Source organism: Notechis scutatus, chromosome 3, assembly GCF_049901735.1.
Source record: "Notechis scutatus isolate UNSWTSFEM ecotype Mainland chromosome 3, rNotScu1.2, whole genome shotgun sequence".
Classification (NCBI taxonomy): domain Eukaryota; kingdom Metazoa; phylum Chordata; class Lepidosauria; order Squamata; family Elapidae; genus Notechis; species Notechis scutatus.
The window spans coordinates 117,533,923-117,599,905 of NC_142011.1; the positions used below are offsets into that span (position 1 = coordinate 117,533,923).

The 65,983-nt window shown below is 39.8% G+C and overlaps 1 protein-coding gene across 7 annotated transcripts; it reads right to left on the minus strand.

Annotated features, from left to right (window-relative positions):
- Window positions 1-10,374: 10,374 nt before the first annotated feature.
- Window positions 10,375-32,714, minus strand: UBE2D2 (ubiquitin conjugating enzyme E2 D2). Of its 7 annotated transcripts, none has more exons than XM_087961065.1 (8): window positions 31,948-32,076; window positions 31,271-31,490; window positions 19,416-19,479; window positions 17,622-17,653; window positions 17,469-17,546; window positions 17,280-17,385; window positions 12,094-12,187; window positions 10,375-11,253 (listed from the first exon to the last, which is right to left on the minus strand). In XM_087961065.1, exons 2-8 carry the CDS (start codon window positions 31,295-31,297, stop codon window positions 11,208-11,210), a joined length of 447 nt encoding a protein of 148 aa, XP_087817191.1. In that variant the 5' UTR covers window positions 31,298-31,490; window positions 31,948-32,076; the 3' UTR covers window positions 10,375-11,207. The 7 variants fall into 7 exon arrangements, with proteins under 7 accessions (XP_087817191.1, XP_087817189.1, XP_026528349.1 ...); XM_087961063.1 differs by having other exon boundaries at window positions 31,271-31,529; window positions 31,948-32,035; XM_026672564.2 differs by lacking the exons at window positions 31,271-31,490; window positions 31,948-32,076 and adding an exon at window positions 32,118-32,714.
- Window positions 32,715-65,983: the final 33,269 nt, after the last annotated feature.

Sequence of the window (65,983 nt, forward strand, 5' to 3'; positions counted from 1 at the left end):
TATTTATGACCAGTCCTTGAAGTTCTCGCCATTACAGCATTCCTGAAATCACCAAATTGCACTCAGCACCCAGCTCACAATTACAATGTTGTAGTATCCCATTGGTGCCATGGTCACTATTTGCAACCTTCTTCCTACAAGCAAAGTCAATGGGGAAGCCGTCAGAATACGACCCATTGACAAGCCAAGGTCAATGGGTCGCAAATAGCAATTATGTGCCTCCTCACTTAACAACCAACAGTGATTTACTTAACAAAGGCAAAGAACAAAGAAAGTTCTCAAAGTGCCATTGTTAAGTGATACAGTCACATGACATTGCATTTTATGACTGCATCACAAAGCAACAGAAATTCAGGTTCCAGTTGCCAACGCTGGCCAAGAACTACGTATATTTCAAAAGAAGCTCTGTCTTCTTTGTGACCCAGGCACTCCATTAGTTTACTTATATTAATAGTATTCAAAGAAAAAATTTCCATTAAGTGTGAAATAGAGTGCAGGGTCTAGGGCAGGATAATTGTAAGATGTAAGAACCGGTTTATTAATTTTGGTACCTGTGGCTCAAGAACAACAAATTTTCCCAACCTTTTCCAAGTACAGATACTCTGATATTTTACGATTTTAACTGCCCTCTAAGCAGGAGTGTCTCCACAAATATATTCTCAAGATTTATGAAGGATAAATTTTACTTCTAAAACAAAGAATCATCTTCAACTGTGAAATTTTAGCTGAATTTTGTGCATGACTAGATCTCAAAATCCACCTTAAGATGGTGATGATGACCTTGGAATATGATGTGCACGTTTGTGTGTGTGTGTGTGTATGCTTTCTAATAAATTAATATGGCCATTTAGCTGGCTAAAAAGCAGTAAAACATTGCCCAAAAGCCAAAATTCAATATTGATTTCATAAGAACATAGATATCATAATAACAGAAAAAGAAAAATACATAAATCTCAGCAAACTCAACTAATTTTTGAGGCCCAGAAAAAAAACAAAGCCATTTTCTTCATAATGAGAAGGTGTATGAGAAGGATATTGGAATGGCAGGCTGCCACAACCAAGGAAGATGCTTTCTGTTGAATGCTTGGAGCAGACACACCTACAGAAAGTTCTCCTAAACATTACAACAGCACCAGAAAAAGCAATATTTTATCAATGTTATTTATCATTCTCCTTCCCAAAACATTCTATGGGCCTTCAGGAAAAGGGCATAATGCCACTTAACCAATATGAGAAGAGTACCATACTTGGGAGGGGGGTCAGAAGCTCTTTCTTTGACCGTCACAATGTTGCTCTACTTGAATTTTAGCTTCAAGGGGATGCATTTGGCTCAGTCCCACACAGGATATGATTTTAATCAGCCACGTGCAAGCTATTTTGGAAGTTCTCCTAATTACACCTGCCCTCCCTTATTTAAAGAATCTACCCATGCCTCCAATGAATGTGGTGTGAGATGAATAGCTCCCCACCATATCTTACAGTCTCTACAGACTCAACTCTACAGATCAGCACTTGTTACTGCTTTTTTCCTTAACTCTTTTCTTACTCTGCATTCAGATAATCTTGCTGATATCATAGATTCAGGTTCTGCACCAAAATGCTACTGTGACTATAGACTGGCCAGATGATACAGAAGCGAAAGCCCAAAACCTCGTGAGATGCCTTTTACAGATGGTTGCACCAGCTTCCCCGGGTGTTAAAGGACATGAGACATATCGTGGAGCAACAGCACCACCTAGTGATACGTCTAGATTTTTTAAGTGCTCATTTATTGTGTAATTAATAAATAAATAAATAACTCAGATGTAGTTTCCACCAGAATTTTAAAAAACTAAAATAACATCACTTTTAAAACCTGGCAAACCACAAGACAGAGTTGAAAGCTACCACCCATTCGCCCTTTTGATCTCTTGCTACAAACTCCTGGAAAAAAAAAATTATAACCAGGATAGTTCCCATAATAGATGAACATCTGCCTGTGGAACAAACTGGCTTCCGACAAGACTGGAGCTGTGTAGACCAGTGTGAAGTGTAACAGGCTATATTGAAGAAGGACTCCAATGAGGCGTCCAAGCCACAGCTGTGTGTGTAAACCTAACTGCGACATATGACACAGTTTGGAAGGACGGGTTGTTATACAAACTCTGCCATATCATCCCCTGCAAAATCTCTTATCGACTAATTAATTAACATGCTAAGTGATAGGTCATTTCAGATAATAATGGGGGAACAACATAAGGTTAAAAGATGTAACAGCCTCCCTCGCTCTCTAATGGCACCTACGTTATTTGACTTATACATATCAGATATGGTGGCGACAAGGGGACGCACATTTGGATACATCGATGATCTGGCCATAGCAGTACAAGAAAAACATATGGAGCCTCCTGTCCAAAGAGCTTAAAATCTTGGGAAAATACTTACCACTCTTAGCATCAGCAAAATAGTAGCTACATTTTTCCACCTTGAAAAAAGAAACTAACACATGAATCCCCAATGGTTTACTTAAATAACAATTTAGTCCCCTATAATCCCCACCCAAGTACCTTGGAGTACCATCAGTAACAATGATAGTGTGGGATTCGCTTAGCAGCAATCATATATTCCAGAACTGCTGTCACTAAGGTGCAAGTTAGTGGGGTATCATACTTTACAATTGTGTCACTTAGCAATAGAAATTCCAGTCCCAGGACTATTGAACTAAAAGGGCTTAAAAATCCACAAAATGCCTCCTCTGGAGTAGCAGAGGATTTCATCCTTTTGATGTGCTTGCGGGGCTATGCTGCACTTTGTGAAATGACTTCTCTGGGACAACCCAGTGTAAAACTTGGGGCAAATGACAAATCCTCCTATCCCTGTACATGTACAATATATTATTATTTAATATATCATTCATATTCGTCTATTTCAGTATTTCTCAAACATGGCAAGTTTAAGATGGGTTGACTTTAACTCCCAGAATTGCCAACTCCTAGAGCACTCTTGAGAGTTGAAGTCCACTCATTTTAAACTTGCCAATATTCAGAAACAATGTTCTAGAGTAGGGGTATCAAACTGGCGTGAGGCCATGCCCACCCCAGCTCCGCGAAGGGAAAACATTAGTTTGGACTCAATTTTCATCAAGGGACCAGTAGAAGAGGTGTTGGTTTCTTCTGAACTGGACATTTTCATGATATTGTTTTATTCGTCCTTCGTATCTTTCAATTTTCTTTGCTGTTGCTATATTACATGTTGTTTTAGTTTTTCAATGATTTCCAATATTGTTTTTTCCTCCAGGTTGTATTTTTTGTGTAAACTATTTTTCAGCTTTTTGTTCTTTAGTTTTTCTTCTTTCAAGTACTGTAAATTGCTGACATCCCCTCATAGTTTTTTTATTTTATTTTCAAGTGGAATTTTCCACTTTGGTGTTCCAGTGGGTTTCTTTTTTGGCATTTTATAACCCAGTTCTGCAATTATAATGACGGCTATGCTTTACATTAGTTGGTTGGTTTCATATAGGTGCTGGATGGGATGGAAGTTAAAATGTTGTTCACGGCAGTTAACAGATGTTTCACCGGTTTGCTATGCACTTCGTGAATGGTAGCTAGTCTTTTTCTTTCTATGTTTTCTTTGATGTGGTTTTCAATCTGTTTTTTCAGCATTTTTGCTAGATCACTTAGCTCTATACTTTTGAATTGTTGAACAGGAGGATTTTCATCCTGTATGTTGGTTTCTTCCACTGGCTGGTCAGTTTTTTCAAGTGCTGGAGCAGTCTCTTCAGCTTGTTCATCATTATTTGTTCTTTTTTTAGCCAATATTTCTAGATGTTGCATTTCCACATCTGTGAAAACTTTATTATGGATGAGGAAACGTCTTTGTTCCATGAATCTTTGTTCATTTATGTCACTTTCCAGGTGCTCTTCCTTCCACAGAGACAGATTCAGATGATTTGAAAGGATGCTACAAAGATCAGAATCATTCAGGCAATGGTTTTACTTCTGTGGAAGGGAAAGTCAGACCATGAAGAAGCAGGATATAAAGAGCATTGGTGCTTTTAAATGTTGGTACTGGATAAGATTCCAGACAGTATCATCAAGGCTAAAAAAAAAACCAACCAAAAAAGCATCAAACATTCAATCCAAGGCACAAATGACCAGGCTCAACTTATCCTCTTTCAAGTACATTATGTGAAGATCTATTTCTCTTATGATAGAAAAGGTGTACAGAAAGAGGAAGAAGATGACATGTATAAAGTGGTTGGGATGGTTATCAGTGATGGGTATACTATTGGGAGAGCCAAAGTACCAGATTTGGACAGATCCTTATGGAGAAAGTCTATCTGTGTGCTTGCTAAAAGTCAACATCAATCTGATGGTGCAAAACCAAGCCACTCTTAAGAGAAACTCTCCTTATCAGAAGTAACAGTAACGCAAGCTTGAAGATATTAAAACAGGAACTGCTGACAAAGTCTAGTGTCATGGCCCTTGGATATCTCCTGGAAATATGAGGGTTTGAGAAGTATGGGATGTGGGTTTGGGATGTAATGGAGGGAAAATTTGGGGGGACCAGATCAATTCTACCATGCTTGTGACACTGTAGTATAATTATATGGAATATTTCTGCTGGAAGACATTTTCTCCAATCCTATTGTCTTCCAGATTGCCATCTTCCTATGGCTTACTGCACCAATTTAAAAGGTGGAAAATGTAAAAACGAGGAAGAGTTTTGGGCAATCTGTTTATTCAAGCCTGTCCTTCTCTCCCTCCCATCGCCTGCATACCCAATGGCAGAATAAATGCTGCATTTCAGAGTCACTTGATTACATTCAGCTGTGCTCCACATCCTAAGGGGCAAACTGAGCTATTATTAGCCCACACTTGCAACTCCCTGGCCATGCAATTGCAGAGCTAACATCTGGAAAGGATGCAGTATTCTCTATGGCCAAGTGCACTGTTTGCACTGATCAGTCCTGTCCAGTTGATCTTGCATCTGTCTGTATCAGTAAATAGCAACAGAAAATCACCGTGTCAGAAACAGTCCTGATCAACAAGAAATGCTCTCTATTGCTCTTGAAATTGAAGATGTTTGTTCTGCTAAATGGCTTTCAATCAAATTTGAGATACTGCAGTCTGTATTGTTTTTTTGTCACCAATCTAGGGTTCAGACTCATGCATGGCGCCATTATAATTCAATTTTGCACAAAAGCATCCTTTTACACCAACACAATAAATGGCTATTTTTTGGGGGGAGAGAACAATTTATGTGGCAAAAATTGCATGGGGAATAAGGGATAGTTCCCGTTTCCTACTACTTGCTTTTTGACAAAATAGAAATGTTACAGTAGATATAAAATTTGATGTGAATTACAGTAACTGGGAACTTAATCAGTTCTGAATTCAGTATTGGCTCTGAAAATTTCAGAAGCCAAAGTATAATCCAAAGGCCCCATTTTGGTGGACTGGGGGAAAGTCACTGTGAATTCTGTAAGATGATGATGATTTTGGTCATTCCAAAGTTAGTGATGAGGCAACATTTGACTTGTCTCTCCTGGACAGCCTTTAAAGAGGACCTGAAAGCTTCATTTGGTGCAAAATGCAGTAGGCTGGGTGCCCAAAGGTACTTTATGGAGGTCACGATATATGTACTTTGGGGACCCTGGCTTCAGCTTTGAAATGCAATTTGTTGTGCTGGGCTTTCAAAATATAAATCCCTTTATAGCTTAACACCTGGTTAGTTTCAGGACTGTGGTCCCTGACAGGAAACAGATTGACCACTTCGATCAAGTTGGAAACAGCAGTTGATGGTCCCCAGATCGCTGTTTTCTCTTGTTAGCTGAGCCCTTTGGAATGGCTTTCCATGAAAATTGACTTTGGCCCCAAAGCCCTAACCTTTCAGATGTTTCTTAAAGCAGAGCTTTTCCAGGAAGGTACTTGAACTTGGAAGTGTTGGTCATGAAGCAGCAATACTCATTCACACATTCAACTTTTGACTCATGGCAGTAGGTAGAGAGAAAATGTTAACTCCTTGTTGCTAACCAGTAGCAATTTGGATATTTTCAACCTGAATGGTTGGGCTCTGCTTGAATTGGACTAGTTCCGCCTCTTGTTCCCACAGAGTCCAAGGAAAGATGAGAAAATTCCATTAACAGGACAGGTACACAATGCTGACATTTTCAGCAGCTGTAAATGAGATGTATATATACATACACACGCACACTCTCTGTGTGTGTGTAAATTTATTAGTTACCCTGCTCCAGTTGATTCTGGGCAGCCTGGCTGCTAATATCAATTTAGGTCCAGTTGCTTTTATGCCCCCATGATAAGTGTGTCCCCAAAGCACCAGAACTTGCTAATAAATGTTAGCACCATTTCAACATCTTTTTGGTAGCCCATAGCACTACAGTGTATTGTTGGAAACCTACTGTGGTTCCATGGAGCTGAGGGGGTGGCTGCACAATGATTTAAGGCTAAAATCCCACTTGAGCTCTTTTTCCTGCCTACCTGGCTGTTTCTCAACAGATCTACAAGGATATCATGACTAATCAGGTCAAACGTTGCCGAGACCATTAACAGGAAAGGTTGTGCACTGAAACTGACTAAAGCAGGATCTCCAACCTTGGCAACTTTAAGACTTGTGGACTTCAACTGACCAGAATTCTGGGAGTTGAAGTCCACAAGTCTTAAAGTTGCCAAGGTTGGAGACCCCTGGACTAAAGTATTTAGATATTCCTTTAGAATGCTTCATAGTTGATCACAAAGTTTCAATAACCTTGCCTAAAATGGAGAGGTTAGAGCTGGGAAATTACTGCCCAAGACACTAGATCTAGGGAAAGACTGAGGAGGAAGGGCTCATCCCAGGAGAGGATCTTTTTTTAAATTCACAGGAACAACCTCGTCTCACAATGAGGCAGTGATGACTTACTGGATCCAATGTGATATAATTCATTTCAAAAGCCAAGGGGAATATGTAGCTGAAGGTATACCAGTATGTGGCTGGAGATATACCAAAAAGTACCATATACTCATTGATCCATAGATCAAAACAAATCAGTTTATCTGTCAAGATACCATCCCAGTCACCACATCTGACTTTGCTCATGAGAAATCGAGATAGGCAAACCTGAGCAATTCTCAACAAAGTACCATTAAAATTGATCACAGAAGTCTGAAAAAAAATCTACTTTTGGCCTTCTCCCCAACACTGTAGTTTTCTTGGCAAGTTTTTTTCAAAAATAGCTTATCATTCATTGTCCCCTTCCTAAGGCTGAGAAAAAATGACTGGATCAAAATTATACAGTTGGCTTCTTGCCTAAGGAGGGAGTAGAAGTCTCAGTCTCCTAAGTCTCTTCTGACAAACATCTTCCAAGGCATGCTTACTAATTCCTATCCCCAAGTAGTTTTTGCTAACTTTGATTATAGGAAATCACAGCATTCTTCCAACTGTGTTCCATACAGAAGAAATGCTGAGTAGCTGTAATCAATCGTCTGTTGGTTGATTCTTATGTTTTTGATGTCTAGTAACATTATCCTTTTCATAGCTGGTTGGTTGTGTTCCAGTGGGTTTAGTGGTCAGGCACCTTTTGATAAAGTTGCATGTGTATCCATTTTGTTTGAAGATGTATAGATGGTCTTAGTATATTTGACTGGATCAGGTTTGTTGTGTCATACTGCTGCCATGGATTCCTTTACTAGTTCTGGATCTGTGAATATAAAGAATGCTGTGCCATCAAGTCTCCACAGAGGTACAGTGCCTCCAAAAATCAAAAATCTACAAATAGAATATGAAATTATGATTTCATTTTATGTAACTGCACTGTTAATGAATATCGATGCTACTTTATCAAGAACAGTCAATAGACTATCACAACTACAAGAGCACACAAATCAACCAAAGCCACCCAAAACATCTTAAGTAAAACACGTTGCCATCATGTGACATTTTGCGATGTTTTTCCCCTTTACGGAGCTGAGGTGGGTGTCTCCTGCACATGACGCATCCAGCCTGTAGGCTACCAGTTTGACACCCCTGATGATCTACAACATATAGTGTTATGGACTGTAATAGCCTCTATGTAGGGCAGGCAGACAGAAGACTATGAACTAACAGTCAGACGACACAATTAAAACCACTTAATCTTACAACTCGTGAAAGATTCAATCCTAGTTTCATCTGAGAAATTGTGAGCATCCTAGACCAAGCTAAATCCAAAAGTGCTAGGGAATTCCTGGAACCTTGACATTCAGATGAATCAGCCATCAATAGACACTTAGAAATAAACTATATTTGCAAACCATTCAGGAGATTAAGAAGGAAACAAAAAGTTCAGAACACATTCTCTTCAGCAACCAACACCCAAATAAGTAGGGATTAACAGTGGGCAAACAAGTAAAAAATAATAAAGAACTACTAAGGAGCAAACCACACCCACATCCATCGAACTGGCAGGGTGAGCTACTACACATAAACAGGAAGCAACTTACCCCAATGATATAACTTAATTGGGTAATGAAATGTCTGCAAACAAACAACAAAGTTCAGAGAGCACCAAAGACTCCACAGTTCAACCTGAGCTACAAATATTCTCTTAATTTAGATTTATTTGTATTTCCCCATCAACATCTGCAGTTTTATTACTTCAATATTCTTGTGGCATTTTGACATTTTGTTGTTTTTCTTGGCTATTGCCATTATTTCAATCATTTTAATCCCATTCTTTGATATATCGCTGCCATTTCCACAACTCTCTAAAATATTCTTTCAACATTCCCTCGCTCCAACTTCATCCCCAGTCTTTCTACCAACCCCCAAAACTATTTTAATTGCAACCAAAGCTAATATTTTATCTGTTTCTTTTAACCTTAATTGTATCTTGTTTCCTTTGACTACATTGACAATGCTTTTCTTTAAAATACTTTCTATAGATCTTTTGTAGAAATCATACATTTCCCCCTCCTCAAAGTTTCTTTCACATCAGCACCACCTAGCATACTTTCCTACTTCCCATTAGCGTAACTAGAAATTGCTAATCCAATTCTTTTTAGTTTGTTCCAAGCAACTTTTATTCAGGACTCATACTGCCACTTCTTGCAATTGTTCTAATTTTATTTGTTTCTGTCACTTTTTTCTCTTCCATATCCATTTCCCTCACAAGATCCACTTTTGACATTACCTGATCTGCCGTCACCACTCAGAACTTCTCATCGCTGTTGTGTAGTACGCTCATTCTCTCAATTTCTTCATCAAGAAAGCCTCAAGCTTTTGGACTGACACGTACATATAAGCACCAGTATCTCAATCATTTTTCTGTTTTGTTCACTTTTGTAGCAGTAAACATTTATTGCCTATACGTTTTACCACATGTAGCATAATTCCTATGGAACAATGCTTAGGCTACTATGCAAAATATAATTTAATATAACCTTTCCAATCTGCGTATTTTCTTTGCTATTCTCTGTATGTTCAAATTCTGCTTTGGAAAGTTGTTGAAAGTTCACAGAAGTTGCAGGAAGTGAGAAAGAAGGGGAATGCTTTAAAGTGAATTAAATTCCTTTAGCATAAACTGTTTTCACCAATGGAAATGTGCCACTCACATACTAATTATTCCATTGTCTACTTACGAGCATCATGATGAAAGCTCAGAATTATTGTTTCAGTCTCAGATTAGGCATCAGTTCATTGAATGCCGCTAGGTGAGCTAACTCAGAGATCAGTCTTATCAAGATTATGGTAAAATAATGGACTCTTAGAAATTATGTAATATGACTTTGAATACTTTTAAATTATGCTATATTATTGCTACATATCTGCAAGTAAAGACCATCCATAAAATAAGCAAATGGGATAAATGTAAAAGGTAACTATTGGGAATTTATTCTCAGCTGTGCCAAGAATGTATAGATGTATTTGAGAATATAGTGTCAGAATACAATGGCTAAAGTAGTTCAGAATCTCCTAGCCTGTAATTTCATAATTCAAGGCTTCTTGAAAATATACATACACAGTGGATATTTCTAAATACTTAGAGCAACATTTTTGAAAACAAATTTTCTCAAAATCTGTAGTACTTTTATTTATTAAAATGTTACCCATTTTGCCCAATTTTTATCCTTTATGTATAGTGTATTCTACACCACATGAAACAAAATTGTGTGATACTCAATTTGCAAACCCATTACCAGGGTTAGCAATCTTGGTCTGACATATCAACCCAAACCATTGAGAACATCATCATGAAAGTTAATACTATCAGAAACTGGAGTCAAACTAATCTGTTTTTCCCACAGATGTACAGCCTTTTAATGATGAATCCTTGAAGATTCACAATTTTCAAATGCAACCATCAGGAGAAAACTGATTCTTAAAACAGACAACTAAAAATAAAGCCTATTCACACAGTTATATGTAATGACTGTAGTAATCAGTTTATTACACAGATTAATCATTCTTGAACGTACAAGCTCCAAGGGAGCAGCTGGGTCTTTAAATATACACAAGTCTGTCAAATGAATTTTTACCCTTACATCCAGAAAGACCTAAGCCATTAAAAACTTAAGAAAATAAGAGCTATTAGCTATGTTAATTGAGAAAACACATACAAACCAAAATTATGAAAGGTAGGGAAAGGGTCAGGGGGAGATTTGAAATAAAATCAACATCACTTGATGCACTAATAGCTCCAATGCATTTAAATTCTGACCAGTTAAACTCAGACTTTTAAACACAGGATGTAGGTACAATTTGATCTCATTGGTCATACATTTACCTTAGTAGGTCCTTCAGAATAAAATACAGAACAGCTTTAAGTTCTTCACATTTTTTTCATTACAGTTATGAGTTTAAAAGGATTCCATTTTTAAAAAGCATCCTCTTGAATCACCAAAAGTCCCCAGAAACACAAGAAACAATTTATTCTTCCCCTCTCCCTTCACGCTTGGTTTTAGTGCCCAATTGAAATCTCTTAGGAATGCTTTTATGCTCACAACTAGACTTTGATAGAAGAACTGGCTTTTCACACACATTTCTTTGCTAGGAGTCAATGTTGGTATGGAATACAGTATTTCGTTGTTCCAAGTGTGTACAACACGCAGCACTGCTGTATCAGGTAAACATGTGCACAGGGGAAGATGAGGCGTGGGCTCATAGAAAGCAGTCAAATGGAAATCAAAAGGACTTTCTCTTTCAGAGTTCCCCTAACTTTATTTGTAGAGGTTATCCAATAATTTCTTTAATTACATCGCATACTTCTGAGTCCATTCTCGAGCTATTCTGTTGTACCTGTATATATAAAGAAAGATGATTAACAATAGGAAAGCTTCACCAAACATTAAAGCAGCTAATAAAAATAACATTTGTAGATGCCATATGCTAAATAAATAAACACATCCACTCCAACCCTGTTTTTAGAATAACAGGCAGAAATGTTTCTAATGTTTCCTATCAACAGCTAAGAATTAAAAAAAAAAATCCCAAAACCTTACACACTGCCTGATGAACCTTTCCTAACACACCCACAAATGAGCATGTGCAAACTGACACATACACACACTGTATTTTACATTGTTTATCTCACTTTCTTTACCTCAATTATGAACTTCATGCAGTGCACTTCATAGGTTGCAAAGTATGAAATCTAGTCATGTTCAATTTCTTTTAATGTTAGTAAAAGAGAAATATAAGGATTATGCTACAGATTAACTATCTGTTTGAATTTCTATTTGTAAAATAATTCAAAATAATGAATTCTGATGTACTCTGTTATCACTTATACAATTTTCTAGGTTCAGAAGCACAAACAGTCATTTTTATTGTACACAAACCTAATTATTTTTCTTTTTCATGTGATTCTTAATTGTTAGCAGAATTACTGTTTAGTGGTACAGCAGTAATGACACCAGAAGAATAATGTAGCTATAATAGTGCATGGGAAATTATTTCTTTGAAATGGAACTAACAGAACCCCAGATTTTTCAGTAAAACTAACTGGAGTATTCACCATTATTAATCATTAAGACCAAATTTTTTGGTATCAACATAGTCACAAATTAAAACATTCTCCTTATTTAAAAATAATAATGTATCCATTTTATTTTTAAGATGTTTGAATGCCATACTCACTTTTCTCTATCTGTTTTGTAGATCCGTGCAATCTCAGGCACTAAAGGATCATCTGGATTGGGATCACACAACAGAGAACAGATGGACAAAAGTACTAGAAGGAATAAAACACAACATTTAGGATTGAAATTCCCCCTAAAGATTTTGCTGGAGACGAAAATACATACATGGTTGGAAAAGATGATCAAGCAACATATACGCCTGAAACCAGAAATATTTTTGTTGGGTATAATGCCGGAGGGCTATGATAAAAGGACTATATACCTAGTTTTGCACGTATTGACAGCAGTGAGGATTGTATTTGCACAATATTGGAAAAATGAGAACACTCCATCAGATGAGGATGTAATTCGGAAAGTACTGGACTGTGCAGAGATGGATAGATTGACATTAAAAATAAATGACAAAGGAGATATAGAATATTACTCAACATGGGATAGATTTTATAAATGGTTAGAGGTAGAAATGAGATGAAGAAAGATTATTGCTATGTATGAACTAAACATAAAGATGATTTATAACTACAAGTATGCCAATATAACCAACAGCATTACAAATAAGCTAACATAAAGATAAATTTAGTTAAAATTATTTTGTTACACTATTACTATTGTTATTAGTATATATGTTACTATTTCTTTTTTTTTCTTTTTTCCTCTGTAAATGATATGCCCTGACAATACACTCAGGGGTAGGTTTCTACCGGTTCTGTCCACCTCTGTAGAACTGGTAGCTCTGAAGAGCAGCAGTATGTCTGCTGATGTTTTTGCCCACTCATCCATCCAGGCTCTTACCTGATTTTTATTTCCTGATTTTTCAACTTCAGCTGCCAAATGAGGCACAGCTGCAGTTAGAAAAGCAGGAAGAGAAGGTTGTTTCAAAGGCTGCTTCTCTTCAGGCAGCTGGTGATGACGATTTACAGGCCCACGTCTTGCAGCCTGCAGGGAAGCTTATAAATCCCAAACCGATAGTTAACCCTGTCGTATCCCACCCCTGAATACACTGTATTCAAAATGTTTATGAATTTTAAAAAAAAGATTTTGCTGGTCATTGTTTGAACAAACAGACTATTTAGCACTAGGATTCTGTGTGCAAGGCGGGACACCCAACATCAGATCAAGAATTGTGACAGCATGGGCAGTTTCCAAGCATTAAGTTCCACATTGCATTGGCACACTACAGTAGGTCATTAATTGTGGCTTAAAGCTACCAAGTTTTGACTGATTTTTTTTTTGTCACAGTTTTGACTACTCTGATGAAATAAACAAAAATTCTTTAGAGACCTGTGCCCTAGTGTTTCAGTTGTAAGGAGATGGGAAGCTCAACAGATTAGAAAAATATACAACTGTTTGCTTTCAAGATGGAAATGTAACAATATAGAATGAAAAAACACATGCAATATATCAGTCTTGGGAAAGCACATGAAAAAAATAGGAAAAGCATGGAGGCACTAACAGCTGACTTTAACAATGTGATCTTCCCTTCTTAAGCAACTGAAGAGTTTAACCCATATTTGGATGTCTCCAAGCACCAGAGTAACAATTTCTATTGTACATGAATTAGAATAAGAAAAGAGAGGGTGTTACATATCAAACATATTTGAATAAACCAGGTCACACCTGTAAAACTAGACAAGACAAGGTCTGAATAGTACCAAACATAATAAAAGTTAATCATTCTTTTAGGTAAATCAAAACAACTTTATTCTGTAAACATATGCAGATAATCAAAGCTTAATGATATTGCCTGACTGAAAGTACCAGAAACTATAAGATTTTTTTAATATATAAAATTTCTTAATATATTTCTTTTCTTTAAAATAAAACATTATAATACAAGATAAAACAAATTTTCTCTAGTTTGAAATTTGCTTTAAATGTTAACTTACTTACTAGGAGAATCTACGTAAAATATTGTTGTACATTATGAGTTGCATAATTGCTGTACAACATAATCACATGTGCAGTGTTGGTTAATACAAGATCAATGCAGGGGTGGGATTCTACATGTTCGCACCTATTCACTAGAACCGGTTGTTACCATTCTAAGCAGTTTGGAGAACCGGTTGTTAGAAGAAATTACTGGCCTAATCCTGTAAGGAAGGCAGGAAGGAAACATTCTTGTGCTGCTTACAGAAACTGCCTCTCCATTAACTCTTATTACATTCTTGGCAGGACTAGACTTTCAGGAACGTCTCTGGAGTTTTTTCCCCCTCCTTTGCTGGTACTTTGCTTGTGTGGAGTGACCGTTCAAAGTTACAATGGCACTGAAACAAGTGACTTATGACCATTTTTCACACTTACGACTGTTGCAGTATCCCCACAGTCAGGAGAGGCCAGGCATGTTGAAGTGTGCCTCCATGTGAGTGATGTTGAGTTGGCCATGCCCAGCCAGTCACATGACCACCAAGCCACGCCCACCAACTAAGCCACACCCACAGAACTGGTTGTTAAAAAAATTGAATCCCACCCCTGGATCAATGTGAAATACTATGGCAATATTACAAGCGTTAGAAAACAAAGAGAATTATAACCAACAAAAGAAATTTAATATGCACATTTAAATGCAACAGTTGACAGATAAAGCTACTGAACTTTATCAGAACCTCTCCACAAATTTACTGAATACCTGAAAATTTTAAGATGAGTAAAGGATTGTGCATGCAACCATGCTTATTTTGCAAAATAGGGGGTTAGCTATACTGAGCATGACTATAAGCCCTCCTCTTTTGTGGTGTGAAAAACAAGGAAGCAATAGGTGGTAAATACTTCTCCGCACTAATTGCATCTGCAGATAATCGCCCAATGATCCTCTTTAAGGTGAGCCGCCTCCTCCTGGGGAAGGAGGAGATTGATGTCCACCTAAAGGGGAGGACTGAGGAATTTGCAGATTTTCTGGAAGACAAAATCACTCAACTTCATTCCCAGTCAGATGCCGGCATGGTTGCTGGTCTGGTAGAAGCCTGAGACAGGTTCTTGCCCTGTTATCTGGGAACAGTTTGACCCTGTTGCTCCCAAGGAAGTGGATAGGATCCTAGGGAGTATGCGCACAAGCACCTGTGTTTTAGACCCATGTCCCTCCTGGCTTGTGAAAGCCTCCTAGGAGGTGACAGGCGGGTGGACTCTGGCGGTGATTAATGCTTCCCTACAGGAGGGGACGGTGCCCCAGCACTTTAAGGAGGCTGTGGTCCATGCTCTTAAGAAGCCATCGCTGGACTCCACCCGGTTGGATAATTTCTGACCTATCTCCAATCTTCTCTTTTTGGGGAAGGTTGTTGAGAAGGTGGTCACGCGGCAGCTCCAGAGGTTTCTGGATGAAATGGATTATCTCGACCGCTACCAAGGCCTGGATTTGGGACAGAAATGGCATTGGTTGTACTTTTGGATGATCTCTGGCGGGAGCAGGATGGGGCTAGTGCATCCATCCTTGCTCTACTTAGCCTCTTGGTGGCTTTCGATACCATCAACCATGGTATTCTCTTGGGGCAGCTTCGGGGGATGGGAGTGGGAGGCCTTGTGCTATCCTTGTTCACTTCCTTCCTCTGCGGCCGCTCTCAGTCAGTGTTGATAGGAAGGGAGAGATCCAGCCCTTGCCCATGGCTTTGCAGGGTTCTGCAGGGCTCGGTACTCTCTCTGCTCCTGTTCAACATTTTTATGAAGCTGCTGGGTGAGATCATCCATCACCATGGACTGAGGTATCACCAATATGCCGATGATATTTAGCTGTATGTCTCGGTCAGTGGTGAGTTAAGTGATGCTGTGTCCTCCCAGAGGCTGTTAGGCGCTGGATGGGGACCAATGGGTTGAAACTAAACCCTTGCAAAACCGAGTGGCTCTGGGTTTGGGGGTTCGTTGGCTCAGGTAAAATTACCACCTTTGGTCTTGGATGGGATGGCACTTCCCCAAACAGATCCTGTGCATAATCTAGGGGTTTTTCTGGACACACGACTCCTGCTCGAAGAGCAGGTGGTGGTCTTGGCCAGGAGGGCCTTTGTGCAAGTGCGGGTTGTGCGCCAGTTACACCCTTTCCTGGACCAACAGTCCCTACTCACAGTCACTTATGCCCTAGTCACTTCCCATCTTTGACTATTGCAACACGCGCTACATGGAGCTGCCCTTGAAGATTAACTGGAAGCTGCAGTTGGTGCAAAATGCAGCAGCCAGCATAGCTTTGTGCAGACCCCGGTGTGCACATGTATCACCTCTCCTGTGAGAGCTGCAATTTGCTTCCAGGTACAATTCACAGTGCTGGTTGTCACCTTCAAAGCCCTTCATGACTTGGGACCAGGTTATCTGAGGAACCGTCTCTTGCCGGTCACATCTACCCAACCCATCAGAGTGGGGTGGCAGGGAATGTTGCGGGTCCCATCCCCAAGGGAGATACACCTGGTGGGACCCAGAAGGAGGGCCTTTTCCATGGTGGCTCCCTCTCTCTGGAACATCATTCCCACAGAGATTAGAATGTCCCCCACTCTAATACTCTTCCGGAAGGCGCTGAAGACCTGGTTCTGCCAGCGGGCCCGGGGAACCCAGAGTGGGATGGAGCCCATTAAATGGCTCGTGTGATCTGCTGTCACTGGGGTGGTGGGAGATAATTTTGTTTCATTGTACTGTATTAATTTATTTGATTCTTTTTGTTAGTTTTTATTGTTTTAAATATGGTTTTTATATTCTGTAAGCTGGCTTGAGTCACCATGGGCAAATAGGCGGCAATATAAATTCAATAAATAAATAAATATTTTGAATGTTTATTTGATATTAGTTACTAAACAGAGTTTGAATTCATTTTAATAGAATATTTAATCCTCACAATGCTCTTTATTGCTTGCTGCCTTTTTCCTCTAATTTAATATTTCAATTCAGATATTTCTGGTTATGAGGATTTTTAAAAGAAATAAGATATCCAAATAACACATATAATTAAAACCAAATGCTTATAATGTTTCAGTTACAAAGTAGAAGTCAAACTTGCTCACAAAACCAGAGCGAAGACATACATGGGACAAAGGCAAAAGTAAATTGATCTGATATAATTAAAATGTAACTCCATAAACTTTGGTAGAATCAGGCCTAGGTGCTTTAAATTCTAAATTGGTTGCAAGTAGGAAATTAAAGAGTAAAGACAGCAGCATATATATCGTCTCTAGAAATATATATCCATGTACAGTAAAAACTTTTTTTGCTTACCTTTTGAAATAGTTAATGCTGGAGACCATTGCGACCGTAGAATATCAAGACAAATACTGCCATTACTGTTAATATTTGGATGGTAAATTCTTGTCGTAAATGCAACCTGTTAAAAATAAATTATTTCCTTGGTTTATAATACACAGCATAAGATGTATCAACTATGTTGGGATCTAAAATGTTCCTTACCTTAGGCGGTTTAAACGGGTAATCTGTTGGAAAGTGAATTGTCAAGAAGAACACCCCACCCTGATAGGGGCTGTCATTCTGCAAAGACAAAGCTATTAGAAGACGATATAGGATATTTGCCTCTATCATAATTAAAATTGGAGGGCTACTTACTGGTCCCATTATTGTTGCTTGCCAGTGGAACACTAGGAGAAAAAAGAAAGTGAAAGCTTGACTAAGGCACTTAAGACTAAAGATCCTCCCTTGAAAATCTCAGCCATTTTAAGCCATAATATGGCTTAATGGCAAGGTAATGCGCTAGTACTCTTACTACATTTAGTGGTTTCTAGATTATGAACAATTTCATGAATGGTCTATTTATGGCCTATCTTGTAAGTAGGCTACTTCTTCTAGGAACAAACAGAAATAGAGCCAGGAAAAAGTGCTTTTCCCTTGGCAAGTTCTGAAAAGAAGTCATAGTCCATGCCTTTTGCAACATGCTAAAGAAACCAGAGACAGAGCCATCAGTTATTTACTACTTAGACCTAACTTAGAGGAAATGCCAGTGAGTGCTATCAGACTAGTTAGTATATTCTAGCACATTGATTTGTTGCTAAACTGGGTTATGACTTAGCATGATCTCCCTGCCACCATCAATAGGTTCTGCTGTTATTTACTACACAAATAACTGGACAAATGCAGATCCCGGGCATCCAAACTGCTCACAATTTCAATTTAAAGTCTGTTTTATGTCATACTATATGAGTTTGGTGGCTATATTAATATAATAAAAGTGAGAAACAAATAAGCTAACTTAGTCTAGGCAATTTGTAGGAAATGCATTGAAATGGCAATTAGAAGTTAATTTGAATAGTAGCATATATGTATTTTATTCAGTGCATGTCAATTCACATTGCTGTTTCTGAAAGACAGAGATGGTTTATATTTGGTATATGAAACATTAACTCCTGAAAAAGTACTTTTATACTATCACTCAGATTTAAGATAATAAACATATCCAAACATCTTCGGTTACTAAATTTACTATACATTTAATTCAGGTAGTTCTCGCTTACCGATCACTCATTCAGTGATGTTTCAAAGTTTCAAAGATGCTGAACAAGTGGTGCTTATGACAAGTCCTTGAAGTTCCAGCACCCCTGCAGTCACTTGATCATCATTTAGGAGCCTAACAACGAGCTGGCATCTATCAGTTGCAGCATGCCACACTCACATGATCACAATTTGTGATCTTCTCTGCCACTTTCCCACAAGCAAAATCAATGGGAAATCTGGCAGGGAAAGTTGCAAGTCGCTCTGTTAAATCCCCACTCTTCCCTGAGCCTGCATGCCATGCATACAACTCATGTGTGGACTTGCAGCCAGCCGCCCAGGGCCTCTCCCTCCACCCCCTACAGTATCCCCATGCTCCTTACCTTAGACTCCTGCCACTTCCTGCATGCCTTGGGATTCGGACAGCAATCACGTTCACCTAGATTGCTGTCGCTAAGTGATGTAGTTACATGATGTCATGCTTTACTGCCACATCGCTCAGTGACAGCATACAATTGCCATTGTAACCCAAGGACTACCTGTACGCAATTAGTTTAATGGATATTAAAATTTTATTTTTAAGATATAAGGTTGTAATTGCTCAAGATCAAAATTAAGGATTCTCTGTAAGTCCTTTAAGAACAGAAATCCATTGAATCTATTTTACCTGTCTTAGGAAAAGTGGAAGTAGGTTGTTTCAATGAAATTCATTAACCAGTTGTTTTGGTTCCAAGTTGACTGAACCAGCAATGCGTGATGGTATGTGCTCTGATGGCAGATGTTACTCTGATGGCACTCACTGGCTTAGAAGGCTTTGCATTTAAAAGAGAAGTCGAATAGGAATACATTTAGGATTCTTCTTACTGCCCAAAAGAATCCTAATCTGAGGCCTTTTCCTTTTTTACAGATACTTACTATCATCTCCAACAGGCCCTGCTGAACACTGCGCTGGAGGATCACGTGCCAGATCATTCAGCTCCTAAAAAACCAGTCACACTAGATTAAAATACAGTCATTTTATCTCACAGTGAAGCATTTACTATAGCATTATTTTATTATTAAATTTTATTAAACATAAAGAAAATGCGTAACACAATAAAACCATCTTCAGAGGATTACCTGTTTATAAGTTCTTATTACCCTCCTCCAATCACTCTCTGCTCAAAAATAAGATTGAAACTGGATCGTCCCAATCCTAGTTCTTACCATTATACCATACTAGCTGGTCAGCCAATAAATAATCTAGCCGAGTCTCTATTCGTAATAAAATGCTGATATCTGACGTTTTCCATAAGATTCTTCTCTAAATAAATGTAGCAATACATGCTTCCTATACAATCAATTACCATTTCCGCTACAGGTACAGTTAGTCCTCAACCTATTCCCAGTTGCTTAGCATCCTAAGTTATGACAAACATCCCCCCCCAGGTTACTTATGAGCTAGTTTGTTTCAGCCACTGCTGTGCCCTTGCAGTAATTTGTCCTTATGACCAACCGCAGGGATGCTGCAGTAGGCCTCCCATCCCAACCGCAAGGTCCCTGCAAGTCTTGGAACGGCTTCCTTCCCCACTGGGTCCTGATCAATGCATTCATTTTACAACCACTGTGTCCATTTAACAACCAACCATTAATCATACCTTTAGGACTACCTGTAATTTTGTTCATTTAAATGATGAACTGTTTTTAGTAAACTTTAAAACTAATTTTTAAAGTGGGGAATACAAGTAATCCTTACTAAACAACCACAATTGGGACCAGGAATTTGATATGTGAAGTGAAACAGTTGCAACTGTGCTGATGTTCTTACTTCAGCTTTTATTTAATTTATAGCCCTGCAAAGGTCATAAATAAAAGCATTGATTGTAATGCTACTTTTTCATCATTATCATAACTGTGACTGGTCACCACAACGAGGCATTCACTAAACCAGGATTACCTGTGTTAGATCTTGAAATCTACAAATCCATACTCAATTCACAGTAAACTTTGAGATTAAATCACTGGTCATTCAATGAGTATTTTGGGAGAAGCAAAAGGATTTTTAAAAGGAAAAAGCTTACTTTTACCATTTGCATTACTAGTTTGTGAGCTATCTTAACAAGCATGTCTTTTCTCTCTCTCTCTCTCTCTCTCTCTGTCTCATTTAGCAAACAAAACAATTATGAGCATATGAAAATATGCTTGAAAATACCAGCATCCATTTCTATAAAATATAGAGAATCACCATGATATAATATAGCTTTTCTGTTAATGTAATTCCATTGTGGTAACTAAAAAAAGACGCAGGCAGTATTATACATTTACGTTTCTCCCATATTTGGATTTTTCCAAATTTTGCTCTGAAATTCAATTTCCAATCACCACAAAGCTATACAGGCTCTTTCTAAATCTTAAGATTCAGCTCATGAAGGATCTATATAGGCTTTTTCAGTAAGTATCCAAATATTTTCTTTTCTTGAAATGAGTGATATAGATGACTGAAAATGTATGTTCCTATACAGTAACTTACTTCGCTTTCCCAACGTCATAGCTTTTGAATCTCAGCTATTTATCCTTCCTTGTGCAGAAAGCAAAGAATCTGTCGAAGTGTCTTTTGGAAGAGGGCAAAACTAGCTTCAAAACAGGATTAAAACTGCATATAATCACATCTGACTATATGGATAGTCCTCAAGTTACGACCATAATGGAACCTGCCCTATACAATCAAAGTTGGGATCACCTTTAATAGAACCACCTCACTTAACCACCACCCCCATTCCTGTTCTCCTCAACGCAATCATTAAATGGGACAGCCTTTAACTGAACAGCCTTACTTAACAACACCCCATCCGTGTTCTCCCCGATGTAATCTTTAAACAAACACTCGGGACATTAAGTGGAGTGTAGGATGTCTCAAGGGTGGGGAAGGCCCTGGGAGGCCTACTGCAGGCACAAGGCCACCTGCCTCAGGCCTCCCTCGCCCCAAGACACCCTGTGCTCTGCTTCCCGCCCCTGGGGATCCACCTAGTCCTTGGGCCTTCTTCCCACCCACCCTTGTCTGCTCCAAATGGTGTGATGGTGTTTAATTTCCAAGGTTGCGTATGAAAGAAACGGGGGAAGGGGGAAATGGAAGGGAAAAATTAAGTCCTCGGGAGCTTCACTAAGTTTTGCTTTTGGAAGAACTAAGGCTAGAGGCACACCACCATGGGCATAGCAAGACTGTCCCTCCCTTCGTTTTGCACACACCCCTTCCCCTAGTTGAGGAGCAGAAGTTGGAGAAGTGGCTGGAGTAGAGGCAGTGAGGTCTTTGTTCTTCAGAAGTGCTTCATTGCAGGTGAGGGGAGAGAGGAAGCCATTGAAAGGTGGGTGGAAAGCTGCTTCTCCGATCTTCATCCTTGCTAAGAATAGGGAAGACGTGCATTTTATGCTTTGTCTGCATCCTTCATTGCTAGGAGGAAGGGGGAAGAAAGACGACTCGTGAGTGGATGTTCTTGTTGCTGACGGGGGCCATCTTTCCAAAGCCCCGTTGGCCAAATTGAAAGAAAGCGGTATTTCTTCCTGCTCTCCATGGGAGTGGCACCTTCGCCCTGCCTGATGAGAAAGACCAGATTTAAAGGCTCCCAGTGGATGAGCAGCTTTGCTAAAGCAGAGGCCAGACAGAGTCAACAGCTGGAGAGTAAGATCCAGTCCTGAATAGAGGGGACACGAGTTCCTGAGCAGGAAGAAGTCCTATGGTTTGGTGAATCTACCCTAGTTGTGGAACACAACAGAAGTAGATCTCTGGATTGGCAGGAGTAGGGGACTCCTACATAGGGGAAATTGAGTGAATATTGTTCTTGGTATTTTCCTTACAGCATTTCAAAAATTCCCAACCAACAGCTTCGTATGCTGTTTGTCACAGTTGCTAGTGAAGCTAATACTGGTGGGACTAAGCCTAGTGTTAGCAAGGAACAGCAAACCTAAGAGCAGCGTTAGCTGTGCCATGTGTCACTGGGTGGAGGCGGTTTGCAATGGCACTCAGACAAAGATGGCCACTTTTGGGATTGCACCAACAGCAGAGCCACCTCCCCTCCTTCCCTACCCCAAATTCCTGGACTCTGGAGATCTTCAAAAGTGAAGTGAGCAATTGGTGACCGCGGAAGGGGGGACTGCAACGGTCGTAACTCTGAAACCAGTTTGTAAATACCTTTTGGACAGTCTGTTGTAACTCTGAATAGTCGCTAAGCATGCAGTTGTAAGCAAAGGACTACCAAAGTTATAAAACCTTCAACTATATATCATCACATCTGACTATGTAATAAAAGAGCTCAAATCAATGCATTACTCTTTTGCTCTTTTCCTGTTATCACTCAGCAAAAAAATCATAGAAAGTTTGAGCACATAACATATGTGAAAGCATAATAAAAATATGCCTCATCAGTGCCTATGCTAAGAAAAAGCCATTACAAAAATACATTTAGTCCTTGACTTAGCAGCCATTTTTAATGTCCGACCTTTGCACTGACACTGAAGAAAGTGACTTATGACCATTGCAGCATCCCTGAGATCAAATGATCCAAATTCAGAGGCTTAACAACTGGCTCATATGTATGATGGTTGCAATGCCCTGGGGTCATGTGATCCCCTTTTGCGACCTTCTGACAAGCAAAGTGAAGCCAGATTCAACAATCATATTACTAACCTAATTGCAGTGATTTGCTTAACAACCGTGGCAAGAAAGGTTGTAAAATGGGGGAAAACTCACTGAACAATTGTCTTGCTTGGGCTCAACTGTCAAGGACTATCTGCACAAAAACCCTGTTCTCCTTGGGAAGGCAAGATGAGAATTAAGATAAAAGAATTAATCTTCTCCAGAAACGCGAAGTGTTTGATAAATCCTTTAAAAATGAGATGGAAACAATCATCTTGTCCAATTTATACCCTTCCACTGAAAGAGCTTCTAATGAGAAGAGTCTGTCACTTAGTAAAAGGGTTTTTTTTTAAATTCTTGGTTCAAAAATATTATAATAGAATTTCTATTTGTTTCTAGAGTGACAAACTGGTCAGCCACTGATTCACAGGCAGCATGAGTCATATGAACACCTAGCGGTGAAAATATTCCTTCAAGTTATCATGCACAGAATTATAGCACCAAATAAGTAGGAGAGCTTGCTTATGGAAAGATCTAAGCACTATTTCTGGCCTGTCTCTAAATAAGACACAAAGAAATACAGAAAGTTCAGCATAACATGGGAGTTGGCTGCTAACTTTTTATATTGCTGCAGGCTTCTAGGCAAAGAATGAAATTGAAATCAACTCACTGTTAAGAATTTCTATTTTTAAAAATAACGATTGAATGAAACAATTCATAATTATGCATGCAACCCAAGGTTATACTTCAATCCCATGGGACAATTTACCTGGATAAACTGGTAAAGTATTGTATTTTATTTTTTTGTTGCTAAGAAGAGCACAAAACATAATGCAGTGCTCACATTTCTATTCCTTTGATACTAGTGGAGCTAATAAGAATTATTGAAGTAATTATAAAAATGGGGATCATTTGTATAATTGCAGAGAATTCTGTGTTATCTCCCTATTTTGCTATGGGTGGTCTATATGAAGAGGTGTGAGTGGAACATTTTAGCTTATGGCTTCCCAAAGGCTTTAGATCAGCTCTTGAAGCTTCTGCCATCACTTTCAACAACCAAAAATATTGTGCGCTTTTAAGAAATAGGGCAAACATTCAGCTGGACATTTAATTAACTCCACAGCCAGAAATGCTACACTGCACTGTATCTGACTACAAACTATTATTAAAGTCTATGCAAACTACAGTATAAGCAGTGATGCAAATGAATGTGTCATGTCGTAGCATTCAAGCCAACTAACAAGTTCACTGAACTGCTAATGCTCCGTTCAACCCTTTAGGTGCTGGTCTGCATTGTACATCTGGAGGGTGCCAGGGTTGAGGAAACCAGTCTAGCTAGACCTGGAATTCTGGGTGTTCTTCAAGTGATGCGGAATTTTTCAAAGATTTGCCACTCTCTTAAATCAGCTTGATTTAGCAAGTTCTGAGGATTTTGTAACCAAAATTATGAATATAATTTTTAAGCGCTTTATAAATTTATAGCTTACTTTTTTCTTTACAATTTAGAGTAGCTGCACTAAAATCATTGATTTTTTTAAAAAACACAATGTAAAGCAGTTTAAATATTGTACAAAGATCTGGACTGTACTTGGAAATTAATTTTGCTGGGTCAACATTTAAGCACGACAGTCCAGTAACACATACAGCACTTATCATTTTGTGTAATTAATATTTGATTAAAAAAAATGAAGGGGTTGAAAATATGTAATAATTTTAGCACACCTGAAGAGCTGTTTTTGAACAGATAACTTCTAAAAGATGTCATTACCATTCTTATATTGCTTCATTTTTATTATTTCTGGTAGGTGGGTATTGTAACATTTCTATTGAGGAATACTCCAGATTTGGAATGTTCCCTCTGAACTTTTCATACCTTTCTAATAATGTCCACTGGAAGACAACTAAGGAATCTCAATGAAGCAACACAAGTGCCATTTTGGTAGCAGAAATAGAGAAAAACACCAGAATTACAACTGCCCATGGAACTAATGGGAAATGAAACAGTGGTTTAATTGGCCCTGCATACCCCAAAACTTCATTCCTTGATCCTGGAAGAACAGCAAAACAATGGAATACCTTTGACAGTAAGTGTGTGTGTGTGTTTAGTGTGTGTGTGTGTGTGTGTGTGTATATATATATAAAACACACACACACACACATATTTCTATTCCTTTCACGTGGTACACGTTTTGCTGTGAGAAACTATGTGTCTATGTAAATCATCTAATTAGCATGGACTGATTTTCTAAGTTTAAATCACAAACAAGTTTAATGCTTTTTGAACAATGTGCATACTATTTCACTGCTGTGTAATTGATTAGACCAGGACAGGGAAAGCTTTGGTAGTTGGGGGCTACCATTTTATTTACGTAGGGATGCAGTAGACAGAATGATGAAGCTTTGTCACAAACAAGGTGTGATTTCCAAATGTGACGGTTTGTTTTTTCATTTTAGGGGTGTGTTAAGCCTAAAAATGAAGCTGTCGCCACTTCCCCCTTAAAACCAGCAGGAAATCACATCTGGGTTTCTAAAAATTTGGCAGCACAATTTAATAAGGCTTGAATTGCCCACCCCTCTAGACATATAATATGGTAGTGCTTTGGTACAGAAGATATAATTATAAAGTATAAGAAGTGTAAACACAAAGGGAAAAAATTGAAATAATGGTTGTTTTTATTTATATTTTGGCTCTTCCTTCAAAAACAGTGTAGAATACAATCACAAAAATAATACCTGAAATCCTTCATAGAATGTATTTAGAAAATAGTCCACCCAAACGGAGAGCTACATGTTTCAAAAATAACTGTCTGGAATTAAGAGAAAGGATATTAATCCCGACAAAACAGTGCTTGACCATAAAATGGAACTTGCCTTAACTAGTTTGTAACATCAGTCATTTTTATTTTTGAATGACATAAACATCATAGAAGAGGTGAGAATTTTCAACCTCCTCATACCAACTGTAACATAATAAAGCTTTTATATATTAATTCACATTTAAAATAAGGTCTAAACATTTTTATCAATTTGCAAATAAGCCCGATTTGGAATTATTAACGCATAATTTGGGATATGCTGTTCTGAAGCAGAACACCAAACATTTACAGGAGGATTAGCCTGCTTTGGAGGAGAGGTGCTTTTTCATGGAAATGAGAGCATGTACCTTCGAGAATCAGAAATCATCAATTACATTGGTGCAGCAACCTTTGAAAGTGAAAAAATTACAATGAATATGCAGGGCATGAATTCACCAATAGGAATTTGGAGAGAAATTTATGAGAGGCCTTTTTTATTGTAATATGTCTATGTTCTAGCTTATATGAACCTCTTGTGTTTCCAACATCTAAATCAAACTCACCATGCCCTGAGTTTTCAATAATCATAGTCAAAGAAAGCTCAGTGGCTGAAAAGAACAAGCTTGGGGAAGGGTGGATAGGTTACCCACTGTTGAATTATATAGTTACATTCCATCTCTAGAAATCCATTGAAGGAATTGTCTTCCTTAATGTTGTTGTGATGTTACTTTTTGTGTTACAGTTTAAGTTACCTTAGCTCGGAGAAAAACAACTCATCTTCCTTTGTTCATGATCAATTTGAGTTTTAGAAAAGAACAATTTTGCCTCCAAATTGTTTTCTTTCTTGTTCTTCTATCTTTGAATATCTCTCCCATTCTTATCCATTCTGAACATTTCTGGATCTTTTCCTCTCACTTAAAGAGATACCAGAGGGATTATAATTCTCAAATGGAGCTCAACTGACTTTTGCCTGATTACAAGCATGCATTTTTAAATGTCTTATTTATACTTCTCAAGGTTTTTTAAGAGCCAGTGGCTGAATTGAGTGAATCACTGTGTCTTGCACTGTACATGATTACCTCTGACAGCTCAGGTTATTGACCGTTTGAAGCACATCAGAATATTCCCTTTGCTGCTCTTTCTATTATTTCCTCTCTTCTGTTTTCATTGTCCTATTGCTTTTAAGGCTTACCTATATACTAGAAATTATTTGACTCTTATATCAAAGTACTATCAAGAGAAAGGCAAGAGATAGTTTCCTACGTGTTATACTTCTACCAATTCTGGAAATTAAAAGTGCCATGGCTGTTTACTCTGCCTGCATACACTATTTTTTAACAATGTCTAATGATGTTTTGTATTTTGACTATCATAATTGTCAAAACATTTTAGCTTTTTTTTAAAAAAAAACTTGATGCAATCAATCTTGTTGTTATCATAGAAGTGTGGAAACTGTATTTTCTATGCACAGAATGCTGCACCTCAATCAACACCTTTCTTGTATGAATTATGTTTGCAGTAAACATGTGTGAATATCATACTATATGTGCAATACGGGTAATCTTTTCAACATGATAAAAAGATGTGACCTCTGCTAAGCTATATACTGCTACACTATACTTGGAATGCAAAGGCAAAAAAAAAAATACATTAGTTTGTGTTCAAAAGAAAAATATTAAGTATTCTTTCAGAATAGATGTTACAAATTAAGCCTCAAATGACTTCAAGACCTGAGATTCAAAGATAGTTACACTGTAACATTAACATTGCTACTCCCTATAATTAGGATACTATATACACAATCTGTAATTTATCTGGGGGAAAAGTTGTCTATTTTATAAGATACAACATATCTTGAAATATTTATTGTGAGAATTATTCAACGATATTAAATCTGGAATATGGTGACAAATGCTATGCACTAATCAATCAGATTCTTCTTAACATGAGAAAACATTGAGGAACTTGCTCCATTCACTTTCTGAATACCATGAAACTGAAAATAAAACTTCAGAATAAACAGCTATGGACCTTGAAGATACCAATTCTGATTAGTAATATATTTATTCAGTATTTTCCATGTTACTGTTGACAAGAAGGATGTAAATTAATTTTTAAAGTTGTAGTTAATCTACTTATTACATGATACCAGTACTTGCAGCCATACAAATTCCACTTGTCTCCCTTTGATGTATTATAGGAAATATAAATTTCTTCCATGGTGTATCTAAAATGCTCTTAAATCAAAATAAACTTAAAACAGAATCGTTTTATTTCCCAGTTTTCAACTATAAAGTCCAAAATATCTTGTACCTTAAAATCAAGCAATCTGCAGTTCTATTTTTCACAATGTGTATATACACATAACTTTTAGATGAAACTTTCGTAGGGCTCCCTTTATGGCAATGTTCAGATTGTCTAGGCATCTATAGGGGGAAATGATTGACCTGATTACTGTTGCAACTGCAGTCTATCAAGTATCCTCTAACATAATTTCAATATGTATTTCTTATTTTTCAAGCAGAAATAGAATATGCTACATGTATTAATCCCTCAATGGAAGGAATTATATGTGCTCTCTCCTTAAAAGTATCCATACTTTTCATACCAGGCAGAAGTTTCTGCAAGTCCCTATTTCTTCCAAACATCACAGCAAAAGAAAAAAAAAATCCTGAAGCAGAGATCTCAATACCAGATATCAGCCAATCCAACAGGATATCTGCACTTATGCAAACTTGGGATAAGCACCTTTAGGGCACTGCCTTGACTTCTGCACTGAAGACTCCTACATTTTTTCCCCCCAGCTTCACTTGGCTTAAGGGCCATCAAGTTGGTGGCACTGGATAGATATCTGATAGATTCCCTCCTGGATGATCCACCTTCAACTTGGGCTTTTAATTTGAAGTTTTTCTGAACTCACCTATCTAAAATATTGGTTATAAGTAGGGGGGAAATTATTACTCTGTGCACTTTTAACAAAAGATGAATAAGCAGTGACCACTGATTTTCACTATTACAGTACTTTGTTATGAGTCATTATATAATATTGAGATAAAGTTTGCAAACATAAACAGAAAGGAAAAAGATATTTAACTTTTTTTCAAAAGGAACAGAAGCAAAAAATAGTTACATCTCTAAGAAAATAAAATCAAAACTGGACAACATTGTTTAGCAGGAGTACAAAGTGAAAGAACAAATAAAAACAATACTAGTTTTGATGTTTCAGTACTGCCTGATCAACCAGATTTACTTACAGAACCGCCCCCCCCCCAGATGTTTCAGTGATATCAAGTAGTAATGAACTTCCATTGAAAGACTATCTATCCCAAGCATGGTGCTTTCAGAAAATTCCTGGCTTAACCCACTGATCATTTTCTTCAAAGGGCAGAGGAAAGAATAAGACTTGACACTAATCAGTAAGACTTAGATGAAGAACCAAAAAAGTATTGGGATTCTTGGAAAGTGGAATGTAGGGTGTTTTGGTCCATTTGCAGATATTTTGGGCTGTTTTCTAATGAGATGAAAATGCTCTCTCTCTTCTTATTTTTTAAAAAAATAATTGCATTTTGATACACCTTCCAATTTTTATGTTTGTGTTTTTTGTGGGATATTCATGAAGGTTCTATGGGACATTGAGGAACAGCTGCAGTTTTTCAGAATATTATTTATTTCTGTTTGTGGCCAAGCATTACTATGACTTCTATAATGTTTTATGAAGGAAAAAATGTAATTTAGAAGTCAGATTCCCATCAATCATTTGGTTGGGAAGGAGCAGCATGTATGAAAATTGATGCCAAGGAGAATGAAGAATCTGGGAATGAGGGAGAAGCAAAAAGAGGAAAGTTTAGCTTAAAGTGTTATATTTTTAAGCTGTTATCTTCTGTTATATTAACAATAGAATTGGGCAGAGTACAACAAACAAAAACCCAAGAATACAAATTTATAAACAATGTTAAGCAATATTTTTTTTAAATCAGAAAGGAATTCTGATTTTTTTAAAATAATTGCTTACCGTTTTTTATAAATTCGCATTCCTGGCTTTTGTTTGTTTTCCTACTCTGCCCAATTCTATTGTTAATTTTATTTCATATGTCAAATTTTCTTTGCTGATAAATAACCACGATTTCTTTGTAAGACGGGCTTAGACATTCAATTACTGACACAAAAATCTTGATTTAGTGACGAAACAAGGTCACAAATCAGAAAATTCTGACTCAGAAATATCCTAAAATCTTGTACCAAATTCAACAAAGAAATGCTATATATCTAATATTTTTCAAATAAAACCAAAATACAGTTGACTGTTCTCCCTTACATCAAAGTTTATTCTTAAGTTCAATATTTCAAGAATGACACAGAATTAACAAATCAATAACTAATGTGTGATTGCTCTTTAGCAGTTAAGTTAGCCAATTATACGCACTAAATGAAATCCAAATGCACATAAAAAGCCTGCCTAATTCAGCAACCTTTCATAGATCAATATATCAATCTTTCTAATTTAATCTCTTTAAATGCATGTTAGTAATACAAAGTTTGTAACAGAAAAATGAAAGCATAAAATAGTATTTTAAATGATTTTAGAACCAGACTACTAAAAATATTTAAGCACTCAAAAATTATCAATCCCGACAGAGAAGTTCCGTTTTCATACATTTTAAAGTAAGTTTCTCAAATGCAATAATCTATTGTTTAAAAAGCCAATAACACACATTATTATAAAACATAACATCATCAATGCCACTGCAAGATCACCCGGGAGCCTTTACTCCCAGCCCTAGCAACCTTAAAGCAAAACTATTTTCCAAAGCAAAGGCTTTCACTAGAAGCAACATTTTCACCTACTGCTTATTTTAGAGTGGTGATTCCTATGAGCACTGTTTTGTTATCCAAGCATGCCTTGAAATAGTTGTTACATTTCCTCTCAATGCTACAAATAAGTCTAAACCAAGAGCCTGCAACTTTTAACTGATTCCAATTACATCCTGATGCATCAACATTATCATCTGTTTGAACCACAAAAAAAAAAAAAAAATCACCTTGGCAAGTTAGAACAGTGATATCACCAAAATATTCTTCTTGCAACTATAGCAACTTGTTTCTATCCTTGCTTCTTTTGAAGTAAACTCCACGGGGTTCAGTAGAATTCACTCCTACATTTCCTTTTCAGGATACTCTTGCTTAGTATTTTGACACCGAATAAACTTTGGATGCAGCAAGACCGCAGTAATGGCAATAAAGAGGCAAAAAAGTTGTAAACATGGAAGCAATCTTGGGAGCACCAACTATTATTAACATTATTTAAGAGGGCATATCCCTTAGGTAGTGAGGGACTCCGAAGCCGATCTCAGGGTCAGCACACTTACTGGCTCCAGCGCTTTCCCTTTGTTCATGCAAGGCAAAGGAACGGTCCCTTCCCTCGGTCGGCACCAAGCAAGGACGAAGGTACAGAAGGACCGTCCAACGTAACTTCTTCAGGAGGGATGCCTAAGCGCGCACCTGTGGCTACGGGCAAGCCACCCATTCTGAACCCAACCGCTTCGAAAACGTATTGGACGGGATGACTTTCGAAACGGTGCTCGAACCCTGTTCCGGTGACGAAAGCAAGAACTTTTTGCAACCCACCTAGCAAAAAAGCCCTTGAAAGTTGGCCAGGTGCGCCTCTTGCAAAATCCTAACCTAAGCCGGGGGGGACTGCGTTCTTGTCCGGAGACCGACGGTGTAAGGCGGCTGACCGAGAAAGAAAGGAAAGGAAGGGGGTGGGGGAGAAAGACCTCGCTTGCAACAAAAGGTCGCCTTCCTTCCCGCGGCCAATGCAACGAAGAGATCAGCCCGGCTGGGCTCAACGAGCCCGGGAAAGGCTTTCGGGCTTTGGAGCTGCCTCCCCCCAACCCCGCCACCCCACGGGCGAGAGAGCCGCCCAGGCCCTAAAGGAGCGCGGGCCGGGTGTCCCGAGACCCAGAGGGTTCACGCGCGGAGCGTTGCCTTCCAGCCCTGCCGGAGATGCCCGAGTGCCCCCCAGGCCAAGCCGGACCGAGCTTACGTAAAGCGGCGGCACCGACGATCGCCGCCAGCAAGAGCATCGCCGGCACGATCGGGGCCTCCAGCCCGGCCCCTCTGTGCGGCCTACAAGGGCGGGAGAAAACCATGCCTATATGCTGGCCCTCGCACCGAAGGGGCTTCCGGGTTGGCCTTCTGCCGAAGGACTCTCACCTTGTGGATTCTCTTCAGCGCCATCGCGGCGGAGCCTGTTGAGAGAGGCAAGCAGGAAGGAGGAAAGGAAGGAGGGGGACTATTTTCCGGCGGCGGAGGGAGCGCAGAAGCTTTTCGGCGGAAGCGGGAGGACAGGTGTGGGTACCGGCCTGGGGGGGGAGCCCGGTGTTCTCTATTGCCTTCTTTCCCGTCGCCCCCACCTCTTTTGCTCGCCTGCCGCCCTTTCACTGCCTTCCCTCGCCTGCTCGCTTCTCACCGTCGCTCTTCCCCCTTTCTCTCCCCCAGCACGCTCGGGCTCTTTCACTGAGTGACTGCCTCACAGTGCAGGGACTGCTCCTCCGCATCACTCCCCGCGCGAAGTTCTTTATGACGCGAGAGGTTCATAGGATTCCTCCGCTTGACGGAGTCGAGCGACAAAAGTCACGCATGCGCTTTTGGACTGTGGTTCGGCTTAGCGGGCCGCGGAGAAGCGTCGTAGTTTTTCACCGGTCGGGAAGCGCGTTATACGGCGCCCGCCCGGGAACAGGCGACCCGACACGCCGCGGGCCGGTTCGGCCGCGGATAAATAGTTGTCCTAAAAAGAGGAAGAGGGAAGGCGGGCGGAAGGATATTCTCTCCTAGGAGGAGCAAAACGAGAACCCGAGAATTTACCGCGAGATTGTGGAAATAACAGGAACTGTGGCTGGTTGGAGCGAAAGAGACGGGGGGCTGCCTGGGATTTGCTCCTCCTTCGTAAAATCACCCCTTGGCACCACAGTTACTTAAGAAAGAAAAGGACGCAGTAGCTCTTCTCCGAGTATTACTGCTGCTTGCACAATCAAAACACTGTTTTTCTTCGGGTTCGGTTCTGTGCCTTGGGTGTACAGGAAATACACCCCTCGGATAGAAAAATGTGGGCGACCTAAGGATCATAGTGCACGTTTTTCGGCTGTCGTTTGAAAAAACAACATGCTGTTCAGATCTCAAAATGCATAATTATATATTAGATGAATTTCAATGTAATATCTATTCGTATATGTATTAGGTAATCAAATCACCAGATGCCAGCCTGCCAGATTTCTTAATCAAATTACAATACCAAAATTTTGTTGTTAGTTGTGAAGTTGTGTCTGCCCCATCGTGACTACATGGACAGTGTTCCTCCACACCTTCCTGTCCTCTACCATCCCCCAGAGTCCATTTAAGCTCATACCAACTGCTTCAGTGACTCCATCCAGCTACCTCATTCTCTGCCGTTCCCTTCTATTGCCCTCAATCATTCCCAGCATTCGGCTCTTCTCCAGGGAGTCCTTCCTTTTCATGAGGTGGGCAAAGTAGTTTCATCTTCAGGATCTGGCCTAAGGAGCAGTCAAGGTTGATCTCTAGGACTGACCAGTTGGATTGCCTTGTTAGTCCAAGGGACTTGCAGGAGTCTTCTCCAGAGTCATAGATCAAAGGTTTCAATTCTTTGGTGCTCTGCCTTATGGTCCAACTTTCACAGTCACACACACCCAGCCAGTCATTAGGCAGATCATATTAGTGGTCAGCAGGATTTGGTCCCTGGTGTCCAAAAGGTTGGTGACTCCTGCTCTAGACCATTCAGTCTCCTTTTATTTGGCTACTTTTTCTGTTCGTTGCTGCTGCAGAGCTTCAAAATACGCACCACACATCTCTCCACCTGTTTCAAGGTTTCACCTCTTATAACAGTTTTGCTGTGCTAATACCAGAAGGCTTGAAGGGGGGGGGGCAGCACAGATGCCTGCAATTGTTCACTAATACCCTGCTCTTCCATGGGGTTTCTAAACTTATTTAGGAAAATCTCAATGCATGAGTACAAGATTGGCAGTACCTGGTTCAACTATAGTAATTGTGACAAGGATTTGCATATCCAGATACAGTAAATAACAGATTAAGCATAACCTAATGCCAGCTCTTCAAGGTAATCAAGGCAAGAAATCAAAACCATAAATAAGTACCAATATTGTTTATTATAAACTTATAGTAATAGCATCTTGCAAGTCTGCAAGCGCTTCCCTTCCTCTCCTGCCTTTACTTTCCAGAGAACTAGGTCCCACATTCTTCTGTAGGACTTGGATTTTGTTTACCAGGCCATTGCATAGACTGCATCTCTCCCTTCTGCTTCCTAAGGCAGGGCTGCAGACCAGATGCATCATGCGCTGGCCACACCTATGCCTGGTTTAGCGAAGGAGAAAAAGTTATAATATGTCACAAGATGCCACCGTAATGATGCAAGTTTGACACCCCTGTCCTAAGGTTAAGAAAAGAAATGATGTTGAGAGATTTGTGGCTAAATATTGTGAAGAATGTTTAAAGAAACTGAATTAAAGAGGAGAAAAAGAGTTGTGGCAATAGTCTTGCAATACTTGACAGGTTGTCAGAGGAAGTATGTCTGAGTTTATTCTTCATAGTATCTAAAGGTAGGTCTAGAACCAATGAGTGGAAGTTTTACAGAAAGCGATAAGAAGGAATTCCCTGATTGTGAGAGTTGCTAAGCAGTGGAACATCCTGCTTCCTTGTTTCATCACTGCAGGTTTTTTAACTGCCATTTGCCTTGGATGGTGTAGAGCAGGGGTCCCCAACCGCCAGTCCGCGGACCGGTACCGGTCCGCGGAACAAGTCTTACCGGGTTGCTGGGCGCCGCCATCTTTTTGATAAAAAGTGCTTCCGGTGAGCTTTTCCGGGTAGAAAGCTCACCGGAAGCACTTTTCATTAAAAGGTGGTGGCCAGCGCTTGGTGAGCTTTTCCGGTAGAAAGCCATTTCTACCCGAAAAAGCTCACCGAGGCGAGCGCCGCCATCTTTTTGATGAAAAAGTGCTTCCGGTGAGGTCACCGGAAGCACTTTTCGTTAAAAAAGATGGCGGCGCCCAGTTGATGCCGGTACCGGGCCGTGGCGCCCAGCTGATGCCGGTACCGGGCCGCAGCATAAAAAAGGTTGGGGATCACTGGTGTAGAGAGTCTTTCTTTGTGTGGAATATTGGATTTGAAGACCTGTAAATCTTTTCTTAACCCCATAAACTCAGGAACAATTCAATGTATGATGTGCATCAAATTTCATAATGAAGTTCAGTGGGATATTGTGCTGATAAATCATGTGCATTGGATGCTTTTTCCAGATACGATGTACTAAATATAACATATTATGCATAATTATTGAACTTAGGTGAAAGGGCCTAATATGACAGGGAGCTGTGTTTTTCTCCAGAGCAGTACAGTGATGATGATAATGCATGTCACAAGTCCCCAATCCAAAAGGTTTTATCTTCATGAAACTTTCTATACTCCTCAGTTGTACTTATCAATGGCAGGTTGTTAATGATGCTGTTGCTAATTTACATCATTGCTGCTGCAGCTGTTTATATAGTTCTCCACAAGCTCTGCTGTTTTTATTGCTTTTTTCCACTCTTTATTATATCATAGTTTAGAGCAGGGGTGTCCAACCTTGGCAACTTTAAGACTTGTGGACTTCAACTCCCAGAATTCCTCAGCCAGCAAAGCTGGCTGAGGAATTCTGGGAGTTGAAGTCCACAAGTCTTAAAGTTGCCAAGGTTGGACACCCCTGGTTTAGAGCAATGTTTCCAATTCTCATCAAAGACCCTGGTGACTGGAAAAGATAAGAGACAGCTTGGGGATTTTTGCATTACTGGAAGATGGCACAAATTTGAGAAAGACTGTTCTAGTTTTTAAGAACAGGAAAGAAAAGAATCTGTTCTGCTTTATAAAATGAACAGATGTGTTACTTCAACCCAATCTCCAAACTGGGCACTTTAAAACAGTCAAACAGTAGAAAAAAAAAAATTAGTACCTTCCTCACCACTATCAGTAAGTAAAAAGCCTACTATCATAATTATAAACAAAAAGTAATTCAAACAGGAATTAAGAGGTAATATGTGAATAATTGCAAATTCTTCTAGTTATGCTTTCAATGTCACACTTATTTTCCTTCAAAATAAATACAGCTTTATTTTCTGATCACACAGTAAATATTCAGAGCTTTTCACATACAGAATCCACTTGTGAACTAATAAGCATTATCATGAACACATAGCAATTCTCTCTTTGTTTATCTGGTATCCAGATAATTTTGAGGTATTTTCTATAAGTAAATGTTTAAGAATTTTCTGCCAAAGAGGGGAATTGCAGACTCCAAAGATATTTTAGCCCAGGGAGGGGTGTGTATGGAATAGACCGGAACACAAAAGGTAAAACTAAAAATTTATCAGATATTTGTTAAATCTCATGGCTTTTTTATTCCACTATTTTTTCTTTATATTTTTATAAAATTACATGATTTATTTCTCCATTCTTGCAGCCTACTCTAATTTACAAACTTTGGGGAGCTTATAATAGAATGTAAATACAGAATACAAAGGAATAAAGGAATATAATTAATAGAAATGCCTCAAGTGGCCACAACACCACTCAATCCTGATTAAAATGGTTTGGCAAAATAGCAGGGTTTTTTTGTTGTTTTGTTGTTGTTTGACAAAATCTAGGAAAGAAGTTGTTAAGTTCTGAGCATGGGCGCAAGGAATGGAGACGAGGCAAAGAACTACTGAACTTCAACTCTTTATTAATGATTAGGAACAGAGCAAAAACCCTGGGCAGCAGCAGCTCTTTTATAGAGCTGGCTGCTGACCCGTTAACCAATGGTTTGCGTTTAACCGTTTAAATTGTACCCAATGAGAGATGTTCAGCTAATAGCCAATCAGGCTGCTCCGTAAGGACCAATCCCAGCTCGCTATCCATGGGCCAATCAAAGGTGCAGCTTTTTCTCGTGAGGTTGCCAAGTTTTTATTAAATAGTTTTTATTAGTTCATAACACCCCTCCCCCCTAGGTTCCGTTTGAGGGGTGCGGTAACATACTCACGTAGATATGCAGGTAGTTTTACCTGCCTGTTTGATTTTCGCTGCTCCACCGGTTTTTGTCTGCAGTCCAATTCCGGTGGAGCGTTTTCAAGGTTTTCTGGTACGGCTAGTTCCGTTTCTGTGCGGGAGGACTCGGCGCAGCTATCGTTGTTGTTATCCCAGTCTCCTAAGCTTACTTCCGGGTCCCGTGGGCTTGCCTCCCTCGTGCTAATTCCCCGTGGTGATGCCACCCGGCTCCCTGATTCTTCTTCAGATTGCGCGTTTCTTTGGTTGGGTTGCTGGGTCCCCTTGATTACGTCGTCATCAATTTCGTTTTTGGTCTCCTCGATATCCCCTCCCCCCTCAGTTTGTGAATTGGAGTCGCGGGAGGTGGTTGGCAATCTGGATCGAAGCTGATCTATATGGCGTTTCCAGGCTCTCCCGTCATTAGTCTGTAGGCGGTAGGATCTGGGGCCGGTGGGTTGGGTAATGGTTGCGGGGACCCATAATGGGTCGCCAGAAAAGTTTTTAGCAAACACCAAGTCGCCTACCTTGAATTCGTGGCACTTCCCGCTAGATCCGAAAGGTTTTTCTGGTGAATAAGAAGGATGTAGACGATCGAGGTGGGAGCAAAGTCTCCACCCCATTAGTAGTTCGGCAGGCGTCTTATTCGTGATGCTGTGTGGGGTGATGAGTTGAAGCAGGAGTATTCGGTTGAGCTTCTCGTCGATGTCCCCATAGTCCATTTTATGTAGGGTTTTTTTGACGAATTGTACCATTCGCTCCGCCCTTCCGTTGGCCGCAGGGTGCGCTGGTGAGGTTAGCGCATGGCGGATGCCCCGGTCCGCTAGGTACTGTTCAAATGCCAGGGCAGTGAACTGGGGACCGTTATCAGAAACTAAAACGTCTGGTAACCCATGCGTTGCGAATAATTTATTCATTTTGTTAATGACTGACTCCGATGTGGTTGTCTTCATCTTCTGGATTTCTAGCCAGTTTGAATAGGCGTGTGTATTTCTAGCCAGTTTGAATAAAAACGTGTGTCCTTTGGTGGGTCCCGCAAAATCAACGTGGATACGGGACCACGGACCCCGAGGGGTTTCCCACTCGTTTGGCGTCGCTTTAGGTGGGGCGTTGCTAGCGTCTTGGCACTTCCGACACGTGGTTACCCAGGCTGTGATCTGCTTATCGATGCCCGGCCACCACGCATAGCTTCATGCGAGTGCCTTCATGCGCACGACGCCCGGATGTCCATCGTGCAATACTTTTAGAACAGTCTGTTGTAGCCTCTCTGGGACGACGACTCTATCCCCCCAGAGAATGCAGCCCTTCTGGGAGAAAAGTTCTGTCTGCCGATTCTTGAATGGCGTGAAATCGTCGTGGAGTTGGTCGGCTGGCCATCCTCGTTCGACCCAGCTGAGAACTCTTGCCAGGACAGGATCCCGTCTTGTCTCGATGGCGATGTCTCTCGCTGTTAGTGGCGGCGAGTGCAGCGTTTCGATTTGGAGCGTTGTGAGGGTTGGAGCTGGGTCGTTGACGGTTTCCGGAAGTGGGGAACGGCTTAAAGCGTCAGCGTGGGGAATGGCTTTCCCCGGGCGATGTTGCAACAGATAATTGTAGGCAGCTAGGAACTCAGACCAACGAGTCATATCATCTGGCGATAATATATAGGGGGTTGGCTTGTCTCCCGCTATAATACCAAGCAATGGTATGTGATCCGTGATTATCGTAAATGCTCGTCCATACACATATTCGTGAAAACGCTTCACAGCAGATACAACAGCAAGGGCCTCTTTATCGAGTTGGCTATAGTTCCTTTCAGCCCTTGATAATGTTCGTGAGAAAAATGCAATAGGTGCTTCATTTCCGTTTGGTAGTACGTGACTTAAGATTGCTCCCACTCCAAACGGTGAAGTGTCGCATGTAACAGTTAAGGGTAAAGTCTCGTTGTACTGCATCAATACAGCGTTGGAGGTTAGTAAATCTTTCACTTGTTGGAAGGCACGTTCCTCTCGATGTCCCCAGACCCAGGTTGCTCTTTTATCGAGAAGTCGGTGTAGGGGCTCAGCTACGGTCGCCTTCTGGGGCAAGAAGATGTTGTAAAAGTTAATGAGCCCCAGGAAGGCTTGGAGGTCTGTTCTATTTTTAGGTGTTGGGGCATTTTTAATTGCTTTTAGCTTGTTATCCGTGGGATGGATTCCTTGACTATCGAGAAGGTATCCAAGGAACTCCACCCTCTCAGTACACAGTTGACATTTATTTTTTTTAACCTTCAGGCCGGCGTCTTTAAATTTCCGTAGAACCATTCTGAGACGCTTTTCTAAGATATCTCTATTAGGAGCGGCGATTAAAACATCAAAATATGGCACGACCCCTTTTATGCCTTGTAAAAGTCTCTCCATCAAACTTTGAAAAATTCCCGGAGCTACGCTCACTCCGAATTGGAGTCTATTGCACTTAAAAGCGCCTCTATGCGTAACGATAGTTTGTGCTTCCGCAGTTTCCGCATCTACGGGCAACTGTTGGTACGCTTGTTGGTACGCTAAATCCAATTTAGTGAATATCTTCCCACCACCCAGGGAGTGGAGAAGGTGTTGAACCACCGGCACCGGGTAAGCACTCTGCTGAAGTGCATGGTTCAAGGTGGCCCGATAATCCCCACAAATCCTTAACGATCCATCTGGTTTAATGGGTGTTACAATTGGGGTTTCCCAACGGGTGTGGTCGGTTGGTTCTAAAACACCCTGGGCTATTAATTTATTGAGCTGCTTGTCAATCTTTGGTTTTAGTGCAAAAGGCACCCAACGAGGCTTAAGGCGGATGGGAGCTACTTCAGGATTAAGGTTAAACGATATTGGGGTCCCCTTGTACTTGCCTAGCTCTTCTGAAAAAACGTCGTGGAATTCTTGGACGAGAGACTCCTCCCAGTCGTCGCTCTCGGCTTGGTGGATGCCGGCTACCTCGATCCCGAGCGGGGCGAACCATTGTAGGCCTAGTAAGCTAGGCCGGTCACGGTCGACGACGGTCAGCGGTAGTGATGCGGTACGATTTTTGAAGGAGACTTGGACTTGGCTGGAACCGACGACCGGGATTCTGTTGCCCTGGTAATCCTTGAGTATGATCCTTTGGGGGCTGAGGTCTTGACGACGGATGGCCGGGATTAGTTGTTTGAGGGTCTTCCAGGAAACCATCGAGAGAGACGACCCCGAGTCGACTTCCATCACGCAAGGTTGGTTCTCGATGGCGACCCTCACTCGGATCTTTCTTGCATCTAAGGATGAAGCATGGCCGATGGTAATGGTTTGGTGTGCCTCTTCTCGTCTCGTTGAAGTGGCAGGTGCATTATTTCTGTAGGAATGGTTGTTCCATTGGTGGTTCTGGCGGTTTCGATTCGCAGGAGGGAATCCTGTAAACTGGCTGCAGTTATTCTCCCTGTGCTTTGGGCTGGACCCTTGCTTGCTTCTACAGACCTTTGCGATGTGGCCTCTTTTTCCACAGGAACGGCAGAGTGCGTCGAGGAATTTGCAATCGGATCGTGGGTGGTTTGCCCCACAACCCGCGCATTGTCGCGGGAATCGTTGGTTTTGTTGGTCTCATTCGGACCGGAGTCGGTTGACCTCTTCCTCATCACTTTCTGATGGGGATTCCAGGTCCTCATGGTGCGCCATTGTTGAGTGCCTCGGGGCGAGGCAAGGTATCATTCGCGAGTTGACGGAGCGGTGCGTTGGTGTGGCGCATTCGAGCAGCCGACTTCCTGGTTGCTTCTGCTGCAGTAGCATCTGCGATGGCATCGGCAAGATCTATGTCCCCTTTGGCCATGATCTTGCTCTGCACTGTGTGGTCATCTAATCCCAGAACTATGCGGTCTCGCAATGCTTCTTCGAGGTTTGAAAACCCACAGAGGCCACCCAAGTTATGGAGGTCAGCGATGAAGTCTGCAAGACTTTCGCTTTTCCGTTGGTCCCTCTGGTAAAATTCGTGCCTACGGACAAGTGTTGGCACTGTGGGTGCATAGTGGGCCCATAGAAGGGGCGCGAGGACGTCCCAATCCATCGTTTTCACCTCAGCCGGTTTGGCAAGTGATTTCGCCATCTTAAATACGGTAGGCCCGCAATGGGTTAGGAATATTGCTCGCTTCTTGCCGGTCGTAGCGTCCTTTAAGTTATTGGTCTCCAGAAACATCTGGAACCGATCCATATACGAGTCCCAGTCTTCGTTTGCCGGGTCAAATGGAGCGGGTGGTATAGCACCGCTGGCCATATTGCTGTTGTTGGTGCGCGTTCAGCCACGTGCTCTGTTTGGCGCTCTGTATTGTTCAGTCAGCTCTATCGTCTCCGCATCCCACCCTCGTCGCCAGTGTTAAGTTCTGAGCATGGGCGCAAGGAACGGAGACGAGGCAAAGAACTAATGAACTTCAACTCTTTATTAATGATTAGGAACAGAGCAAAAACGCTGGGCAGCAGCAGCTCTTTTATAGAGCTGGCTGCTGACCCGTTAACCAATGGTTTGCGTTTAACCGTTTAAATTGTACCTAATGAGAGATGTTCAGCTAATAGCCAATCAGGCTGCTCCGTAAGGACCAATCCCAGCTCGCTATCCATGGGCCAATCAAAGGTGCAGGATTACGAGCCTGCTTTTTCTCGTGAGGTTGCCAAGTTTTTATTAAATAGTTTTTATTAGTTCATAACAGAAGTCACTGCTCAAAATTACCTAGACAAGGAGTTCCAAAATTCAGGAACTGTTACAGAAAAGAACTGCTGTCTGCTCCATATCCTAGCTCCAAGCAGGCTTTCTGTCTTAGTACATGCAGATTCAAGTCTGGCAACCCAGAATCTGATGGTATCTGATGCCACTGCTTACATGGCTTTGTAGATTTTCACCAGCATTTTGAATTAAACACAAAAGCCTAATTGGCAGCCAGTAGTATTCCTCTACCATAACAGGACTGTTGCATCATTTTTGCCTAGCTGCAGTTTCAATACAATCTTTGAAGGCTGCCTCAGGCAGGAGTGGCATGACTGAAGCATAGCATCCCCAGCCTTGGTAGGTATTCAGCAGGAAACTACTGTCAATGGTATCAAAAGCTACTCAGATATCTAATATGACCAAGGACAGGGTGAACGCCACAATTAGGTTTAATGTGATAGACTTGCATAGACTTGTAGGGCCAGCACCAAGGAGGCTCATTTCAATTTTAATGTACACATATACACATTGACAATAAACATTTGATTGATTGATTGAATTCTTGAAAAATAACTTTTTTTCTGCAGACATAAAGAACTGTTCAACAAGATGCAAATCAGGAATTTCCGGTTGTGCTTCCGTTGTGTCAGAGCAGAATCCGCGATTATGTGCAGTTTTGCTCTGTGCTCACTTGTTGGAGGTCCCAATTGAGACCAGAACCACCCTGGAGGGGGGGCGAAGAAGGGGGGGCACCTGGAGGGTTGAGGGGAGCTGCATCTCCCCTCCCTGACAAGATAAACCCCCTCCTAAGACAAGTTGCAGCGGTGGTCAAAAATGGCCACCATGAAGATGGGAGGCAGTCTGGAAAACTAACACTGTGCTGGAGCGGTGAAGTTGTGAGCGGTGTGTGAACCAGGCGAAATACAGGGATGTTAAGGTACCCTGGAATGAAGAAACAAAGAATCTTTTATGAAAGATTGTAGAAGTGGCAACCAGAGGGAGAGTGAAGAAAATTGGAAATAGATGAAATTGGCTTTGGACTTTGAAAAGAATTAATTTGGAAGTGGAAAATTCAGAGAAATATTGGATTATAAAAGGCTTGAAAATTAAATTGGATAACTATTTGGATTTTGGCACTAAATAGGCATAATTAAATGCTGGAATTGAATGTGTTAAAAAGAAATAATAGCTAATAATTGGAATTAGTGAAATTAATAACAGCTTAAAGAGAACAGAAAAAGTGAATAGAAAGGGTGGAATGTTTATTTATTTTATTTATTTATTTATTTGATTTGCCAATTGTTTACAAGATAATAAGTATAAGTGTATACATAGTTGTGAATACATGAAAAGGGTACATATAAGAAAAATAAAAGAATAAGAGAAACAATAGGACAGGGACGGTAGGCACGATGGTGCGCTTATGCACGCCCCCACAGACCTCTTAGGAAAGGGGTGAGGTCAATAGTAGACAGTCTAAGGTTAAAGTTTTTGGGGTTTGGGGAAGAGAGACTATAGAGTTGGGTAGAGTATTCCAGACATTGACCACTCTATTGCTGAAGTCGTATTTCCTGCAATCAAGTTTGGTGCGGTTTACTTTGAGTTTGTATCTATTGTGTGCTCTGTGTTGTTATGGTTGAAGCTGAAGTATTCACTGACAGGTAGGACATTGCAATGTATGATTTTATATACCATGCTTAAGTCAGACCGAAGACGGCGTAATTCAAGGTTTTCTAGTTTTAGAATTTCAAGTCTGGTGGCATAAGGTATTCTACAACGAGTAGAAGAGTGGAGAACTCTTCTTGTGAAATATTTTGGACTTTCTCAATTGTGCTAATATCAGATACGTAATGAGGGTTCCAGACTGATGAACTGTATTCGAGTATTGGTCTAGCAATGTTTTGTATGCTCTGGTTAGTAGTGTGATATTACCAGAGAAAAAGCTACGTAGGATTAGGTTAACAACTCTTAATGCCTTTTGGCTATGTAGTTACAGTGGGCTCTAGCACTTAGATCATTAGAGGTGAGTATTCCAAGGTCCTTTACAGAGCTTGGGTCATCAACAAGATCTTGACTATTCAGCTTGTATTTTATTTTCTGATTTTTTGCCAATATGTAAGACAGAGCATTTATTTGTTGAGATTTGAAGTTGCCATTTGTTTGACCACTCTGATACATAGTCAAGATCTTTTGTAGGGTAGCAGTATTGTCTGTGGTATTGAACAGCTTTACATCATCAGCGAAGAGAACACAATTGCTCTTAATATGATCACAGAGGTCGTTTATGTAGAGTATGAAGAGAGTTGGTCCTAGAACACTGCCCTGGGGGACACCACTATTGACAGGTAGTGGAAACAGAACTGAGACCGCCACGTAATGGTAAAGGAAAAAATTCACTAACTCTTTGAAAAGTGCTTGGTACTTGAAGGGCTGTTACAGGGAGAAGTGGCTTGGCTTATTCTCCAAAGCACCTGAGGACAGGACAAGAAGCAATGGGTGGAAGGTTGTCAGAGGGAGATTCAACCTGGAACTAAGGAGAAATTTTCTGACAGAACAATTAATCAATGGAACAGCTTGTCTCTCAGAGTTGTGGAGCATCCATTTGTTCAGGATCCAATAAGGTCTCCTGCCTTGGGCAGGGGTTTGAACAAGAAGACTTCAAGGTCCCTTCCAGCCTTTTGATTTTATGAATTTAAAACTTTTTTTAAAAAAAAAAATCCTTCCATGTAAGAACATGAAGGACTGACTCATTCATTTGCTATTAAACTCTTAACCTAAATCTAATTTTATTCAAAACATGACAGAATCGTTTTATTAAAATGCAATACAAAAACCATTTAAAACAATGTACATAGACAAACATACTGATGTGTCTTTAGTAATATCTAAATATATATTACCAAATGTGTGGGTGGATGGGAGGGAGGGAGGGAGAGGGAGAAAGAGGAATCCCAGCAGTGTAATGGGAAGGCTTTAATTTCATATTCTATGCCATCAGGTAATGGAATGTAGCATATATATATCAAGAACACAGCCTTCCACTTTGTTATCTTTGTCCTTTATTAGTTCAAAGTTTAACGGAGGAGCCTGACCCTCACCCAAATTCATATAGAACCCAGGTAGGACTTTACATGGAGGGAAAAAGGCAGTCAAGAATAAACAACATTGTTCACATCCACACATATGACTCCAATAAGCATCCACAACACAGCATTCAGGCTCCAAAAAGAATGCCTAAAACAGAAGCAAGGGAACAGTAATTAGTCTTAATGTGTTGCCTGATGATTAAACTTATCTAATGACCTGGTCCATTGATATTTCCAAATGACTTTCCACCATGGTCATCAGCTGTGAACCAGAAACAGATGTTCTGGGCTTGTCCCAGAGGTGGTATTCAGCAGGTTCTGACCAGTTCTGGAGAACCGGTAGTGGAAATTTTGAGTAGTTCGGAGAACCGGCAAATACCACCTCTGACTGGAGATTTTACAGTATCCTTCCCCTGCCACGCCCACAGAACTGGTAGTAAAAAAAATTGAATCCCACCACTGGCTTGTCCCATATTTGCTTTTAATTTCTGACTTTGGCCAGGCAAAATTTATTTATAAAATGACACTTTTTCAAAGACTGAATGACAGTATCTCACTGTAGCTAGCACCCTGTCCAGAATATTAGAACCCTGATATCAAAGGCAGATTCACTGCAATTTTTACAGGAATTTGCATAAGAATTACATTGTTTCACTGCTACCATACTTACCAGAAAAAGCCAGAGAAATACTACACCAATCTTCTCTCAATCTTCAACTATATACAATAGCAATTCTGTGTAGCTTCAGTGAAAACGCAGCAACATTTAATGCAAATGTGATAAATATTCCAGCTTGGTCCTATTTTATTAAATTTACTACAACCTCCAAACTGCTTCTTTTTTCTGAGGGTGAGCAAAGTATTTGGGGAAGGAAATACTTTTTCTCAAATTGGAAATTGAATCTTTGAGTAGTATGTAGCACTTGCATTTTAGATGATAAGCAAGTTGTGCATAGAGTTAAAGATAGGATCAGGTTTGTGTTATAAGAATTTCTTAATGCATAATCTGACATAGTGATCAGCCATTTCTGTCTTGACATGAACACATATGAGAAGTAGGTGCAAGAAACTGTACTTAGTTAGTAAATACAGATAGCAACAGAAGGGGCAAGTGTGCAAACTCACACAAAGAGCAACGAAGTCCCCATATCATAGACAGCTTGCCTGCACTCAGTTCCAAAGGGCCAGAGTCCAAAGCAGTGTTTTCTAGAAAATAGAAAGGTGGGGAGGAACGTTAACATACTCTTATAATAAAGACGGAGTTAATACTCCTGATTGTGCTTCTTGTCTGGACTGCCTTGCATGGCTAATGGTTCCCGTGTATCTTTAAATCTTTTAACAAAGCTTGAATAGTTCATCAAACCTGGCACTTGTTTCACACCCTCTGGTAATTTTCCATAGAATACTGTTCATTCATTCAGTGCATATGAGAACATTCTGTTGTTTTGGCAACCATCTATTGTGAACACCATATTTCCTGTATTTATGATGTCGTCTTCAAAATACCACATGCTGCATAACATGAAATATTCCTGAACTAGTGCTGAACTAATTTCCTATGCTCTATCTTTCTCAATATCCACTTAACTTAAACGCATGGCATAAATCTGCACATTATCACTCACTGAACTTGTTCTCAGGAAGAGAATATAAATATTAATATTTCAATATGTAATTCATGATTTAATAAGGATAACATATTCTGACGTTATATTTTTACCTATGTATCTGCATATATGCATGTATGATTGGCTTCTGGAAACAAATGTAGTCTGTAGGATTTTCCTCCTGTAAGAGGTATTATTTAGATGAGAATATAACTGATACATTATGTCATGGTAGCTTTTATTGCATCCTAGACTATATGATAAATTGCATCTGAATCATGTTTACCCAGACATATTATTCTAGTTCCTTAATTAGCAGTCGAAAAATAAAATAAAGAAAAGAAAAAAAGAAAGAAAAGGAGCCATCGTATTTTCCAGTTTCTAATAAAACTAGCACCTGGTTGTTGTGGTTGGTCGCATAATCAGCCAGATGTTATACTGTTATTATTATATAGATAGCAATGTGAAATCAGATCTGCCAGTTATTTAGCTGATGTGGGCCTCCATATGCATCAAGTTATTCCCATGAACCTAATGTAATAATGTATCAGTGTGGATCCAAGCAGTATGTGGCCTTTTATAATTGACTAATGGAAATTTTGTCAATGTGCAGATTTTCTAAGGCTTCTTTGTATGGCATCCGGTATGCCAATAAGCACGGGGACTAGTTTATGCCATAATCTTACAACTTTGATTTTCTTTCTGATCTTCTTCAATTCTTTGTCTTCTATCCCTGATATTGCCATATCACTTATACCAGCTTACTCCTTTTCAATCACAGTTAATTCTGCTACGTTATGAGCCATACATTTTATCTTTTTATACTTGGAAATACGACAATATTTTGACCTTGTTTTCAACTACTTTTTCAACTATATATAGCATTCTCACCAAACTTTCATTATTGGCACAATAACATTTTTTATAGATATCTCAGTGAATTCTTTTGGCAACTATATTATATCCTTGCTCATAATCAGTTTGTGTGATCTTCTTGCATGAACTAAGTATATGATTTGCGATTTCTTCTGCTTCTTTGTGAAATCTGCAGTTTAAATTATTCAATATTTTTTTCAGGCCTGACCTTGATTGCATTAGTTTGAATAGATAACTCTTGAGCCAAAATCAAACCCTCAATTTACTTATTTTTTAATGTTCCAGTTGTAAATCATTGCCAGGATTTATCTTTATCCATTTGCCCATCAATCTTTTGTAGAAATTGTTTATTTATTTATTTTATTTTATTTGTTTGTTTATTTATTGCATCAAATTATTGTTGATCCTTTGCAACATAGACAGATTTTCGCAATGATGATCTGTCCTTAACCTGGTCTTTCAGGTCTTCCAGCATAACATTCATTACCATTGTAATTGAATCCACCTAGAGTTGGTTTGCATAGGAAGATGGGTAGCATATTATATTCTGCTAGCCTTCCCATTGACTTTGCTTATGGGAAGTCAGCAAGGAATGTCAGAAACAGTGATCATGTGACCATAGGACATTGAGATGGCTGGAATTCTGAGGCCTGGTTTTTATACATACTAGCACTCTTTCATTACATACTATTCTGAGGCCTGGTTTTTATACATAATAGCACTCTTTCAGTGCTATTATAATTTTGAATGGTTGCTAAATGAATGATTAACTGAGAACTTACAATCTAGGACTTACTCTTTGATTGATTTAAATAAATGATTTATGTGATCAACTTAAAAGCATTTATGTCCTCTTTGCTGATGCTGCAAAATTGTTTAATACTACTGAAAATTCACTAGTTTTGCAAAATGACATCGACCAAGTTTTTAAATGGTCATCCATTTGGTAACTTTTTGTTAAGAAATGTTACATAGTGGAAAACAGAACGTAAAATGTAAGCTAGGTGTGTTGACCCTCATTTTATTAAGGACCTGGGTGTGCTCCTCTCTAACAATTTATGTTTTAAAATTGATTGTAACAGCATTGCTAAAACAACATTAAAAGTTTTGAATTTGATTCTAAAAAGTTTTTTTTCTGGAAATACGTGTATTGCTCACTAAAGCTTGCAAAAGATATGTTAGGCCAATCCTTGAATATTGCTCAATTGTTTGGAATCCTTACCACATATCAGACATTAATAAATTGAGAGAGTTCAGAAGTACTTTACAAGAAAAATCTTGCACTCTTCTATCCACATTAGTTTAGAATACCTTATGCTATTAGGCTTGAAATTCTTGGTTTGGATAGTTTAGAGTTGCAATACTTGCGGTCAGATTTAGGAATTGCATACAAAATTATACACAATGCCTTACCTGTAAATTATTATTATTTTTAAACAAGTTTTATTAATTTTTTCAAAACACACAAGTCGTCATTATCCATTACATATTTAAACCTTTTTCCATTATAAATTTAACAAGTCAGATAAACTATAATTCTGTTTTAAACCATTTCCATATAAACATACAAAAACCTCTTATCCATTTTCTTTCTTTCTTTCTCTTTACTCTTATTCCATTTTATTATTATTATTTCATCTATTTCTTTCTGACTTAGTTACCATTATTCTCATTCTATATTTCTGCAAGGTTTCATTAATTCTCCCCCAAAAAAACATATATACACAACACACAAAACATAAAAAGATCTTTTGGAAAGTAACTTGGACCCAGGTATTTCTTTCTTCATGGACTTCAACTGTATTCATACTCATCTTACATATCGTTACTTATTTTATTTACCATTCTAAATCTTCTATATTAACTTCTCCCCATATTTCACTCTTTTTAATTCTATCTTAATTAATCATCTTAATTTGAGTCATTATATTTGTATCTTTTGTCCATTCTTTATTGTACCTTTGTCTCATTCCTTATAAAAAAAAAAGAAATTTCTCCTGAAATCACTGATCAGAGTATGATGCCTTTCTATCTCCGACTAAATTAATCAAATCTTTAGAATACCCAATCCGATTTTGCTTGGTACATTCTAACTGAATAATACATCCAAAATAATTAAATACATAGTTAAACAATAGATCTAAATATTAAAAACAAATACTATAATGAAAATTTTATAATAACATCAATCCCATAATCTTATTAAACTCTTTAATTAAAGCTCAATATTCTAAATCTCCTCATATTATATTTTAAAACCAATCATTATTAACATTTCAACATTTTAATCTCTTATCAACTCTTAAGCCATTTAAGTTTTCTATTTCTAATACAATACTACCATATCATCTTATGTACCTTGCAAAATCTCTTTGAAGAAATTATACTTATCCTTTATCCCTAAAAAAATTCCTTTTTTTCCCATTTAATTTCAAAACTTTGTAGCTTTTTCTCCACCTTTTCCCTTTCTTTCTTCTCCCAACAAACCTTTCTACCCCCTTCTTCTAGCCTCTGCCTTACTGGCTTCCCTTCTCTGTCGTATTCCTCTTCCCTTTTGTTTACCATCCTTATATTGATTTTGCACCTTGTTTTTCCCTTTCTTAAATGTTTTTTAAATCTTAAGTCCTTTATTTCTCTTCTCTTCCCTCTTCCTTCCCTCTTGGTCGAGTTCTGAGATTTATTAAAGATGGTTTCCTCTCCTTCTTCTTCTTCTGCTGTCTTCATCTGCTGCAATGTTTGTTGATAGTTAATAAGCGCCATTTCTAAAAAAAGGAAGGCTTCTTTCAAACCAGCTTTACCATTTTTTTTTGCTTGCTCATAATCTTTTCTCAGTTCCTCAATAGAAGGAGCCATTATAAATCTTTTTCTTTTCTTTTCTCTTACAACAGTCAGAATATTCCAAAGGAAAAATAAGACAATCCCAAAGTTCTCAGTCAGTCCAAACCAAGACAGAGTTCCCACTCTCCTCCTAGGGTAGTATCAATCAGAGAAAAAGAAAGTCCAAATCTGTTTCTTAAAATCTTATTGCAATATATTTTAGTCTTTCAATCCTTAAGGCATCTCCTCCAACAAAGTCTTAGCATACAAATATTTTTTTTAGTCCTCTCTTTTCCCACTCATCGCTTAAAGCCAGTTTTCACCTAAAAAAAATAGATTTCTTAATATTCACTTTTATTCCGTAAAAAGAGGGTAAGCTATCCTTTCAGCACCATTAAACTGCCGCTTTTTCCTCTTCTCGAAGGTATCATTCAGAAAGTCGTACTTTTCAGGAATTTTGTTAAATATGTCTTAGAGTCCTAGGAGCCAAGAAAAACTTTCTCCTTTCAAGCACTTTCTCCACTTCCTCCCGCGCATCGTTCTGGCTGCCACTCGGTGGCGAGCTCACGGAGCGTCTGAGCATGTGCAGCCCTGGGAACGGGGTTCTGCGCCGGGAGGGGGATGCAAAACCCAACCCTTCTCCGGATCCCCATGTTCAGTGCCCTGCAGGGCAGCTAGCTCCGTGGGCCCGTCTGGGCGAGCCAAAGGACTGAGTGCGTGGCAGGATCGCGCGCCATTGATCCCTGGCACAAGCAAAAACTGAGTCCTTTTGCCTTGGATTTGTGGTTTTTAGTTCTTAGGAGGATAATGAAATGTACCACCACTTTAAAACTTAATGTAAACCACTTTAAACTTAATTGTAAAAATTCAATTTTTGTAACAAAATTGTCAAAGTCTGGAGTATCTTACCCAATTCAGCTGTCTCAGCTACTAATTTTCACAGTTTTAATTCCAACTTCTGTGGATCTCATCCCATATTTAAGAGGTTCCTAAAGGGGCATGGGTAAGTGCAGTAACATGCCTTTCATCCCTGTCATAGTTCTTTCATTTGTAAAAACCAAAACCAAAGACATAAATAAAATAAATAAATAACCTTATATCTAAAGTCTTGTCAGGAATTTAGTATGCTTAGCTTTGAGCTATACAGAGAAACATTGATTTATTTGACCTTAATACAATGGAGTTTCCATACAGATAGAACTAATTTCCAGAAAGAAGATAGAACTAATTTTCATTTGTATAACAATATCATTTGCATTAAGTTGCATCCATTCATGTAAAGGATAAAACATGCAAAGACATAACTCGAAAAACATGAACTCTTCCCAAAGGACATCTGAATAATGGATCCGTCTCTTCAATTAGCTTAATAACAAAAGTTTCACAATATATGCAACAATTTTCAACATATATAATTTGTTTTCCATCAGTATATGCTCTAATACACAAAGAGAAATGGTTCTATAAGTCCATTACACTATGTTTACCATGAGATGGCAGAATTGTACAGTAAATATTGCAAACTGCCTAAATTTAAAGTGCTAGCAACCCACTCTCATCCCACAGGAAGGCCAAAAGTGAAGGCCTGGTGACTCTCTAAGCAAACAAAGAAATAATACAGTTTTCATCCCATTACATGGGGAATTCAGGACAGGTTTCAACTCTGGTCTTACCTCTTTCTTTCACTTTGTGAGTAAGTTCTTGGAAGTGGGTGGTGTGGAGGGTATTCCGGCATAAAGACATCTGTTTCTACAGCTTCTGGTATAAACTAACAAACTCAGTCTTAGAATAGAAAATAATATTTTTGTTAATCAAGCTAACAAATTCAATTTACGGAATACAAATTAAAGAATCCTTTTCCAACAGTGACCACAGCATGATTGACTTTTGTCTCAAGCAAAAAACACAACGTTGTGATTCCCAATGTATAACTTCAAAAAAGGCAACTATGATCTTATAGACAACGATCTCTCATCCCTTGATTGGCAATTTCTAATCACTGGATGCAATACTGTTGAAGATCATTACAACATATTTTTACTTGAAGTCAAAAGAGTCATCAAACTATATGTACCAATAATAACTCCAAAAACCAGAAAAAAACAGATTACCCATAACAATAAGGAAGCTTCAATCCAAAAAGAGATCACTTTGGCAGAAAAACAAATCTGGTCACGTTGCCAATTTCAAAAGCCAATACAAACATTTATGCCACCAGATAAAGACTGAATGCACCAATTATCACATTAAACAAGAGGAAAACCTACGCACCAATTCCACCCGTGCTTTCTACAATTTTGTAAACAACAAACAAAAACTCAAGGTCCATCCCACCCCTGAAAGGACCTAATGGTAAAGACTGCAATGATGACACCATTAAAGCCAACTTCTTTAACACATTCTTTGGCTCAGTATTTGTAAACAGCAATGGATCATGCCCAGTATTTCCTAGTCGAACTACAGACAACTACAATGATCTAATACATATCGATTTTACAGAAGACAATGTTGAAAAAGCACTACTTTTTAATGTTAGACTGTCTACTATTGACCTCACCCCTTTCCTAAGAGGTCTGTAGGGGGCGTGCTTAAGCGCACCAATGTGCCTACTGTCCCTGTCCTATTGTTTCTTTTTCTTTTTTATATGTATCCATTTCATGTATTTATAACTATGTTTATACATATACCTATTATCTTGTAAGCGATTGACAAATCAAATAAATAAAATAAATAAATATGCAATGTGCTCTTCCAAAATCACTATCCGTCAGTCTGAACACTAATATAACTATGGCAGTAAATTTAGCTTCCAGACCAACCATTTTTATCACTCTCTGCCTCCGGAAAAGTATGAAAAGATAAATTGTTATGATCATTACATTCTTTGTATTCTCCATATGTTAAATTTTTCTAGTGCTTGAATGCTTTTTCTTTGCTTTTAAGACTAATAATCATAAATAATCTGTGTTTGCCACATTAATATAGTAATTATAATGCTAAGCATGATAATCTTATGTGCCAGAGATTTTAGAGCAGAAGTTCAGTTTGCAGACAGTTTAGTTTTAAGGTCTTATTTAACTCTATTTCATAAGATCAAAAATTTGTACGAGGTCAATTTTGCTATGGAGCCCAATCCTCTGCTCAGTGAAGGAAACTAAAGTATAGCATTGCTAAGATCTGCCTACACTTGAATGAACCCAGTAAAAAGGACTTTGTCATCTTTTGGGGGAACTGACTTCATTATCAAATTGCTTTAACTTTATGCAGTTTTTCTATTGCATTAATCTATCTCCATCTTTTTTCAAGGCTGAACACAGAGAAATGGGACATGAAACATGAAACTTATGAAAGATAATATTTTAGTTTTTCAAGAACTTTCTAAGTGGCATTTTCTAGCATTTAGCTACTACATCCCATTCTTTTATCTACAAACTTTTAAAGCATTTTCTTTATTTCTTCATCAAGACCATGGATGAATTGAATACTGAACCTCCCTACTCAATATTATTCTTCACTTTTAAAAGGGGAAGTTTATTAACTCTGAGTTAAGTTAGAATACATGAATATTTTGCTAAAGTTGAATAACGTTCAAAGCAGCTTACCTTTCCTTTCTTTTCCTTATTTTTTCCTAGCATTTTCCTGCAAGTCCACTTTTTTCAATTCAGCCAAGTGTTGATCCATTGTTTGCATCAGGAACTGACTGATTGACTTGTTTCTCAAGCCTGATGTCATGGACTGATTGGCCCAAAGTCACCCAGCCAGCTTTTATGCCTAAAGGAGGACTAGAATTCACAGGTTCCTGGTTGCTAGTCTGGTGCCTTAACCAGTAAACAAATATGGCTCTTTTTAATCCCAAAGAATTAAATAAAATTTGTCCAACAAATCTTGTTTTACACAAAACTATCCTGAATTAATTACTTTTCTAGCAGTTTGTAAATCAATCATTTTGTGATCTATTCCAGAATCTTTCCAGTACTGATATTAGATTAATGTGTATAATTCCACAGACCATCCAACAACAACTCTTTATTACAGCTAAAGGGCAAAGACAAAAAGTATAATGAAAACCAGTGTTGAAGAAATGTCCATTGGGGTTCAGTTCCAAGTGGGGAGAAAAACACTGGAAACATGGAGGAAATATGGTTTAATGGTGGACAGAACCACATGGTTTGAAGTCCTAGGTAGCTGACCACATGGAGTGGAGATTGAGATATATTTATATCCTCTCTTGGGCTTTGAACTTGCTTCCTGCTCCTTTGAAATAAACGTATTCTGATTGGTTATCAGACTCCCATGGGGCCATGCAGGGCTAACTTTGTAAATTGTCTTGAGTCCCAGGCTTGGTTGAATCTTGCTGGGTGATGTAATCTTCCCAGGTGTCATGTGGTGAGATGGGTAGAGGGCTAATCCTATTTTGTCCTGAGGGTGAAGGTATTTTGTGTTGTAGATAAGATGTCTTTTGTCTTTTAGATAGTCTTTCTGGAGCTATTAACAAAGGTGTGGGGGCTGCTTTCCAAGAGCATGTATTTCCTTTTCTCATCTAGGGAGATATTCTGCCTTTTTAATATTTTCTAGAATATTTCATTCGTCTAGGAGAAGGGTTGGTGCTAACTTTCTACTCCGGTAAAAATAATAATACAGGAAATTCTTCATAGTTGAAATAAGATCATGTTACAACTGTGGGAGATTTTTCATCAATTGACACCTCATTTTCATTGCTGCCCCACAGTATTTTGTTACACCTAAGTTATAAATGGGTTACAAACTGAGAAAAGGATGAGCTTATAACTATTGTCAGAGTGCTCAGGGTGCTTCTGGGAAAGAGGTAGATCATCCTTCTCTTCCTATTTATTGTTACTCTGAAGTAATTAAAATCTACTGGGGAGTGAGTAGTTAATTCATAGTACTATATATGTTTAAGTACTGTAAGATTTAATTTCCCAACATATCAAGAATTCCAACATTGCCCTGCAGTTCACACTACTTTCACTCTGCCTATACATGTTTACTATTGGTTTACAACAAATCAAAGCTAGCTGATCCCCTTGTGACTTCCTCTACTCTCAGAAAGACAAAGTTCTTAGCAAGATAACTAAACAATATTTTGGATGTCTCTGTTTGCAAACGTTTGTAACTAAAATCTCTGTAAACTCCTTAGCTCTTTTCTTGGCCTTGCCTTCACCCTTTACTACATTAGATTTTCTTGCTGCTACCATATGGTTCCAGCAGCTTTCCTAAAGCCTCAGAAGTTTACTGTCTGTTAGCTTATCCTAGAATGCATCCCTTTTCCTTTGAAGTCTTTGAAATATTTAATCCTTTTTTGCCCTATAGGGCTCAGAGACTTAAAGAGATGCTGCATTAGAGTTCAAACCATGCCCTTGCTAATGGCAGACTCTTGACTCCAAACCGGATGCTTGATATACACATGGCTATTTTCCCCACAGTTTATACCCATTAACACTGAGCCTTCCTGCTATTATTAGTTTGTCACCAAGAAGGGACATGCAAAATAAATTACCAAAGCACAAAATCTGGGTACTGTCCAGAATCTTTAAAAGCAACAAATCTTCAATCACTAAAAATAGAATTAAATATGTTTCCTTTACCTTTTTTTCCAACGTGTATTAAAACACTTAAACTGCTTCCTATTTAACCCATTACTTCTTCTCTGTACCCAGTTGAAATCACTGCTGACAGTTATTTAACATTTTTTTTTCAAATTTAATATTTCAGGAATGAATACTTTAGATAGATTTCCTGGACATTTTGTTGCTCAGACAATATGAAGTGTTTAAAATAATCATTTTATATTGTATACAAGAAGGGCAGTTCAAATATATTTTCACACACAGAGTATTTGTTCTAACTTCAGAGTAGGGATTTCTGTACTCTACAGTATTGTAGCTTTAACTTCTTTACAGATAAATGTTTGTTACCAAATGTGCTCATTGTTATGTATTAACATACTCACCTGCAATTGGTCGGTCCGTGGCGGCAGGAAAATTAAAGAGCCATCACCGGCCACAGCTGCAAGTAGCCCGACTGTAAAAGGGCTGCCATGGTTTCTTCGGCACTCAGTCCTAGAATGAAGTAAAGACAACTGGTTACTATGCTGGTGTCCTGAGTCTCTTTACCATGATCTTACACTGGCGACAAGGATGGGATACTGAGAAAAGGGAACCAGCGAGAACGTGGCGACGGATGAACACTGGCAACTCATCGAGATGAAATGGCTGGAAACAACATGCCACCCACACTGTTCGATCCAGCAACCGAAGACTGGGAATCATACATCAACCGATTCCTCATATTCCTCAAAGGGAGCAACCTAAACAACATATCCAAACACAGGAAGAGAGCTGTCTTCCTCACACATTGCGCTCCCACCGTATTCAAGATGGCCAAAGCATTAGCAGCACCCACCAACGTGAAAACGATGGCCTGGCCAGACCTGGAAAGAATACTAAGGGCTCACTAACCACCAACCATTTCCTGCCTCATCAAATGACATGAATTTTATTGGCACGACCAAAAAGAAGGCGAGAGCATTGGCAATTTCATTGTAACTCTGAGGGACATCACTGGAGTGTGCAAATTCCTGAACATAGATGAAGCCATGAGAGGCTGAGCGGTCCTGGGACTGAGAGATCCTTACACTACAAGGTCAATTATTAACAAAACCCAAAATAACACTCAAGGAAGCAATGAAAGAGGCTACCGCAGCAGAAGCAATGCAGAAATCGGCGGCCGCCATGCAGAAAATGAATAAAGCACCACCGGAAAACCCTTAAAACACCACCACAACCCACCACGAGGACTTCGAGTCCACATTGGAAGACGACAAGGAAGGCGAAGGGGTAAATCAACTCCGCTCGGAACGGGGCAGAAGGGACCGGAACGAAAAAAGGAAGGAATTTTGTTGTGCCGGTTGCGAGAGGAACCATACACATTCTGAGTGCCGTTTCCTAGATGCAATCTGCAAACATTGAGAACAGCGGGGACATATTGCTAGGGCATGCCAAGCAAGAAAAAAATTACAGCCCTAGACAAAGATGGAACACTCCCCCCAGAGAGAGGGAGAAACAAACAGGAAGCCGTTGGAACCAAGACAACCACAACAGGCGAGGAAAAGAGGCAAGCAATGGAAGAGATGAAATACACCAGATGGTGACCATCAGACACTCTAACATGACAAATGCCAGGAAAGTCTATGTCCAGGTAACCATAGAGGGCCAACCCTGTCAGATGGAAGTGGATTCTGGCTCATATTTGTCAATGGTATCATGGGACACTATAAAAAGACTGATACCAAACATAAACTGGGAAGGACTCGAAAGACAAACACTGACGCTGAAAGACTACCAGGGAAACAAAATGCCCATAGTGGGCACTGGAAAATTCAAGGTAACATTCAAAAAATACACCAGAGTCCTCCCACTAACCATAGTCAACTGGAATTGGCCAAGCCTACTGGGACTCGAATGGTTTGCACCATTGGGAATCGAAGTCACAGGAATAAATAGTATCACCGAGACAGAGTGGGAAGAGGACCTGATGGAAGAATTCTGTGACGTGTTCGACGGAGAGATGGGCAAGTACCGGAGGTCCCCAATTTCCTTTAATCTAAACCCAACCATAGCCCCTATAAGGTTAAAGGCGAGGCAGGTTCCATTCGCATTCAAACTAAAGATCGATGAGCAATTGATAAACTCATCGCACAAGGTGTTCTAGAGCCAATTGACCATGTAAAGTGGGAAACCCCAATTGTTACGCCAATTAAACCAGACGGGTCTGTGCGCATCTGCGGAGAGTACAAAGCAACCCTTAACCATGCGCTCCAACAAAGCGCATACCCTGTCCCAGTGGTACAGCATCTATTACATTCCCTTGGGGGGGGGAATCTTCACAAAACTAGACCTCGCGCAGGCCTACCAACAATTACCCGTTGACCTTGAAACAGCAGAAGCCAATGAGAGGCAGACAATCGTAATGCACAGGGGGGCATTCAAATGCAACAGATTACAGTTTGGCATCAGCGTCTCCCCAGGGGTTTTTCCAGAGCTTAATGGAACGCCTATTGCAGGTGATAAAAAGGTGGTGCCATACTTTGATGATGTCCTCATATCAGTCAAGGACAAAGAACAATTGCAGGACCGCCTAAGGGAAGTCCTAAGTAAATTCAAGGAGGTGGGATTAAAGGAAAAAAGAAGTGCCAATTAGCCGCCAGCAAAGTTGAATTCCTGGGATACGTTATAGACAGTGAAGGAATCCACCCCACAGAAAAGAAAGTCAATCAAGGAAGCCCCCAGACCCGCGAATATAACTGATCTGCAAGTTATCTAAGGACTCATGAACTTTTATAATATATTCCTACCACAGAAAGCTACAATGGTGGAACCACTACACAGTGGTGTAGTGATTGACAAGAAAGCAACCTGGGCTTGGGGGTGATGAGAAGAAACGGCATTCCAGGAAATAAAAAACTTGATCACATCAGACCGTGTACTAATACAATACAAAACCCTCCCAATAACCCTAACCTGCGATGCATCACCTTTTGGCATCGGCACCATCCTCAGCCATGTATTACTAGATGGGAAAGAAGCACCCATAGTGTTCTATTCAACACCCTGTCAAAGCTGCAGCGGAACTACAGCCAGCTAGACAAAGAGGCATTGGCCGCTGTCACCGGAATAAAGTGTTTCCACAAATATATCTATGGGAGAACTTTCACACTAGTCACAGATCACAAGCCACTCCTGGGCATCATTGCAGGGAACAAAGCTACACCTAACATACTGTCACCCGGAATGACGCGGTGGTCGGAATTCTTGGCTGCCTACAACTACAAATTAACATATCAACCCAGAAAGGACATAAATCATGCTGACACACTTAGCCATTGCCCCCTACCTGACATAGAAGATGACCCAGCACCAACCACATTGACCCTCCAGATAGAGACATTAGAAAACCTACCATAACAGTAGCAGACATCGCTAGGGAAATGACTAGAAACAAAACCCTGGCGCAAATTTTAAATTTGGTAGGATGGCCAGAGACTGAGATTGACGAGACCACCAAACTGTTCCGGAATAGACAAACAGAACACTCAATGCTGAAGGGGTGTGTACTATGGGGGGATCAGGTGGTCATACCAGACGTTTTAAGGAAAAGTGTACTAGAAATTCTGCATGAGGGACACCCGGGTATTGTAAAAAGGAAATCCTTGGCAAGGAGTTTTGTATGGTAGCCAGGAATGGATAAGGAAATAGGGGACTGGGTGGCAACGTGTAAACGCTGCCAGGAATCTAGGCCAACATCCCCCACTCCACCAAAACACGAATGGGAAACACCAAGGGGACCATGGTTGAGATTACACATTGATTTTGTGGGCCCAACCAAAGGACACACATTCCTAATAATCGTAGACGCTTACTCCAAATGGTCAGAGTTAAGCATCATGCACTCCACAATGACAGAAGCCATCATTAGACAGCTCAGGAAACTTTTTGCAACACATGGATTGCTGGATTTAATTGTATCCTACAATGGGCCACAATTCATGGCAACAACATTCAAGGGATTTCTAGCACAACATGGGATAAGGCATGCACTGACAGCGCCGGGATACTCGTCAACTAATGGATGGGTGGAACGCATGGTACGTTACACAAAGGAAACATTACAAAAGCTGGGGCCCGGGGACACACAAGAAAAGATAGATAAGCTACTAAGCATACAGCACATGACACCCAGTGCCACAACAAATAAAAGTCCAGCAGAGTTACTAATGGGGAGGAAACTAAGATCACATCTAGACAGACTGCACCCCACATATAGACCAGAAAAACCAGCAGACTCCTCCAGTAATTGCCGCACATTTCAAACAGGGGACCCAGTATACGCAAAAAACCTTACGGGGGAACCATTGTAGATACCAGCGAAGGTGACCCAGATAACCAGACCCCGTTCCTACAGGGTAGACACTATGGACGGTAGGAGCTGGAAGAGACACATAGACCAGCTCAGATCTAGAGTTACGAGGGGTGACCCAAACCAACCCATGGAAAAGGGGGAAGAACCCTCAAACAAACAAAACAAATCCAGGGAAGAGGGGGGAGACCCCTCAAGCAAACACAACACAACAAGAGAAGAGCGGGGAGACCCCTCAAACAGACAAACACAAGGAGGGGGGAAGACCCTCCACGAGCAAAGAAAATAACAGAACAAACCCTGACAACTACAAACACACAACAACCACTACTAACATTAGCCCCGGTCGTAAAACACAAACACGTACTTGAGACCAGGGAAGAAGGCAGATTGGGGAGACAGGAACAGGTCCAGAAGGATAGCGGTAAAGCAGCCCCTGGTGGGAGTGGCCAAGCCAACTCAACCAGCCAGGAAATTCCTGGCGGGAGCGGCATGGCCGACTCAACCTTCCAGGAGGTTCCAAGAAGAAGGATGGGAGGAACAACAGATCCGTCCGAACAGTCCAGAGGCCAAACCACGACTGAGTTGTGCAGGTCCAGTCGAACCCATAGAAGCCCTGCCTACTTACATACAGTAGGCGAGGCTCAGATTGGTTGGACCGGAGCAGGTGGGGAGGGATGTTATGTATTAACATACTCACCTGCAATTGGTCAGTCCATGGCGGCAGGAAAATTAAAGAGCCGTCACTGGCCACAGCTGCGAGCAGCCCAACTGTAAAAGGGCTGCCGCGGTTTCTTTGGCACTCAGTCCTAGAATGAAGTAAAGACAACTGGTTACTATGCTGGTGTCCTGAGTCTCTTTCCCGCAATCTAACACTCTCATTCAAAATTTAAACCATTTCATAATATAAATGAGGGAGGCAGGAATTGACCTTTGGGATTTGGAGATAATCATTTTTGGTTGACTAAGAAGGTAGAAATTGCCTAATCGAAGTAAATGGGTGGATCCTTCCTCCAGCTCTTGAAAGACTGCAGCTAGAAAAACTAGCAAGAAAAAAGAAAGGTGGTGGACATCTTGATTAGTTTTACTCCTCCAAAGTGTTAGTTTGGAAGGATGGTATTTTGGAGGAGGCATAAAAAGACAGACAATTGTTAAAAAGTACTTGACTTTAACTTGATTGATCCACTCTGGAGTGGATTAACAGAGAACCAAAAATACTGACAAATCTCAATGGATAGGGCTGCTTTCTGGATGCTTCCTTGTCATAGGTAGATATTCAACTTATACTTAATTTTAATTTGAGTTGTGACTTCCTTTTTCAGAAATAACATTTCAACATCTTTAAACAACTAAATTCCCTCCTTGTTATTAGGGAAGGAGTTCAATAGCACCAACATGATCATGAAAATATGCTAGCAAGAGCATGAATACCTGATGATCCTCCTTGCCTATAGAGTTGAAGGGGAAGGGGTATATCTAAAGACAATCCATAGTTGGTGGCAAGAGGGGCAGGTAAAGCTTTGCAGACATAAAGGACTCAAATAAACCTAGAAGAAAAAATGAGAGGAGGGGAGTGCAACTCTAAAGCTGGAAAAAGCAAGAAAATAACATCTATGTTTTTGCCAAGCAAATAGTAAGGATCCCATTGAAACATCAAGTTGACGAGATTCTACCATACCTGACACACCAATTTCCAGTTCCTCTAGTTATTAGGAAAAAATGAACTTTCATGTGTAGATCAACCAAAAGCAATACTGAAAAGACAGATTAGGAATACAAGTCAACATAGGCAAGAAAATGGTAAGAGAATATCTATTCACTCCAGATGCGTCCAAATTGCCAGGATCAGATGGATTATATCCCAGAGTTCTGAGAGAGCTGGCAGATGTGATTTTGGAACTGCTGAGCTAAGTCTTACAAAGGCCTGGAGTCAGTGGTGGAATTCAACTTTTTTTTACCACCGGTTCTGTGGGCATGGCTTGGTGGGCGCACTTTGCACACACACACAGAGGGTTTGATACTGACCTTCTCCTGCAACCCTGCACTCTCCCTGTGTCTTCAACAGCTGATGCACGCCAATCCACTGTGCTGCGTGAAGCAGCTGAGCTTCAAAAGCAGGAAATAAAGATCAGTATAGAGCCAGGGTGCGTGGGAGGTCCCAGCAGCTGATCGTTGGAGTGAACCGGTTCGCTCACAGATGATCCTTGGAGCTATCGGTTCGGCTGAACTGGGCCGAACCGGTAGAATACCACAACTGCTTGGAGTACCAGGGAATACCAGAAGGCTGGAAAAGAGTTGATGTTCCAATCTTCAAAATGGGAAAAAAATGGATCCAGGAAAATACAGACCAATCAGCCTGACATCAATACCTGGGAAAATCCTGGAAAAAAAGATCAAGCAGTAAATTTGCAAGCACCTAGAAATGATCAAAGTTACTACTAGAAGCCAACATAAGTTTGTTAAAAACAGATCATACAAGACAAACCTAATTACCTTCTTTGATAAAGTGACTAAATTAGTGGATCACAGAAATATGTGGACATAGTTTCCCTGGACTTCAATAAGGCATTTGACAAAGTAGTCCACAGCCTACTTCTTGGTAAGATAGAACAATGTGGATAGACTGTACCAGCACCCCGATGGATTTGTAACTGGCTGACCAATCACATTAAACATGTAGTCCTTAATGGAACTCCATCTACATGGAGAGAAGCATGCAGTGGGATTCCTCAAGGTTCTGTCTTAGACCCAATAATATTCAACATCTTTATAAATGAGCTAGATCAGGGGACAGAAGAAGAACTCATCAAATTTGCATATGACACCAAGATGAAGAGAATATTCAACATTTTAGAAGATAGATTCAAGATACAGAAGGATCTTGACAGACTTGTACACTGGGTTCTATCCAACAAAATGAAATCCAGTAGTGAGAAAAATAAAATCTTACATTTAGGCAAAATAATCCCAAATGCATAGGAATAGAATAGGCAGTATCTGAACAGCAGTAACTGTGAAAGGGATCTAGATGCCCTACTGGAGAACCACATTAATATGAGGCAGCAGTGTGCTGCAGCTGCCTAAACAGCCAAAGAAGTCCTGAGCTGCATCAGCAGAGGGATAGTATCAAGGTCATGTGATGTGTTAGTAACACTTTGTTCCTCTTTGGTAAACCACATTTGGAATATTGCATCTAATTTTGGTCACTACGATACAAAAAAGACGTTGGGACTCTAGAAAAAGTGTAGAGAGGAACAACAAAGTTGATTAAGGAACTGGAAACTAAAACATATGATGAATGGCTGCAGGACTGGGTATGTCTAGTCTAATGAAGAGAAAGACTAGGGATGACAGGATAGCAGTCTTCCAATATTTAATGGGCTGTCACAGAGAAAAGAGGGTCAACCTATTCTTCAAAGCAGGGGTCCCCAATCCCAGGCTCCAGACTGGTACGTTTCCATGGCCTGTTGGGACGGAGCCTGTGCAAATGATGGATGAGCATGCAAAACTTCATTTGTACATGCATGGGTGCTGGGTTGCACACACTAAACCATCCCCTCCCCCACTTCTGTGCCACCAACGCTGCTGCTGGTGGTCCTTGGAGCCAGAAAAGTTGGGAACTGCTGCTTCAAAGTACCTGAGGGCAGGAGAAGAAGCAAAGGAAGGAAAATTTATCAAGGAGAGATCCAACCTAGAATTAAGGAAACTTTTTCTGACAGTGAGAACAATTAACAGCTTGCCTCCAAAAGCTGTGGTGCTCCCTCATTGGAGGTTTTCAAGAAAAGATTGGACAACCTTTTGTTCAGAATGGCATAGGTTACATGCCTTTGAAAGCTCAACCATCAGAAAAGATGGTTGAAGAAAATATCTTGGAAATTATGGTGCTAGAACAATCTATTGAGAAAAACTATAAAATGACAATGTCAACTGCATATAAAGAAAATTTGTATAAGATGTTTTACAGGTGGCATCTATCCCCGACAAGACTTGCGAGAATGTTTAAGAATAAATCGGATAAATGTTGGAAATGTCATCAGATAATTGGTTCATATTACCACATGTGGTGGACATGTTCGAATGAAAAAAAATATTGGACTAAAATCCACACGTGGTTGGAAAAAATGATAAAACAACATATAGACTTTAAACCAGAGATCTTTTTATTGGGAATCATACTGGAAACATACAACAAAGAGCGGAAATATTTGATTGTAAATGTTTTAACAGTGGCTAGAATTGTATTTGTGAAGAATTGGAAAAATGATAAAATATCTATGCAGGAGGAAGTTATTCAGAAAATTATGCACTGTGCTGAAATGAGTAAATTGACATTTGAAATTAGAGAACAAGAAGATAAACAATTTTATATAATATGGGATTTGTTTTATCAATGGTTGGATAAAAAGACATGGTAATGTAATAGAATAGATAATTTTGTTATAGAAGTTTAATAGATTGATATAAAATATAATGTAGACATATATAACCCATTGGATGAAAGTATAATATAAATTTTAAAATAAAATTTGGGATATCTTGTATAAAATGATGGAATAAATAGTTTAGTCATGGATGATTAACAATTGATAAATATATAAGCATATGTTAGTTTGACAATGTGAGATTGATATAAACTGTGAGCAATGACTATGAAAGGATTGCACAAAAGATTCTCAACCAACTGACACACTGTATGTATATAAAATGGAAGATGTTTTTATGTTTTTATGTATTATTTGTATATGTTTGTCTTAAAAAATAAAAACTTTATTAATAAAAAAAACAATCTGTTGAGAATACAAGCATTGAAAGGACAAATGTCACTATTAGAGGAATTAAAATTATATTACTTGCTGAAGGCACAGTGAAACTTAAATATTTGGACACTTATTTTGAGGGGAAGAGTTAGAAGATTCTACAGCTTAGAAAAATCAAAAGTGATAGAAAAAGAAACCATAAAAGATGAAGTGGTTAGATACTTTCTTAAGGACAGAAATGTGAACTTGCAAAAACTCAGAGTAGCGATTATTGGCGGGCAATCACAGCAAAGTGATGTCTGGTTGGTTACGAAGAATTGGAATGGACTATATAATTGAATAATCAGTGATATATAATTATCATCCTTCCCAGGTAGATCAGACAGGAATCACGACCAGATGAAGTAATTCTACTTTATTGAAAGGCTACATTAACAGAATCTTACAATCTCCCACTGCCTTTTTTACAGTGTAAAATGTTAGGGAAGTTCTCTTCTGAGTTTCTTTGCCTGATATGCAGTCATGGACTGTGTCCTCTGGGCCAGTGGTCACCAACCGGTGGGCCGGGGACCACTGGTGGTCCGCGAGAAAATTTTGGTGGTCCACAGAGAAATGTCACCCTCAAAGCACCCGCCAAAGCAATTAATCCAGGCTGCGCGGGAACACAAGGCTGCACTGCTCGCATGGCCAGCGGGAACACAAAGCTTGCATCACTTGCATTGTGAATAACACGAGGTAGTGAGGGGAAGGGGAAAAGGGCTTGCCCCACTCACCCCATGCACCTTGCCTGGCCACCAGGCTGCTTCTTTACGCTTCTTTCTTCTGCTTTTGGCTGCACGCAAGGAAAGCAGCAAAAGTCTTTCTTTTTCTCCCCCAAACTCCACCAGAAATTAGACCCTGCAAAGCATCCTGCTCCAAGAGGCTGTGCCATTCTGGTGGAGTTTGGAGGAGAGAAAGAAAGACTTCTGCTGCTTTTCTTGCATGAAGCCAAAAGTCTCTCTCTCCCCTCCCCCAAGAATGGAGCTGAAAAGCAGGTTAGGAATGTGGCTGCCTTAGAAGGTGTGTGTGTGTGTGTGTTAGGGACCTGTGTGTGTGTGTGTGTGTGTGTGTGTGTGAGAGAGAGAGAGAGAGAGAGAGAGAGAGAGAGAGAGAGAGAGAATCACCGCCAGCCCTCCGAGGTTAGATTGGATCTCTCTCTCTCTCTCCCACCAACGTCAGCAAGTCACCATCACTCAAAATTCATATTAGTGGTCCGC

Coding starts and splice junctions, on each gene's coding strand:
- UBE2D2 (XM_087961062.1), bottom strand. CDS start 21,872: ATGAAGATCGGAGAAGCAGCTTTCCACCCACCTTTCAATGGCTTCCTC. Junction 19,480..21,725: donor CTCCTCAACTAGGGGAAGGG/GTGTGTGCAAAA, acceptor CTGGTTTTTTAG/GAGCTGAATGATCTGGCACG. Junction 17,386..17,468: donor ACCCGTTTAAACCGCCTAAG/GTAAGGAACATT, acceptor TATTTTTAACAG/GTTGCATTTACGACAAGAAT.